This window comes from Aphelocoma coerulescens, chromosome 4, assembly GCF_041296385.1.
Source record: "Aphelocoma coerulescens isolate FSJ_1873_10779 chromosome 4, UR_Acoe_1.0, whole genome shotgun sequence".
Taxonomy (NCBI): domain Eukaryota; kingdom Metazoa; phylum Chordata; class Aves; order Passeriformes; family Corvidae; genus Aphelocoma; species Aphelocoma coerulescens.
Genome location: NC_091017.1, coordinates 76,383,750 through 76,455,102, shown reverse-complemented (window position 1 = coordinate 76,455,102; position 71,353 = coordinate 76,383,750). Strand labels below are relative to the sequence as shown.

General features: G+C 47.5%; 1 protein-coding gene and 1 long non-coding RNA gene across 2 annotated transcripts; one reads left to right on the top strand and one right to left on the bottom strand.

Annotated features, from left to right (window-relative positions):
- Positions 1–15,687: 15,687 nt before the first annotated feature.
- Positions 15,688–58,014, bottom strand: ADRA1D (adrenoceptor alpha 1D). The gene is made up of 2 exons (XM_069014755.1): positions 56,946–58,014; positions 15,688–20,022 (listed from the first exon to the last, which is right to left on the bottom strand). The coding sequence occupies exons 1-2, from the start codon at positions 57,910–57,912 to the stop codon at positions 19,454–19,456; spliced, it is 1,536 nt and encodes a 511-aa protein (XP_068870856.1). The 5' UTR covers positions 57,913–58,014; the 3' UTR covers positions 15,688–19,453.
- On the top strand, positions 53,869–56,704 carry LOC138110078 (uncharacterized). Its single transcript, XR_011150788.1, has 3 exons — positions 53,869–54,998; positions 55,492–55,608; positions 56,068–56,704. It is a non-coding gene; the product is annotated as an uncharacterized lncRNA (long non-coding RNA).
- Positions 58,015–71,353: the final 13,339 nt, after the last annotated feature.

The window sequence follows — 71,353 nt, the reverse complement described above, 5'->3', positions numbered from 1 at the left end:
GACAACCATTGTGCTCCTGTGTGGTAGGAAGAAAAGATTCCTGCAAAAGCCAGGAATCATGGACTACTCTGAGCTGGAAGGGACCCACAAGGATCATCCAGTCCAACTCATGGCCCTGCACAGACACCCCAACAATCCCACTCTGTCCCTGGCAGCGCTGTCCAAACACTCCTGGAGCTCTGGCAGCCTCGGGGCTGTGCCCATTCCCTGGGGAGCCTGGGCAGTGCCCAGCACCCTCTGGGGGAAGAACCTTTCCCTGATATCCGACCTAAACCTCCCCTGACCCAGCTCCAGCCATTCCCTGGGTCCTGTCACTGTCCCAGAGATCGGAGCTGCCCCTGCACTGCCCCTCAGGAGGAGCTGCAGACCCCAATGAGTCTCCCCTCAGTGTCCTCCAGACTCCCAATCCAGTCCTACCCTGCCACCCTCTCTCCTCTGGACCATTGCTGCCTCTTCCTTGCTAACCTGAGCGTACCTGAACCTCCCTCACATGATGAGATGTGTGCTGGCTGTGTCCATCACCTTGTGCTTCCTTGCTGGGTGTGGTGTTTCCAGACACCCCAGTGCTCATGGGGAGGACAGTGGTTGGCCTTTCCAGCTGTCACTGAGGATGGCACAGGGGGTATTTTGGCCTCTCGGCAGAGCTGGGACTGCACTGGGTGTTGGTGCAATTTGCAGTCAGAAAAATGTGCCTGAGCAAGGACCTTGTTTTGGGGTGTCCTCCTCCTTCATCATCAGTTTGCACCCCTCTGTAGGGTGAGCAGGAGAATCCATCTCACCTTGGAATCTCTGCTCCTGCACGGATTTCTGCTCTCAGTGGAGTTCCTGCTGAGGGACCACAGTCTGGGCAGGGTCCTTGGCTTGGCAGTGGATTTGTTGATGTGCCCCTGAGATGGTCCATGGACCCTTGGATCTCTCTGCCAGCAGAGACAGAGCCTGAACTGGCCATTTTAGGGCAAGGATAGACCCAGACCCCTGTTTTGAGGATGTCTGAGGTGACCACCCCATGTCCCACCTGTTGGTCCCTGTGCTGGTGGCACCCATCCTGCCCCTCCACCACATTCCATCTCAGCCACACCCTGACACCTTCCTTCTCTGCCCAGGCTTAGGGACAACCTGAGAGGTTTGATCCTTTAATTTCTGCTGCCCTTTCCATTAAAACACCAATTTAATTCCCACCTAGTTCTGACAGGATGGCTGGGAAAGGCAGGAAGATTCTCCACGACTCTTCCATGATGCTGAGCCCAAGGAAACCCTTCTGCCACCACTTTTAAACAACAAAAAAACTTTCCCATCCCTGAAGAATAGGAACATCAAGCTGCTTCCTGACACAATTGTCTCTAACGGGGCCAGGCTTTCAGAACAATCAGGGCAGAGCAATGGCAACTTTTCCCCCTAAAACCTTTTCAGGTGAGGATTAATTTTACACCAACCTTCTCTGCTGCCTGGATCCTGTCTGGAGACGATGTTGTCGGTGTTGTGTGTGTGACATAGCAAGGGATGGCTCTTCTGGTCAAACCCACTTCTGTCCTGCACCTCCTTGGACCACATTTCTAGGTGGAAAAACCCTTTTTGGAATATCTCACCAAACCCCACTTCACATAAAGAACCACTAAGGCTTTTTTTTTGTCACTGTCGCAGTCACCTCCCAGAGAACCTGTCCTCTCAGGTAACCTGCACACAGGGCAGGGAGAGACTAGACAGTGACAGGTCAGAGGTGGCTGGAAAAGGGTGGATTTTATCTGGATTTGCTCTCTGTTGTCACTGCAGCTGAGTCATGGTTTTCTTTGCTTGAACTGAAAATCCTTGGAAAAAAATAGTGTATATATATATAAACACATATGTATAAATACACTCCTAACGTGTGTATATAAATACACTCATATTCTTTACATATTTTTATATATAAACATATAAGTCTATTTTGATCTAAAATATGGACACATTGTAAGGATTATATGTAGAATTTGATGTAAAATTTCTGTATAATAAAACTTTAATACAAAATTATTATATACACACACACACATATATATATATATAAAAATACATACATATCACTACCAGAGCTCTCTCAAGCCACCCATGCAATGGACTTCACAAAGTGCCCACATGACCTTGAATTCCCAGGCAAGTTCTGAAGTCACTCTCCAGCAGGATCCCTTCCCACAGCCCTGCACTCCCCACCCTCCTCCCCGTTCCCTCAGCCTGTGCAGTGTCATGTCCTTGCTATGCAGTAGCGTCACTGCAGCCACGCCTGTTGCTCCAGGACAAATATTTCCACTTGGAAATGCAGGAGTGGGAGAAAAGGAGCTTTGCTGAGGAGACTCAGCACTGCTCACCCCTGCTCTGGGGACAGCTGGGACATTCTGCACATTCTTCTCGACTAAAGGAACCCACCTGAACTCATCCTGGGCTGGGAAAGGTCCCCTTTTCCTGGAGGATTTGGGTGGTGATGGATGTGCCAATCTGCTGACCAGCCCTCCCAGGGAACACAGGCAGGAGTAAGGTGGGTAAGGAGAGAGAGAGCAAATGACAAGGTAATATAGAGGGAAAGGATGGGGCTCTGAGGACAATGCCAGGCACATGAGTTCCCGGATGGAAATACCACCAGGAAGGAATGCAGTTTTTCACTGGGCAGATGTTCTTGCACCACATTTCAGTGAGAAATTTTCACAGAATCACAGCATGGTTTGGGTTGGAAGGGACCTTAAAGCCCATCCAGTCCCCATCCTGCTATGGGCAGGGAAACCTTCCACTATCCCAGGTTGCTCCAAGCCCTGTCCAGCCTGGCCTTGGACACTTCCAGGGATCCAGGGGCAGCCCCAGCTTCTCTGGGCACCCTGTGCCAGGGCCTCAGCACTCTCACAGCCAAGAATTCCTTCCCAACATCCCACCTAACCCTGCCCTCTGGCAGTGTGACACTACATCCCTTGTCCCAAGTTCCTCTCCAGCTCTCCTTCAGGCACTGGAAGGGGCTCTGAATTCTCCTTGGAGCCTTCACTTCTCCAGGATGAAAAGCCCCACCTCTTTCCTGGGGATCCAGATTGTCTGGGCAGATTTTAAGCTGTTTTGGCAGGACTTGATTGTCTTACTAAGGAGAGGAATCAAGGACTGGGATATGAGGAATGCTGCATTTATATTCAAAAAGCCTTGAGATTGGGAGAATTACAGGTCATCCCTCCTTAAACATGTTCTGGGGAAATTAGTTTGAAATGGTATTTAGAACCAAGATAATGAAGCTGCAGGGTGATATCTCACAACAGGAGAGTGTGGGCTCAACAGACCAGAGGAGAGAGGTCTCACGGAGGGATTATGACTCAATGACTATCAGGAAAAGGGTGGATGAGGGAGACTTGGAGGACATGGTGCATTTGGACATCCAGGAGGTCTTTAACAAGGTCTAAAGAGCCTCTCAGGGGAGAAAAGAGGCCACAGTGGGAAAGGATTGTGGTGGCTCTACAGCTCTTCTGGGCAAAAGCAAATGGAGAATGAAATGGTCAGTTGTGGCAGAAGGCCCCAGCTCAGGGATCAGTCTCAGGGGTGCTGCTCTGCTGGTTAATGGGCTGTTCATGGCTGGGAAATGGAGGCCAATGAGCCTCCTGATGACCTGGAGCTAATTTAGGTAGAAGAGCGGGGAGGAACCTCAGAGGCACCTAAACAAGCCCCGGGGAATCAGCATCGCCACAGCAGAAGAAATGAAGGACTGATAAAATGCAAACTAACGTGGAGGAGAAACCAAGCAGATCCTGAGCTGGCCAGAGTTCTCATCTAACCCGTGCCTGGGGGAGAGTGACACCTCTGCCTCAGGACACACAGTTCAGTACAAGCCTCTTTTCAGGCTGTAATTGCAGTCATGAAAGCAAACAAAACAGAGCAGTTTATAAACACCGAGTGCTGACTAACACTGATGGCACCTTCACATAAAAATCAATGTGGTGTCCTCAAAAAAGGAACATCAGGGTCACTCAGCTTTTGGCAACTGGGATCCAGGGCCTTGAGACAACTGAGCCAGAAACTGAAGAGACCAAAACACACTTGCATTGTTTGCAACATGAGCAAGGGGTTATTTTGCAAAAGCACGTGGAATAATTCAGGCTGATTGATGCCCTGGGATGGAGCAGATCCCAGGAGTGCTGGGACTTCTTGTCCTGCAGATTCGAAAGGAAAACAATGCCTGGGATTAGGTTACCTGGCCAGTTCTCCTTCCAGAGGAGGCCAGCAAGCACAGCAGAGAGTTTGCTTTGTCTTCCTGCAGTACTACCAAGGGAGAATCATTTAGTTTGGAAAAGACCTCTAAGATCATCAAGTCCAACCACCAACCCAGCATTTCCAAGGCCACCACTAACCCACAGAATTCTGTAACCATGGAATGTTTTGGGTTGGAAGAGACCTTAAAGCTCATCTCATTCCCACCCCCTGCCGTGGGCAGGGACACCTCCCACTAGCCCAGGTTACTCCAAGCCCTGTCCAACCTGGCCTTGGACACTGCCAGGGATCCAGGGGCAGCCACAGCTTCTCTGGGCAACCTGTGCCAGGGCCTCCCCACCCTCACAGGGAAGGATTTCCTTCTAATATCTAATCTAAATATTTCCTCTTTTAGTTTAAAACCATCCCCTCTTTTAGTTTAAAACCATTCCCCTTGCCCTATCACTATCTTCCTGTTTAAAAATTCCCTCTTTTTTTTTTTTTTTTTTTTTTAATAAGCTCCCTTTCACTACTTTCAGTAAAACAGCACCTCCATGGCCATGGGATGACAGATTCTGCTCCTACTGTCAAAAAGAGTTCTTTTTCTTTTTTTTTAATTTCACATCCCTTCCTGCCAGTGGCTGTCAGCTCAAAATGCCAGGAGGACATGGGTGGTGGCAGCCCCACTGGAGCCCCGTGCCCACCTGGTAGAAATTTGTTTGCTTTTGAGAGCCACAAGTGCTCTCAAACTGCTCTGACCAAACATGAGTTTTAGATGCTTGATCATAGCACTGGTCCATTTCCAGACAGTCAAAGCCCCTGGTAGCACCAGCCATATGAAAAATTTGGCAGCTTCTCTGCATAGTTTGAATCATTCATGGAAGGGCAAAGATACCCTTTGCTGGATTTTTTTTTTTTTTCTCCTGACATAGGCACTTTCTGGTGAATCTGCTCTCAATTTTGTCCCTTCACATGTGATTATTCAGCTTTCTTCACTGATGACTTTGGGCAAGGAGCTAGACTTGTTGATCCTTCTGGATGCCTTCCAAATGGAGATATTCTGTGATTCTATGTGGATGCAATCAAAATGTTGAAATCCCTCTCATGTACCTGGCAGGGAACCCGACCCACTGGGGTGTCTCTGGTTTAATCTGGTGGGATTTTGTGATGTCCACATCTCATTAGCTCTCCAGCAGGTCCTTCAGTGCCATGAAACACGAGATATCTTCCCAATCCCTGGCTCTGCTGTATCCTCTGGCCTCATTCCACCTCAATGCCAGGGCAAGAGCAGAGGTGCTTGTGGATTTCTTGATGCAAAGAAACCATAAATCATGCAAAGTTTAACGATTTCCAGGTCATTAGTGTGGGAGGGGAGGAGGGATGGTGGCCTGGAGTGGATCTTGCTATGGTGGAGCTGAGAGCTAAATTGGATAGTGGGAAGGGGTTTGGGAGTGGGAGATTTTCCCAATCCCTGCATGAATGGAGAGTATTCTGAGCACCACCAAGGATTTGAAAGGAGGTAGAGGAAGAAGGAAAGGTGCTGATGTGGTTCACAACATTCCTGATTAGAGAGAGATCTGAGCCAGCCACAACTGAGAGACACAAAACATCGGGAGAGATCAGGATCAGTGGGTGTGCTAGTTTGAAAACAAACCAGTGGGAGGCACCAAGTCAGAATAACAATTTAATGGAAATTAAAGGAAAGGCAAAGAAAGTAAAAGAAAACACTGACAGAGTCAAGATACAACCTGAGTCCCTGTTAGGCAGGGTGGTGGGAGCAGTCTGGTAGAATGGTGGCTGCAGTCCTCTGAAGTGGTGATCCTGCAGTAGAAGGGGTCTGCTCTTCCTCAGAAGGTCCAGTGGTGGCTGTGCAGCTCCTGTCCTCTGGAAATCCAGTGGGAAGAGTGTCTCTGGTGCTCAGAGTCCCAGATTATATCCACGATGGGATGCTTGGTTCCTCCCTCTGGGTGGAGCATCTCACAATGGGGTAATGAGTCATGAGGCCAAGTGTTGATGAGGCTCGTTAACAGAAGATGGTCCGGAGGGAGTTATCTCTGAGTCATGGGCAGGACAATGATGGGCCATGAACAGCAAGATAGTCTGGGGGGAGGAGGCAAGGAAACACTGCCCCACCTGATTTCCACAGCTCATGAGGATGGTAATAGAATACACCTCAACCCAGAACAGTGGGCTCTGATACGGGAATGCTCAGAGCCAGCCCTCCCAGAGATCAGAAGAACTGTCAGATTTGTATTTATTTCCTTTGGAGCTGATTTTTCTGCAGCTGAGTGCTGCATTTTGGGCCTCTATTGGACTGCAGCTCTCTTAGATCAGACCAACAGCCTTCCAGTAATTGGAACCATTTTCTTCTTAGCTCAGAGTCATTAAGGAGGAGGACAAAGAGCAGGAGAAGGACACGAAAAATGAAGTTGTGCCCCTCAGCAGTGAGGGGCAATCAGTGCCACATCACCAGCCACAGGTGACCAGGGTGAGGGAGGTGTGGTCCCTATGTGAGCCAACCTCTGCCTTTACACACCTGAGCAGGTACTGCTGCTTGCTTTGCATGAAAACCACGCTTGCCAAAGAGAAAAGGTGGGAGAATTTACGGAAAACAAAAAAGGAGAGGAAAAATAAGTTTTCTTTCTGAGTAACTGTGTATGTACATAGAGAGGATGGAAGTGCCTTTATCATAAACATCAATTACAATAAATGAGACCATTTTTTGGATCCACTGGGGAGGCGACGAGGACATATTAGCATAAAAGTGACTCAGCCTCCGTGTCTGGATGCTTCTGAGTGCACCACATTTATTTTCCACTTTCAGTGGTAAATTTCACTTCCAGTCATCAGCATTTTTTTCCTAGCTAATGATATTTACACACTTTTTTTTTTGTTTTGTTTTTTTGGAGAGAGTAAGAAAAATCCAGCCGAGGGTGGCGTTTTTTGGTTAACTTTCTCCATTTCCTGGGTAAACGCTGTTGGTGCCCTCAAATGGCTCCCAGACCCTGCTGAGGCTGGAAACGTGAGCTTTATGTCACCCATGTGGGGTGTCCTGGAGAGGGGGGGTCACAACCAGCTCCTGCTGTGCCCCACGGACTCCTCTCCTCCCTCCTGGCACCCACCTTGGTGAGACTCAAACATAAATACTGGGATATCAGGGTGGGAGGGTCTTTCTCAAGGAAACACATCACTTGACCTTGGTGCCCTTTCAGTTTCTGACCTTTCTGATGGTGGGAGAGATGTAACAAAGAGCTCTGACCAGCCAGAACAAATTTGGGTGATGAAAACTTAGGTCATCCCTGATTTATGAGCACTGCCAGGGTTCAGGGTGTGCCAACCTCCAGAGAACATCTGAAATGAAACAACAGGGACTGCGTTCTCCCCTTGATTATAAACAACTCAAAACCAGCAGGGAAGAAGAGCAGTTTTACTTCTTTTTTTATTATCTTTTTAATATCCTGGATGGCAGCCAATGTTTCTTAATGAAGTGTCTTCAAAACTGTGCCCAGCCAACTCTGGCTGTTTGAGGAGTGTATGAACAGCTGCTCTGAGGCCTGATAAGAGCTGCTGCTTCCGATGCTCTTCAGAGCCTCTAATCTGGTTGTTTCTCCTCAGGAGAAAATGTAAAGCTCTGCTCTCTGCACGTCATGGAATAAGGGATGGCATTTCTCACCGTAGCCTCCGAGGAGTTTCACCCAAGACAAATGGTACTCTACAAAAAACCCCATTTCTAAAGCTGGAAGCCGTACACAGATGGGATCTGTTTTCCAAAGGATCATAGGGCTGAGGAATTAATGAGGTTGGAGGTCCCTAATTCAGTCCTTTGCTCAACACTGGGCCAATATCAAGTTGTCCGGAGTCTTGTTCTGCGTCGTTTCAGGTATCTCTAAGGTGGAGCTGCACAGCCCTTCTGGATCCCTGAATCCAGCTGCTCTGGACTCAGAGGAAATATTTTATGTTTGTTTCTGGTGGGAATTTCCCCTGTTGGGTGTTGAGCCCATCACCTCTGAGGGGAGCCTGGCTCTGGCTTCTCTGCACCTCCACCGGAGCAGTGAAGCCAGATATACACCTAAAACCTTCTTTTCTCTGGAGTGGAGCTCCCTCAGCGTCTCCTTGAGTGCAGCCCCCAAACTCCTGACCCCTGCTGTGGCCTCTGGGCTCCCTTTCTCCAGGTCCCTTTGCATGGCAGCCTGGCCTTCCAGAAAACTGGCATCCTTATCCCAGGGAAATCTCCCAGAGATCTGCTGATGCATCAGGATGGATGCCCAGATGTCTCCTCTGGACAGGGAAGCATAATACTGGTTTAACTTTTCATTGATTAATTATTTATGACCTATGCAAATGCTAAGGTCCTTTTCTTTCTCTTTACTTTTTTGTCCCCATTTCTTTTCAACTCGTGCTGATATTCTGGCTGCTCTGTTTGATCTGAGACTTTCAAAGCAAGAGGTTCACCCAGCTCCTCTTTCAACCTGCCTCAGAGTGAGCTGCAGGGCTGGGAGCCTTTCCCTCCTTTTGTTCTGCACTTGGCTGAGAGATTCCAAATTCATTTGAAGATATTTCAAAATCCTTTCTCACTTCTTTTGGTACCTTATCCCTCCATTAGATATTACCTTGTGAAGAAACCTAGGGTTTGGAATATTTTAAAATTCTGTTAGATATTTCTAACATAATGCAATTATGGATTTTGGTCCTTTTCCTATTCACTTAAATTATTAAAAGGAATAAACTAATTCTGAGTTGTGTCTGTTCACTGCCCATGACTTCTTTTATTTTTTCCTGTGTTGCTAGCAGTATTTTCAGGAATACATTGACACAAACACCATTTTCTTGTTTAAAATAAATAAATAAACAAACCCTTTTACTTTGCACTTGCCTGTCACATTGGATTTTGCTATTAAACTGCCCATTGCCCTCATGGAGAAAAGTATTGGATGTAGAGAAGTTGGAATGTGAGATATAATGTACGTGGTATCCATATGCTGATGGCCTTTGAAATTCCTCTCCTGTGATATTATCCATTCCTCTTCCACTTTTCCATTTAGTCGATTATTGACTTCTTTTATTAAAGTTCATTTGTGTTTAGTCTTGTTTCTACATTCAGCAGTTTATCCTGAAAAAGTTCCCATCCCTCCAAGCTGTCATAGGATAAGGTAAAAGGTGTTCTGGTTTGATTACAGGTGGAATAAACAGAGAAGAAGCAAAAAAAAGTGTGATTAAACAGTAATTTCTGACACTGGACAAAGTTTATTAGGTCCCACAATAGTCACTGTATTCCAAAAAACCTGGGAAAAAGTGTGAATAGGTTGGTGACAGTTTGGTGACAATCCTTCATTACTCAGGGCAGTCAAAGGTAAATGCTAGCTGTGAATGTTTGTGTAAGAGAATTCTCAATACCAGATCAGCAGGTGGTGCATTTATTGCTGAGGTGGTCGTGCACTCAGGAGAAGGCAGCAGCACCCAGGGCAGGGCTGCAGAACCCTTGTGAAGGGCTGGGATGGGAACCTCAGCTCTGTGGTCAGAAATTCCAAAAAATGGTAGGAATTGCTAGGAAAGGAATTGAGAACAAAGAAAAATGTCATTATTCCATTTGCATGATGGTGTTATAAAGGTAATAACATCCCCGGAGGACCTGCTGCTGAAATAATCTGGTTATCTTTGGCCACATGTTCCCAAAAAAGGATGGACTAGACCTAGAAAAGGTCGAGGGAAGGAGGGAATTGAGAGGTCTTGAAAAACTTCCTGTTCAGGTAGGCTAGGATACACATCCCTGGAAGTGTTCCAGGCCAGGCTGGACGGGGCTTGGAGCAAGCTGGGATAGTGGAAGGTGTCCCTGCCCATGGCAGGGAGTGGATGATTTTTAGGGTCCCTCCCAACACAAACCATTCGAGGTTTCTGGGACAGGATTCCTTCATTGGAAAAGAGATGGTGAGGCTGGACATGATGGTTTGTAATTTGTAAATTAATTACACACATCCATGGACAGCAGATGGGAAGCAGTTATTGCCACAGGATAGCTTGGATCCTGAAAGTAGATGTGGGATGAAAAAGGAATTAGAAATATCCAGTGATTTGAGGCCCATTGGTGACCGATTCTTTGCATGCCCTGAGTGTCAAAATCCAATTCCTTGGTTTCAAGTGAGGGTGGAGTGAGAGAGAGACCTCTCAGGCTGTCAGTCAGGTTCTTCTCTCTGCTAATAAATCCCTCCAAAATAAATACCTAAATGAAAAGGGTGGAAAAAATAACTTGTCTGGCCAATATTGAGCAGGAAAAATAGCTGAGGGGGCCCTCAGAAGAAAAATGTAATGCAAAGAGAATGGGTGCTAAAAATAAAGTAAAAATTAAATAAATTGCTGGAAAAGAGAGAAGGGAAGAGGAGAGAGGAGAGGAGAGGAGAGGAGAGGAGAGGAGAGGAGAGGAGAGGAGAGGAGAGGAGAGGAGAGGAGAGGAGAGGAGAGGAGAGGAGAGGAGAGGAGAGGAGAGGAGAGGAGAGGAGAGGAGAGGAGAGGAGAGGAGAGGAGAGGAGAGGAGAGGAGAGGAGAGGAGAGGAGAGGAGAGGAGAGGAGAGGAGAGGAGAGGAGAGGAGAGGAGAGGAGAGGAGAGGAGAGGAGAGGAGAGGAGAGGAGAGGAGTTCTTACCTTTCTTTTCAGGTTCCTTTGGGTCAGTGGCAGATGCCTCAGCACAGCATTTTCTCCTTTGCAAAACAGGTGCAATCTCTGGCCACTACTTTAAGCTCAGCAGGACTTGCCAAGTCAGGCAGAAAAACGTTTACTTTTAAGAGCAGATAGCTTATTTTGGTAATTGAGCCTGACCTCCTCTATAAGCAGGGCAGGAGAGAAAATTTTTACATCAAACCCGTTACTTTTCCCTCAGCCAGACCACAAATTGCAAAGTAATTCTCTCTTTTCTCCCCAAGTTTTGCATTTCAGCCCCTCCCCTCACATTTTTGAGAAAATTTGCTCTGTTTGTTAATTACTCCCTGTGCTCATTTTGCTTTTAATTTCCCTGACCTCATCTCCCTGCCAGTGGATTTTCTCATCCTTTGCCTGCTGACTGACAGAGTCCTTCTTCCCAGACCCCAAGACCCCAAGAGGATGGGATCAGTTGGAGCCTGTAAGACTCTCAGGAGTAGCACTGTGCCAGAGCAAAGACAATCATTTAGGGGCTGATAGGAGAAAGTGGAGACTGGAAATGAAAGCTAAATCACACCTCCTGGTAAATTAATCAGCAGGAGTGTGTTTATTCCTTTTCACAGGCAGTTTGTTGGCACAATTACTCATCTTTGCTCAGTTTGAAAAGCTGGAGGTGGGATTAATACCTGTTGTGCAAGCAGAAATAGATGGCCAAGTCGCAAAAATTGTAAAAAAACCAGTTTCTAATTCCTTGGGAGTATGTCCAGCCTGGCCTTGGACACTTCCAGGGATCCAGGGGCAGTCACAGCTGCTCTGGGCACCCTGTGCCAGGGCCTGCCCACCCTCACAGGAAAGAACTTCTTCCTAATATTCAATCTAAACCTGCCCTCCTTCAGCTTAAGGCCATTCCCCCTTATCCCACCACTATCTCCTCATTAAAAAGTTTCTCTCCCTCTTTTTAACAAGCTCCCTAAAAAAGAGGTGAGAGCAAATACATGGGACAGTACAGAATACAGAACTGCACAGCTGACAGGAACCCCAGAAGCCTCAAACTGCAGCAGGATCCATCCTCTCTGAAATGCCACCCAGGATAAACATTTGCCAGGACTCCAGTGATGGAGAATCCACATCCTCTCCGGGCAACTGATTTCAGTAATGGAATATTAGAAAGCTCATGGTCGGTTTCTGCATCACTTCTGGGGTGACTGAGCAGCTGCACTGAACATACTGAATTTTGGGTTGTCTGAGGAGGACATGGGACACGGTCTGGGGCTGAAGTCGGCTGCAGAAGAATGCAAAGAGAGCACAGAGTGTTAGAAGGATAAATTCTAAATGTATTTGTGTGTGTTTCTGTGAAGATCAGTGCAGACGTATCTATTAATACATACATATGTATTATGTACCTACAGAAAATAGAGGTACCTATATAAAAACCCATTTATACACTGTCAGCCCCCCTCCCCTGTCCCCTAAAGCTTTAAGAAGCAGCATTTAAGCTTGAAACTCTGAAACAGCTGAGAAATGAGAGCCCCACAGCAATCAAAGTGAAACTGGATTTGCACCGTGAATCATCTGCTGAGGACTGGAGTAATAAACATGCATAAAACAATGGCAATTTACTCTCATATTAACAACTGTGCTGTCAAGGCAGCAAACCTTTTAAACCCATAAAAACCACCTTGCTGTGAGAAAAACAGGGCTACCCAAGGGCATTCCCTTTTCCCGAGGATGTGTGGAGAAATTCCAATTTCGAACTCACAGATGAGTAAGAGCTTTTGGGATAACTCAGCCTAAGTATAGTTTGACTTTTTGTTTTGGTTGGTATGTGCTGGGTTTAGGGCTTTTGGGGGTCTTTTCTTGTGTTCCTGTCAGTTTTCTGAATTTCAGACACCTCTTGCAAAGTTTGGGAATGGGAAGTCTCCACTGACAAGGAGAAAGAACATTCTATTCCTCTCCTAATGATTCCAGCTGAAGCCTCCTGGCCATGGATGGGGCTAAGCTTTGGGACCTTCTCTTTCCAAAAGCACTCTCCTGCCACATCTGAACTCAAATTTCTGATCCATTAGTTGTTCTGTCAGGTTTTAAAGCAACCATGGATCTGCCAGGGGAGAGCAGAGGGGTTTGAACAGGCAGTGCTCTGTCTCTCAGCAGTGCTGCTGCTGCTTAATTATGGTCACATTTCAGTGAGATTTATGAATCATCTATAGCCCTCAGGGAATTTTTTTTTTTTTCCATCCAGAAAGCAGCAGCTGTGGAGGAAAGAAGAGTAAATATTCAGCACAGGAGCTGGATCAGGCCTTGATCTTTCGTGAAAATCCCAAATGATTTCTTTTAGTGAGGTTTTTTAGCCATGGTCAGCTGGACTTCCATGGGCTGAGTCCCTCCTTGCCTCAGACTTTTTGAAGGCAAAGGAGAGAGGTGAAGAAAGTCCAGCAATTTCCAAACTCTGTGAAATGTCCTGCTTGAGGCTGTATTATAAAAAATAAAATCGGAGATCTGGGCATAATAAATGCCAGGTAATGTTCTCAGAAAATGCATTAAACCTATTTTTGATGCCTCCACCCTTCCCTCAAACCTCAAGACATTTGTTATCCACCAGCATTGCACACAGGAAATCTTAACATTTGGGCAAGTTTGGTTTATTGAACTGAATAGAACTGAACACTTTTGCTATAAACCCTTTTTTAATGGCCTCGTGGGACTTCAGTGTAATTTACAATCTCTGATTTGTCCCTCCTGGCGTCTTGGCAGGACTCTGTGTCCCAGGATGTCACAGTGACTGGGTGGTGTGGTCCATCCTGATCTGACTTTTGGTGATGAGTTCAACCAGAGTAAATATCCTGTGTCCTCTTTTCCCAAGAGAAAAGGAGGGATCAGACTTGCAGTTTATGTCTGTTCTTTGCCCAACATTTACTTCTGCTGCCAGCTCCCAGCCCAGGTCCTTCTGATCCTCAGCCAGTTTTGCACATCAGGTTTTCTGTCCTGTTTCCTGATGTGTGCAGATGTCTTGGACAGCCTGGAATGGCTCAGATGGCATGAAATGCCCATATTCAATCCAGAATTAATTATTTTTTTTCTCTAATGGAATTTAAACATGGCTCTTACACTGACACCTCACTGGAGAGGAAATGTTTTAATCCATGATCTGAATCCCACAGAAGGTACCAAAAAAACCCAAACCTACTTGTCAGTGACCTTAGTTTCACTCTGTGTGATGTGAGTCTCCAGGGAGGGACCCTTAGGGGTCTGAAAGTGGATACAAAAATTGAAACTTTTTCACAGGATTGCTGAAGTTTCTTGGGAAACCTCTGGGCAGCTCCCAGTCCCAGCTACAATCCCTGTCCTGTGAAAAGATTGTAAAAGTCAGTTTATTGAGGGGGTGGTTTTCAATTTCTGGGTGGTGAAAGAAATTTCCCAGCAGGAACTGGCACACAGGGATGGCAAAATCCTGTGACCTTGATGACTGAATGTGCATTTGGGACTAAACTTGAGTTTTCCATTTTTTTTTTCTCATTTTTGCCTATGGGCAGGGAAATACAGGGTAGAACTGTGGCATGGAGGGAGGGGACACAGAGAAGGCTGGACCTTCCCAGAGCCTGAGTCATTCCAGCTGATCCCCTCTCTGACCAGGGAAACTTCAGAAGAATAGAGGGAAAGAAAAAGCCAGCAGTGAAATATCCCTTGAAATATCCTCCCAGCTGACAGCAATTGCTGCTTCAGGGGTTTCTCAGCTCAGAGATTATATAAACGTTTCCAACAGCCCTTGATGGGTTTATCTGTCACCAAGGCACCTAATTGCTCTTCTAACCCCTACAGACAGACTCAGTATCTCGTGGTGATGAGTTCCACCGTTCAAAAATGAGCCGTGTGAGGAATTACCTCGCTCTGTTCATTTTGATAATTGGGTGTGATATCACTTAGGTCTTGTACTATGAGAGGCAGTGAACACTCATTCCCTACTTGTCTTCTCCCCACCACTCCTGGCTTTACAGACCTGAATTCTCAGTCATCAGAGTGCCCTTTGATTTAAATGTTCTTTGGATGGAAACTAACTTAGAATGTAACTTTGGTCCATTCTAAGTCCAGTCTATCCTTCTTGAGCTGATGAATCAGAAAAGCAAACAGCAGTCAAATTCCATGGATGTCCCAGATGTATTCAGAGATGCAAAGGTATTTTCAAGGTCATTCTCCATTTCTTCCATTCTCCATTTCTTCCCCCAAATTTCCTGAAGTAATTTTCACCTCTGACTGCTATCAAATATTGATCCAGTGTTTCCATGTTGTATCTCCTTTTGATTTTCTCTTTCGCCTTTCCCTTTCCTGTCTCAGATATGCAGCATATATATAAGAATCCCAGAATGGTTTGGGTGGGAAGGAATCTTAAAGATCATCCCATTCCCACCCCCTGCCATGGGCAGGGACACCTCCCACTATCCCAGGGTGCTCCAAGCCCATCCAACCTGGCCTTGGACACTTCCAGGGATCCATGGGCAGCCCCAGCTTCTCTGGGCACCCTGTGCCAGGGCCTGCCCACCCTCAGGGTGAGGGTGAGGGAAGGATTCCTTGGGAATCCTTGGGAAGGATTGCTACCCAATATCCAATTTAAACTTGCATTCTAGATGTGGCTGGTGCAACACCTTCATCCCTATGTGTCAAGAAACTGAGAGTGTCCTCTCCTGACTTGCATTTATCATAAATTCTTCCATGTGAGAAAGATTATCCTTGAGAAACTGAAAAAAAAAAAAAAAAATTAAAAAAAATTGAGAAATAAGCAAGAGTGGATGGATAATTTTCAGGTTTTTCTTCCTTCCTCCTTCATCCCCTAAAACCCTTGTTTAAAAAATCAGACACAGCAACAATTCACAGCAACGTTTTAGACAGGTTTGTGCATGTATTTGGTACAAACAAACAAAAATATGTGCATTCTGTTTCATAGAGCTTACATCAATCTGGCAGAACCCAAAACACAAAACAGAAATACTCCGGCTAATAAATACATCTGGGGCTGAAAAATAAAAATCTATACATAAAAAATTCCAATGTTCTGCTAAAGAAAATGTACACTTATATACACACTGTAAACAATAGTAATGCAACCCAACTGCAGCCCAGCTCAGGCTGATGGGGACCTTCCTTCCCTCGTGGACTTAGGAGAGTCCAGTGACAGAAAAACTCATTTTCCACCCTCAGCTCTTGGTTCCTTGGAGCAGCAAGGTCTGACAATGCAATTGTGACACGGAGCCAGTGCAATGAGGGGGGATCTGACAGATAACCGAGGTGCAGGTGCTTTGGGAAATGGCCTGCCTGGTAAATTTGCAGGAACAGGGCCATTCCCTCAGCTGGTCACACCCTTGTGGATTCAGGGAAGTCTGTGGGATCGGACTGAATTTACCTCCTGAAAGTCTGAGCCCGTTTTTCCAAGCTTAAGACAGCTTGGAAATTAAGGCATTCAAGGAGAAATGCTCAATTTCAGATACCCAGGTGATATTTCGTACAAGATTTTCCTTCCTCCCTGCCAGCAAAGACAGCCCCGTCTCCTCTAAATGAAGCTCTGCATGAGCAGCCTCAGAGTCCAGTCCTGGCACTGCTTCTGATGCAAGATGCCAAATGAAATTTTGGGGTGAAAACCAAGTATTTTGCCTGAATGCAGCACAGCAGACCTCAAGGCTTTCCTACAGCACCTTCCAGGGCATCTTTTGGGGCCAGATCAAATACAGTGAGTAACTGAGCCAGAATTTGGGCATTTTTGTGTGTGTGTTCTGTCTGTGCTTGAACATTATTTTCTCCCTTTTAGGTCTGTAAAGACTTGGGATGGAGAGGCAGCAAACCTCCATACTAATCTTTTTTTTCCCCTTCTGGCAAAGCTTTCAAGGGGCTGGAGGCTGCAAATGTAAATATTTCAGTATTGGAAAAAAAAAAAGAAAAAAAGAAAAAAGTGTATTGAAAAGATCAGGGAGAAGTGTAAGCAACAATGCCAACTCATTTATGGGAATGCACTGCTTGCCAGCATTTGCTAAATCTTCATTTATAGAGGGATGTTTGCCCATTTGTAGGAGAATGCCTGGTATTTTGGGAATGGCACACACATATATAAACACAGTGACGTGTGCGTGTCTGTCTGTCTGTCTGTCTGGTCATGGATGCATTCATGGACTGCAGTCTCCCTTGTCCCTTCTCTGCTGCATCCCCAGTGCCTCCCACCAGGACCCCAAAACCACCCAGGAAACAGTGGCAGCTGCAGCCCTTACACTACAAAATGACTTTCCGTGTCGCCCCATCATCACTGTGAGGTCTCACTTCCCTTCAAAGCCAAAGAAACAGGGGAGAAAAATGTATTTCCCCACAGAAGTTCCCATGGGGTGTTGGGAAGTTCCCTGCTTTGGTAGGGCAGAGCTGGCAGCCTCAGGCTGGTTTTGCAGATGCAGGAGAACATGCAGGTAGTTGTGAGTCTGAGTTCAGTGTAAGTGCTGGGATTTGCTGCTGGCAGGAAAATATCTGGACAAAATCTGCTGGTATTTGTGCAATAATTGGTCCAGTTTGGAGTCCTGCATCAAGTAAAGGGTGTTGAGACAGGGCCAACTCCAGTATCCTGTCTCAATATGCACTGCACAAAAGAGTAAAAAATAAAAAAGTCCAACTTCCCTCCTGTTCTGTTTTCCTTTAAAGCAAACCAGAATATCAGAAAGAAAGGTGACATTTTCCCTGCTGTGCCTGGTCGCCTTTCATCTTCCTTTGGCAGCCACCCTTACTGGGATGAGCTGGATGTGCTGCAGGCACTTTCATGAAAGATTCCTCAAGGGTTTGAGGGGCAGTGCTGATGTGGAGCAGGTTCCACCCAGGACACGTTCAGTGCCGTGTTTCCACCCCTCAGGTGTTCACATTCCTGTTCTTTAGTTCCCTGGCTCGAGGCACCTCACTTCAGATCCGTCCTCTGCCTCCATCACCTACGTGTCTCCTGCTAATGGCTTAACCTGATGGTTGCTCCTTGGGGCTCATCATCTGAAATTTGATCAAACCACTCTGAATTTTGAAACCAGTGCCTGCAGTCCGTGGCCAAGTAGAGTTTGGGTGACCATTTTGTGACTGGCCAAGGTGGGCTTGTCATGGCTTCAGCTCCCTGAGTTTCCCAGAGGAACCCGCGGTGCCCTCCTGAGAGGTGCTCACACTCTGTGAGCAGGGAAAAACCACACCTTTATTGTCATTACTTTTGACCATGTTAGTGGACAAAACCAAGGCAATTGTTGGCAGCCACCAAAGGTTTGATGTATCAGGCATGTGGGAAGCCCCTTGGGAGAAGGGTCATGAGTGTGACCCTGCCTGGGGAGAAGATCCCTCTACTCAAGGGAGCTCCAACTGCACCTCAGCTCCACTTTAGCTTGGACTCTATGGGCAGTAGAAATGCAAGCTTCCAAACTCAGCCATCCCACCTTTCCTGAGCCACAGCACAGGCTGGCTGAGGACCTGCATCACAGAATCATTAAAGTTGGAAAAGACCTCTTGGATCATCGAATCCAACCATTAACCCAGCACCACCACAGTCACCACTAAACCATGTCCCCAAGTGCCACATCCGCATGTCTTTTGAACACTTCCAGGGATGGTGACTCCACCACTGCCCTGGGAAGCCTGCTCCAGTGCCTGACCGCCCTTTGAGTGAAGAAATTCTTCCTAGTATCCAGCCTAAACGTTCCCTGGCACAACTTGAGGCCATTTCCTCTTCTCCTGAGTGAATCCCCTGGGATGCACTTTTATCCTGTGTTTTTTGAGAGAAACAACGAGAGCAAAAAGGGGACAGGAAAGGCTGGGGATGATTGACACCTAAAGGAGCTGGTTTCTCTGTGTGTCACAGATGGATGTTCACTAAAGCAAGGTGGGTTGCAAGTGTTTCACTGGAAAGTGAACGGGGAAACGGTTCACAGGATGGAATGAGAGGAGAGAGACCTGTACACCCCTTGGCAGCAGTGTACACACCTGGAATACTCCTCTGGCCTAAAGCCAGGTGATGTGGAAGGGGCAAAGCTGTGGCCACTGCAGAGATGATGACTGAGAGCCGGGATCCCTCCACCCTGCTTTGGAATACCCGAGTCTGCTCTCCCTCCAAAGCCAAGGCCTCGTCTGGAGCTCCTGTTCAGGACCTACAAGCTCCCAACCCACCACATAAAGGATCAGCTGCCAGCTACTGCTGGGAGGTGTCCTTCCTGGATGCTGCCTCTGGATGGAAACATGACCACATGTACTAAGGCAGGGTTGGCAACTTTTGGGATTCAATCTTTCCATTAGATTTCACGGTGATGTTTTTAAGGCAAAGGAGACATCCTGGTTTCCCTTAATTGCACAGCTTCTTCCAAAGCCAAAGACAACCATCCACAGGAGGAGATAGCTCTTGCCTTGACGGGTCTTGACAGACCTTCCCCTCCTGCTGTGGCTCGTTAGAATGGGATATGCCATTGGCTCTAATTTGAGGAACCCATAATCCCACAGAAGGGGCTGAGCTCCACGTGGGGGATGCTTGGATAACCTTTGGGCAACTGCATTTAATACCTGATTGCTGCTTCCAGCCTGCCTGACAGGTGGTATCTCTCCATGTTTCTGCTGGATACCTCTAAAGAAACCATTGACAGCTGCCCCAGAGGCTTCAAATATCTGTTTCTCTCAGCCCACAGCAGTCTGTTAAGTCATGGGTTTGGTAGTCAATGGTTTCCGTGAAATCATGAGGGATCCCAATTGAGACAGACTCCACCTCTGTCTTGTAGGTGGCTGTCACCCCCCCTTTGCTGGAGCCACCCCGGATTTTGTTAGAAAGGCTGTTCATCTTCTCCTTCAGCTGGGTGGATGCTGGTTTCTGGAAAGGGGTGAGCATTTTCCAGCCCTTGAAGCTGAGCGTTCGCCTCTTACTGGCTCTCTCCTGGAAGGAGGAGTTAAATATGAAGGAGCTGTTCAGGGTGTTAATCCTGGGCCTTAGGTCTGTCTCTGAGTCCTGCACTGAGCTGTTGATGGAGGCCCCTCTCCAGTGGTGGTCGTAGACCCTCCAGATGGGCCGTCTCCGCCGGTGGCACTGGCACTTGAGCAGCCGGATGAACGCGCGCTTGAACTCCTTGCTTGAGCACGGGTAGATGATGGGGTTCACGCAGCTGTTGAAGTATCCCAGCCAGAAGATGATCTTGAAGACGATTTCGGAGGGCTTCAGGGATGGGAAGAAAGAACCTTGGAAGAGATTAAAAGAAACTCGGTTAGAAGAAGGGGAAGGGTGTGGCAGAGTAAGGTGATAAGGGTGGTGGTCAATCCAATCTAGGGGAGGTGAGGTGTGTAGAAAAGGCTGAAGGTGTGGTGGTGGTGAGACCCTGGAACATTTCCCTGGTTTCCCAGAGAAATTGTATCTCCTCACCCCTGGAAGTGTCCAAGGCCAGGCTGGATGGGGCTTGGGGCAACCTGGCCGAGTGGAATGTGACTTTCAGGTAATTTGTCACCTCCAGACTTACAGACTTCAGCATAAAAGTATGGATACAGCCCTGCCACCTGCACTGAGAGAAGGACAACACCCCTTCACCTCCTCCTCTCACGTTTTTTGGGTCATCAGTATCACACACCCTCTGTTCAGATTTTGTGGTGATGCTAAGGGGAGCAGTTAAAGTGGGCTCACATAATATCCACTGCCCCAAAGCTTGTCCTTGATTCTTTAAAACGCTTTTGTCCACCTGGCCCCTCCTTAGGTTTTTGCAGAGTTTCCCGGTGATTTTCTTGGTGAAAAGGCTGGAGGTTTGTTTTCGAGCCAGAAGATGTCAGTGTTGCTCCCACATGGCCTCGACACAGCATTCCCCACTCGGATCTGAAATAACTTTCTGACTCAGCCTTAATTTCTTTTAATTTTAGCTCTGGATGACAAATCGTGCCACCATGTGACTGACCATTAATTTGTATTTTAGTAAATAACATTAACTCCAGATATCATTATTATTTTCCCCTGCGCTCCTAAGCCTGATGTCAAAACAGTAAAACAGGTGCCAGGAGCCAGGAATTTGTGACTGACACTGCATAAAAGCTCCCCAGGCTGTTTGCTGGAGGAAAACCATCCTCCAGGAAACTCAGAGAATTGGTTCCAGCAAAGCTTTCATACATCCATCCCTCAAAAGTGGAGAAATTTCAGCCAGACTCAACATTAGGTACGTGGGCAGCTCCATCACGGGGATGTGGGAGAAGGCAGACAGATCCTAGCATTTTATGGTGGTTGGGCAGGGAAAGCAGCCTAAATATCTGCTGAAGGCCCACCCAAGGTGAGCTGGAGCTGAGGCTGTGTGCTGAAAGGGGCATGGAATAAGGAGAGTGAGCAGGACTGACATCTCTGTGCTGGGAAGACTCAGGACCTTCCTGGAAATGAGAGCATTTGCAGCTTAATGAGCAGCTGCTGGTGGTGCAGTCAGTGGCTTTGGATGGAGCAATGATCATGGAATCATGGAATGGTTTGGGTTGGAAGGGACCTGAAAGACCGTCCAGGCCCATCTCCCTGGGCAGGGACACCTTCCACTAGCCCAGGTCACTCCAAGCCTTCTCCAATCTGGCCTTGGACACTTCCAGGGATCCAGGGGCAGCCCCAGCTTCTCTGGGCACCCTGTGCCAGGGCCTGCCCACCCTCTGAGGGAAGAATTTCTTCCCAATATCCCATCTAACCCTGCTCTCTGGCAGTGGGAAGCCATTCCCCATTGTCACGTCACTCCAGGCCCTCATAAACTTTCTCTCTCCATCTTCCCCGTTGGCTCCCTTAACACGGGTCAGTTGCACAGAGGGAATGACCCCACCTTGGCTGTTTTAGATTCAAGGAGTTTCTTCTCTTGGGGACAGTGCTGAGGTTTTACAGGTTGGTTCTGGGCTGCTGGAATCACCAGATTTGATTTCAACCCCATCAGAAACACCTCCCTGAGCGACAGCCAGGAGCTTTGAACACCCCAGTGGTGCTGGGGCCATCCCCCTTTGCCTTCCACATAGCATCTCCTCCATTCTTCATCCCACCATGGCTTTGACCATCCCCTTTTCCACAGTGCCCCCAACCCCCAACCCCCCTGGACCTACAGGTACCATGGATGCATCCGGGAATGGGATCAAGGCAGGTGAAGGACTTCACTGAACATATAATCCTGTTCATTCCCTTGTTAGGGAGTGGTTTCCTGCCTCAGTTTCCCCACTGGAGAAAGGGTTAATTACCATGACCTCTTCACAGTGTTGCTGTGAACCCTGTTTGCAGCGTGCTCTGGGTTCTCAGAGGAGCTGCAGCTCTATGGAGCATTTTTTAGCTTCAAGAGAGAGGAAACGAAAACAAAAAACTATGGTAACAAAGCAAATAAAAAGAAGGGTCTCTTTTTAAATTCAACTGGTAATTACTGCTTGAGCCAGGCTACTTAAGAGATTGGTGCTTGCCTAAACAGCCTGATGGTTGCTAAAATAATAATTTCTATCTGGTGTTTAGCAGTTCAGTGCACAATGCAGTTTCTGTACTACGTGCTTTGTCTTTTGCATCCAGATAGAAAACACAAATTGAAAAGGAAAAGAAGCTATGAATCCTCTGAATTTCAGCTTTGGCTGGTTTTCACCCAGTGAGAACCTTGTGTACATATGAAGACAAGGGGCCCATTACCATCCTCATTACCATGCAAATAAGCATGGCCCTTGGAAGGGACGTGTCCTGAGTGCATCCACAGTTTCCTCATTTCCTTGCCCTGGGATGAACAGAACTAGGCAGGGAGTCCCCAGAACAGCTGCTCTGCACATGTTGGAGCATCAGAATCTTCTGATGGGCACTGAGAGGCTGCACATAAGAGGATTTGAGGGGTCTTTTTCAGGGAATGTGTGAAAAACTGAAGAAATCAGCTTTTGCTTTCATATACACAAATACACAACAACAGTTTGAGGGTTTTGGGCTGGGCTTTGTAATATTTCCTATATAAATAAGTCGAAGTCAGTACTGAGTGATGGACATTTGAAGAGCTCAGGAAACACAGAAGGATGTGTCCAAGGTCCAGAAATAGAGGATGTGAGTAAAAGAACAGGAACAGCAACACAGAGTGATGCACCAGCACTTCAGTCTGCTATCTCGGTGTAAGAGCAATTTTTGGTGATCTGGCCCCAAAAGCATCAAAGCGAGGACAGGGCAACGTCAAAGAACAGGAAGAACAATTTCTGTCGGATCTGGGTCACAATCCAGCAGGGAAACGTGGTCTTGTTCAAAGAGGAGTTTTTGCTATGCACTCAAAACCAGCCCTCTGGACACCTCTCCTGGGCATCCAGCTCAACACCTCATGGGGTGAGGGAGGAGGAGACAGTGACACCCACCTCGGGGACATCCATCAAAATTTATAATAATAATAATAATAATAATAATAATAATAATAATAATAACAATAATAATAATAATAATAATAATGTTGTCTTAACAGGCCCTTTGGGGACTTTATTCCTTCCATCATTTTATAAAAGATCATCCCACGTCTTGCAAAATCTGAATCTGACAGAGCTGGATCAGGGCAAGGGCTGTATGTCCTATTGTAATTCTAAATAATTATCTTCAGGACCATTCAGAAATTAAGAATGCTGCGGGTGAGCTCAGGAAAAGCCTGTTTGAACCTTGCAAAGTGACTGAAGCTACAGACTAAATACAATCTGAAGATTGAACTTCAGTTTTTTGGTGGTGCAAAAACTGAGCCAATAAAGTACGTGCTCATACTTTTTTTTTTTTTTTTTTTTTTTTTTTATTCCTAGTTAATGTCACCCTGGTCATATTTGGGGAAAACCAGGCAGGTAAAAATCTCTGGAGCCGTGGGGATGCTTCCCAAAACTGTGAAGCTCTGTGATGGGTGGCAGTGGATGCAATCTCCTCTTCACATATCCAAGCACATATCCCGTTTTTTTTAGGTTGTTTGAGCTAACACAATCTCGTGATTTTTCCTTGCCTGCCCTTCCCCACCCTGCCCTCCCCATGACTCACTGGAAGGTGATATCACTTGGATTGTTCAGAGAGTTGCTGGTCCCAGTGTTCAGCGCTCAAAAAAATAAAGCAAAACAAGAAAAAAAAGACAAATGCACCAATGCAAATGGAGCCAGTCCAATCTAAATTCTGGCCCTGGCTCCCAGTGTACAGCCAGAATCCATGAGCAGGCTTAGCTGGCAAAGGCATCTTTGTTCTAAAAGGTCCCGGCTTTGCAGCATGTCCTGAATAGTCTGTGGCACAGAAACGCTGCAGGCACACAAGCAGGTGGGAAAAACAAAGGGACAAAGTCATGTCCCAGTGCTGTCCCACCATGAAATTTGAAATGCAAGGACCAGCAGGACTGTTCAACAGCAATAAAGGTTGCTGTTGCTTGGTGTGAGCTTTGTATCAGGAATGGGCTTGCAAAAAAAATAGCTTTTGGAGAGCTGGACCTTATAGGTGTCATCACAGCAGAGGGAAGGTGACACCTTCCACAGGAGGTGGCGGGTGAGCAGCTAAGAAGAGGATGTGGTTCATCTCACAGCAGGTTGCTCAGCTGTGGATGTCCCTGCAAGCAGCAGGCTATAAATGGTAAAAACTGATTGGCCAAACTCATGGAAAATTAAAAAAAAAACATTACCAATGTGCAAACTGCTCTGTTTTTGAGTTGGGAAGCTCCAGAAATCCATAGATAGGATTAGGACTGTGGTTGGGACAGGTGTCCCATTGCTTGAGCATCTCCTGAATGTGGCGTCAAAAGTTTGGGAGAGGATTGAGGACTCCCTGGGGATGTATCAGAGCAGCAAGTCCAGAGAATTGCAGCTGGTAGAGAAAAAGCCCTGGCACAGGAGGTACCACAGCTGCTCACTCTGAGTCCTCCTGGCCAAAGGAAGTCAGAGAATCATGGAATGGTTTGGGTTGGGAGTTATCATAAAGCTCATTTCATTCCACACCTTCCACCATCCCAGGTTCTTCCAAGTCCTGTCCAACCTGGGCTTGGACACTTCCAGGGATCCAGGGGCAGCCACAGCTTCTCTGGGCACCCTGTGCCAGGGCCTCACCTCCCTCATATTAAAATCCCTTTTCCTTGTATCCAACCTAAATTGACTCTCACTCTCTTCCTTCTTTTTTTCTGACTCTCACGACGTAAATGAATGAAATCTGGTCCAAAGTAATCACGAACTGCCCCTTTCTGCTCAATACCCAGCTTGCATCTCTCTTTTCCAGCTCCTTCCCAGGCCCTCATGATGGACAATCTCCTTGGTGCAGCTGCCAAGCTATGGGAGAATGGGCTGGATTTCAGCAAGGATTTCTCCCAGTGTGTGGGACTCAGATTCTGACTGGTCTTTCCCGACCTTCTCCTCCTCCTCTGTTAACCACCTCCACTGGGTATTTGTAGGCATATCAGGGTCCCTAGAGGGTTAACACCTCCTTGGTGTTTTTTTTGAGTGATGAGGGAGTTCACTGCCCTCCTAGGATGGATCCAAGAGCTGCTTGGCCTGGGGAGGAGGACAGCATGTTCACAGCCACTCAAGAGTTTTCCCTGGAGGACGATGGCACTGGGATATCGGGTGGAATTCCTCAGGCCTGTCAGCCCTCCAGCTGACCCCATAAACAATGTCACAGATAAGCAGCAGCTTCCCAATGAAAGCCCCAATGAGCTGCCTGCATGTTTCTCTGCTGCCTGTGTGTCCAACTTCTGCATCCTGGTGTGGCCCAAAGAGAAGCAGGGAGAAGCCACCACTCTCCTGACCATTGCTGACCTTCTAGGCAGTGTTGTGTCCCAGGTCATGGTTGGAGAGATGCTCCTGGAGAGCCCCTGACCATGCCAAAGCCCGTGGTGGGGTGTGCAAACCTGGTGTGTGGGGTCCCTGTGGGGAGGGAAGGAAGCTTTGGGTGTGATGGAGATCAGGGAAACTCATGTCTGGCAGTGGTGGGGAGATTGCAAAGGGAGGAGAAACCAGTCAAGAGCTCTGAAAAACACCAACACTTTCAAGAAGGCTCCCAAATTTGAGATTTGAGTGTGGTTTGTGTGTCAGCAAGAGGAGGATAATACAGCAGAGCCTTGTACTGCTCATTCACTGTCAAATTCATGGCCCCCAAACCTGTCTCCGAACATTTAGGAGTATGGCCCTAGGGATGTCCCCAAAACTTTTCTCTAAGGTGCTGCACATCAGTAGGATTTTGACCAAAATTGCCCTTTATTCCCCTCAAATATTGGAGATTTTCTCAGAGTTGTCCTAGGAATTTGGACCACTGGTGGGAGTAATTGCTGTGGGGATGTTTCTGAGGCATCACACTTCCTGAAAAGCATGGCTCTTGTGTGAATCACCTGAGTTCAGGCATCTGAGCAGGTCCTGGGGCTCCTCTTACAGTCAGTAGCTGAGAGGGCAGATTTTGTGGTGAGAGTGGAGTGATCCATCTCATCCTGAGTGTAAGTGTACCAGGTAGATGGATCACACCAGGTTTCAGATGGTTGGACTCAGACTCCTGGCTCAAGAGCAACCACATCATGGGCATCCAAGGTTATGCCTGATTGATTTCACACTGAATATCATGATCACCTGGTGGTCTGATCCTCTCTGAGAAGCTGCCAAAGCTTTCCATACACCAGTTTCTCCCCTGTGGAGGACAGGGCTTTGATCACTGGAAGAATTTCACCAATGGAAGGTGAAGTGAGGAGGCACACAGGTTCATCTACACTGTTCCCTGACAGAAACCTCACAAGTAATTTCAAAGATTGTGAATAGTGCTAATTTGCTTAGTGTGGTCCAGCCAGACCCCTCCAGATGAATTTGGTCCAGGGAACAATTCACTCCAGAGCCCATCCTCAAAAGAACATAAGGAATTGACTTTGCAGCTCCCCAATATTGCCCCAGCAGACTCTGCTCCCTTAACCACCTCCATATGCCCTGGTGCCACATCACAGGGCCTGGAATGCAAAGCTTCTTCTCCACACTGCAGATCCACCCTGGTGGGCTGCCACCCTGCTGACCTCCTGCTCTGCCAGAGGTCCCAAACTTCACAAGACAGGAATTATGTGGTAGGAACATGGCAGCACTGCATGGGGCACAAGACAGGCTCTGGGCAAGATCCTATAAAGTACTTACTCTACTCTGCTCTGCCCTACAGCTCTTGCTCCGGGGGCTTGAGATCATAAACTGGCTTTCTTTTCCCTCTTTTTTTTTTTCACCTTTTTTTTTTTTTTTTTGACAGTATAGCTGCTCTTAGTTAGTTTGATTGTAGTTAAACTTGTAATTTGCTGGACATCATTGGAAATGTGCTTTTGTGATATGATTATAGACAGGTGAGGGGGCCCAAAGAAGGTTCAATCATACAATCAGGGAATGGTTTGTGTTGAAAGAGACATCAGGATCATTTAAGTTCCGCACCCTGCCATGGGCAGGGACACCTTCCACTATCCCACGTTGCTCCAAGCCCCATCCATCCTGGCCTTGGACACTTGTAGGGATCCAGGGGCAGCCACAGCTTCTCTGGGCACCCTGTGCCAGGGCCTCCCCACCCTCACAGGGAAGAATTTTTTTTAATATCTAATCTAAACCTGCTCTTTTTCAATGTTAATCCATTTCCCTTTTCCTGTCACTCCACGATCTTGTAAATAGTCCCTCTCCATCTCTCTCATACACTCCCTTCAGGTACTAGAAGGCCAGAGTTAGGTCATCCCAAAGCACTGACGCTTCATTTGGGGACTCACAGCTGAAAACAGCAGCAGCAAATCTCCAGAAGGTTGTTTCATCCATTGCATCCTCCTTACAAGGACCTGGATGTTCCATGCACAAAACTTTCTTGCTCTGAAAGGAATATACCACACTCCATCTTTCATGAGGGATATCTAAAGAAGAAAGTCATGCTTTAAACAAAGGAATAACTCAGGAATTGTGGCCTGCTACTGCAAAGGGGTTGATACGAAGGTCTGTAAGGAGAAACTGTACCAGCAGCACACAGTGGGTGCCATCAAAAGAATCTCTGAGTGGTGCATCTTGTCTGACTGGATTACTCCAAGGTTTTCCATATGGTTTTCCACAGTTTCCTGGAGAAACTGGTGCACTCTGGTCTGGACAAGTGGGTGGGCAACTGGCTGACAGGGCATACCCTGGGAGAGGTGGCAAAAAGCTTCTTCCCAAACAGGCAACTTGTCACTAGTGGGATTGATATTGCTCCCAATGCTGTTTAATATCTCCATCAGCGACCTGGATGATGGGATCAGGTGTATCCTGTTGAATTTTCCCGGTGATACCAAACAGAATGAGGAAGTGGACACTTCAGAAGCGAGGGCCACCCTGCAGGAACACCTGCATCAACACAGGCATCACCAGCAGAGATGAAGAAGGAATTGTGCTACTCCACTCGCTGTGTTCAGTTTTGATCCCACCAGGCAAAAGAGATGTGAGCAAGCTGGAGGGGGTCCAGAGAGTGTGGTCAGGAAGATGATCCAAGCCCTGGGAAGCTGCCATGTGAGGAAAGGCTCAGAGAACCGAGCTTGCTAAGTTCTTGAGAAAAGAAGTCTGAGGGGGAGGTTTTATCACTGTGTAGTTACAAAGGATTTGTGACTCTTTTTTTACAAGGAGTCACCTCGAAAAGATGAGGGGTCATGGGTACAAGTCACTCCTGGGGATATTCCCATTGCACATAATTTTTCACCATGACAACTATTAGCCATTGCAACAATTTCCCCAGGGAAGTGGTGGATTCCACTTTTAAGATTCCGCTGGACGTGGTGTTGGACCATCTTGTCTAGATTGTGCTTTTGACAAGAAAAGTTGGACCAGATGGTCCTTCAGGTCCCTTCTAACCTGGTATTCTGTGATTCCATGAGTTTTTCCTGCTTCTTGATTTTTAACAGAAGCTCTGTAGAATCTGCTCAGGCAGCATGAGGCAGAGAAAAAGGAGAGAGATTCTGAAACCAGATCTGGGCTTGGATACTGCAAACCAAACTCTGTAATAAATCTTTTAAATGGTTAAAGCAGTGCTTTTGTGAGAGAATCACAGAACGGTTTGGTTTGAAAAGGACCTTGAAGACCATCTAATTGCAAGCCATGCCCTCAAACTGAGCTGCCCATTAACTCATTTCAACACTGCCCTGCCCTGGAATAGTCTTTTTAGCTGTTGGTTCATCCTCCAAGAAGAAGGGCTGGGCAGCAGATTCAGGACTCAGAGAATGCTCAGTAAAGCATGGTCAACAGGAAGATGGACTTTGAAATTAATCACAGAATTAAAAAGAAGACAAAGATGTAGGCGTTTGACATCTGACTTTTAGTACAGACTCTCTTAAAGGTAATATTTTTGCAGTGTTCCTTATGCTTGAGAAAGATATATATGTGTCCAACTGCCTGTTCCTTGATTCACAAATAATATCCTGACTCCAGCCCCAAAGGGGAGTTTAAAACAAATCTTGGAAGCATGAGACTCAGCAAAAGGACATAAATAAAATTAGGGGAAAAAAAAAAGGCCAAGATTGACCAGTCTGGCAAATCCAAAGGGAGATATCAGGAAGGTTCTTATTTACCAGACGCAAATGAATCAAGAAAAAAAGAGTCTCCTGAGAGAAGGAAAACGTCAGGGCAACCAAGCTGCATGTCAAGAGCTCTTGTCCTGCTGTCTGAGCAGGAAGGAGACTGGAATCCATGGGCTGATGTTGGAGCGAGCACGGCAGAGATTCGTGTCTGGATGGTTCACCAGAAGAAACACGCTCAGGGCAGCCTTTAAAAGAAAATTTCCATCTGGCTTGGGATCTGAATGAACACAATGGCCTTGTGGGGTTGCTAAGCTCCCTGCAGGGCAGTGCAGAGCTCGCTCAGAGAGGAGCATTCCTGGGGCTCTCCATCCTCCAAACTGGAGCATCCTGAGCTCGTGCTGTGTCTGAGCCTGGGAATCTCTTCAATGCCTGATGGCATCAGAGCACACCTCCGGGAAGCACAGCCAGGATGACTAGCTTGGGGAAAGGAAACATTTACAGACAAGCTGACTTGCTGCCACGTCAGCAGGAAAAAGTCATGGGTAGAAGGTCTCATGGGCAAAAAATCCAACTATAGGCATTGATTTTATATGTACAGTGGTAAGACGAGGGTAAATGTTCTTGAACTGAAAGAAGAGGGATTTAGATGAGTTACCAGGAAGAAATTCCTTGCTCAGAGGGCGAGGAGGCTCTGGAACCACTTGCTCAGAGAAGTTGTGGCTTCTCTCCATCCCCGTCCCTGGAAGTCTCCAAGGCCAGGTTGGACAGGGCTTGGAGCAACCTGGGATAGTGGAAGGTGTCCCTGCCCATGGCCAGGACTAGAGAGAGATCTTTAAGGTCCCTTCCAACCCAACCCATCCCATGATTCTATGAAAAACTGTTAAACCTCACATTTTTTGCTGGCTGGCTCCCTTACGGAGCTAGTTTTCCTTGAAACTCTAGTTTTCCATGAACCATTTACCAAGCCTTCGTGGACTGCCAAGATCTGGGGAGCATGGTTGGAGAATTACTGTTCCAGACTACTCCTTGCACTTATTGACAGTGGTGCTTCGTGGTGAGCCCTCCAACTTCCTTCTGCTGTGCAACTCCTTTTAAAACCTTCCTTAAACTTCCCTTTGCAAGGAACTGTTGTTCCTTGGTGGCTTCTGCAAACACAAGTCTGCCTTCCACTCACCTCCAAGATAAAATGTCCCTTTTCTATCAAGCTGCCTCCTCCACTCTGCTCAGAAACATTGGGAATGTGCATTTTTTTCCCAAATGAAAAGGTAAGCTTGGGAAATCCAGTAGAAAAGGAACGAAGAGGAATGATTCTCAAGCAAGCCATCCAAGTCTTGGAAAAACCACTGTGTTTGCTGGGTCAGGCCCAAGACAACTCTTTGTTTTTCCAACTCAGAAGTTCTTTTCTCTGCACTTGGTTTTCTAAGAATGTGAACTCACCCGCCCCGTCCTGTTTATGAGCTCGTAAATATGTAGATCAGATTTGGCTGCAGGGCAGGCCTTGGAAGGGCTGAATCCTGCTGGGAATACATGGCATTTTATGTACAGAGAGCCCAGATCCAAGCTGCACAGAGGAAAAAGGCAATTTTTCATTGGGACCAACCCAACTCAGGAAAAAAATTTGTACCCAGAGCAAAACACAAAAGTCCTGACTTCAATTTGAGGGTCAGGGTGAGCAGAACTCACCTGGGGCAGGTGAGTGTTTCCAGGACCTCAACACAGGTGACACCACTGGTCTGGAAATCGGATCCTACAGTGAGAGGGTCGCTGTGGTGGCTGATGGCTGGGAAAGCTGGGCAAAACTCACCAGCACTGGGATGTCAGTGTTGGGAAAACACGGAATTGAGGGGAAGTGTGGGAGCTTCCTCAGCGCGGTTCCACTGTGCCAGCCCTGAGGGCTTTTCTGTTTGTATCAGAACTGGGCAGACAGGACGTCACTGGCCTGAAGCCTGGCACTGCAGCCCGTGTCCCCTCCCAGCACTGCCAGCTCTGATGGATGCTGGACAGCCTCCTCCAGAGAGCCACACCGCCAGGCCCGGTGCCATGGCGTCACGGAGGAAAGGGTGGGGGGAAAAAAAGGATGGGGGAGGTGGATATTTTCAGCTCTGATGAAAAATTGTGACGGGTTTCACAGGCTCAGGAGGGGTTATTCAAGACCAGCCAGCCAGCTTCTTATTCCTTTCAGGCTTGGAGGGGAAAATCCTCCAACGCCTGCCCTGTTTCCGCACTCGGCTCCAAGGCACAGCCCTTTTGGCTTTAGCTTGCATGGAAAAATCCAGTTTCTCATGGCTCACTTTCTCTTTCTTTATGTTTTTTCCTGCGATAAGAAGGGAAACTTAAAACCCCAAACCATATTTCCGTCTTTTCCCCCAACCTGGAAATATTCAGGGGAGATAGCAAAGAGTTGGTCTGTCTCTCCCCAGCCCTGAAAGACATTTTACAGCTGATATGAAGCTCTAAAAACACTGCACATCAAAAAGAGACACTTTCCTCTCTCTCTTCGAAAACAATGGGTAAGTGGAACTGAGCTCCAAAGATATATCAGGAGTGGTGAGATAACAACATCCTCATGACTCCCAACAGTTCCTGAAGCCTTTAGCTTGAAGGGATGAATTCTCCTTTTAAATGCTACATTGACTGTCTGTGAAGGACCCCTCTTACTCAGTCCTTTCCCTCATCTCCACAGGGAAGGTCATGTCATCTGTCTGATGTGACCACAGAATCGTGGAATGGTTTGGGTTGGAAGGCACCTTAAAGATCATCTCACTCCAACCCCCTGCCATGGGCAGGGATGCCACCACTAGAGCAGGTTGCTCTTATCTGGTTATTCAGCTGTGACGCGCTTAAGCCATATATTTTGACACAAGAGGCAAAAATTGGGTGCCTGGTTGTCTTATCCATAGAGCTGAGCCTGGGACAAGCACAGAGACCATGATGAGAAGGACCAAGAAATGTGGGAGCAGACCAACCATCCCATCCTGGTGGTTTTGTTAAAGCTTTACAGCCACAGGGAGTTTTAAGGAGGTATTTCAGGTGAGGGAATGCAAAAAACATGCTGCGTTTGCCTGGTTTAAATGCCTGAAGAGGACAGTGGGATCTCTGCTGAGGAGAGATGAGTGTCCCAAAGTGTCTCATTATGGTAATGAGGCTCTGTCTCCACTGACATGCTTCCTGCTCCATCTCAGCACTATCCCTATTTATTTTTTAATTTCTGAACCTGAAGGGAAGGGATGAAGATTTGCATTCCATTTTCGTGGCACTTGGAGTACCTCCCATGAGATTCTGTCTGCCTCTCTTCCACCTTTTCGTTGGATAAACAGGTCTCTTTGCTTCCCTTGCTCTTCACTCACTGCTCAGAAATATCAGACATGGCTCATAGGGTACTCCCCCTGCCTTGATATGGCCTTTGGCTCCTAATTAGCTCTTGGATATGCTAATTTTGCATATTTACTTCTCATTCCAGGCAAGTGACTCTAGGTAGGCTTTCAACCCCTCCTTGAGAAAGTGCTGCTTTTGTGGACAACCCTTATCAAGAAAGGAATCATCCCAGGAAATTATTATCCTCCCTTTTTTTCCATCCTCACCAACTAGTTCCTGACTTGCCACCTCCCTCTTAAGAGACTTTGATGGGTTTTTATTTCAAGTGAAAAAAAAAAATCACATGTAAATGGCTTGCTTGTGCATTTCCACCAGCAGCACTGTCTAAAAGCTGGGGGGATTCTGGGGGACACAGGGGAGTCTGTGGGGATCCCAGTGGGTCCCCAGGGTGTCTTGGTCAGAAGATCTTCCAGCAGAGCTGTTCAGTCCTGTCTTTGTGCAACGAATTTAAGGCTGGGTAAGGAGACTCTACTCTTGCTTGCCTTCAATGCAGATCCCCTAAAAATTGCCTCCAGATATCCAAAACACTGAAAAGACCAAATCCCCTGGCAACTGAAGCCATCTGTCTCAGACAACACCAGTGACCTGCTTCTTCAATATTACCAACCTGTTTGTAATTAAATATCTTGTGGTACTGTGTGAAGCTGATCCCTAACATAAAGGTTATGGCACAGATTTTAAAGGCAGTTACACGCTGAACTCTCTCATTAAACTCATGGGCATTAAGCATGCAAATACCTTCTGAACATGAAGGTTTCCAGCATCAACCCCAGTACTGCATATATCAGCAATAATGTCAGTTCTGGGTCAGTATTTGTGCTCACCCTGAGCAGCAGCACGTGGGAATATTTTGGCTAAATGATTCGTTGGAGGAATGTTTTTCCTTCCAGGAACAAGTTGATGACTTGCTCTTACAGTCACCTCCCTCACAGAATGTCTGTCAAGGCTGTTGGCAAAAAGACAGGTGTGATCCACCTAGGAGCAAGATGTCATAGAGAATTAATCATAATACCTCATGCTCAGATCATAAAAAAGCCAAGAATGGGAGCAGATGAACCAGATCAAGAAAGATTGAAAAACAGAGGTTACTCATATGGAAAATCATGTCCCTTTTCTGTGCCCACAGAGCAGAAAAGAAGCCAAGGGGACAGAAGATGCTCTGAGGAGCTCTACGAGGCAACACAAAGGTGTGGAAAACTCGGCTTAGACCAAGAGATTAAAGAGTCTTCATGTATTTGCATTATCCAGGAGAAATTGCAGTGATTTGCTCACACTTCGTGGTGAAATGCAGGAGAAGTTGTTTCTGACAGCAAACATATCTTTAACCTAGCCAAGAATGGTGGAAAAATTTAATGCCTTGAAGTCCTAGCTAGATAAATTTACTCTGGGAAGAAAGCAGTCATTTGTAATAGCAAGGATATAAAACAACTGGGAAAAGTGCAGTGGAGGCAGGGATTCTCCAGTATTTGCAGTCCTGAGTTAATGCTGAGTGTCTCTCCAGGGAGAAAACTTTTCTTTGTGTTATGGGGGGGTTGAAAAAATTATTGAATGAGGTGTTTAGGGCTGCAGGTGTCTATGAATCACTGCAGACAGTCGGAGCTGTCCCTTCAAACCTTGCAAACTCCATCTCAAAACGTGGTAGGTCTTGAATATAAAAGAGTTGTAAAAAGTATCCTGACACAGAGAACTTCAGACATGATAAGAGCAAGGACTACTTAAGAAACTGCTTGTCTGCTCCAGAAACTGCTTTAATTAGGAATAGCAGCGACCTTTATTCCCTGCTGTAAGATCTTTCCCTGTGTTCCACGTGTGTGCTGTGATGTCTGCATTCTATGCATTTGATTGCACTTGGAGGCGCTGACAGTGAGTCAAGCATCTGTGTCAGGGGGTTTAATTTGAGTATAATGAAGGTTTTGCTTGTTGGGGATCATGTCAGCATTTAATTAATTACAATGAACTACACTGTTGATATTTGAGAGCAGCCAGTCTCTCCGCGCTCTCATGTCCAGAGTTAATATCCTTTGGTGTGCCAGTAATTACCCAGAGCAAACAAAGCTGGGAAGAAACAAGAACTGCAGAGGCCCTTCTGGGCCCTGCCTCTCAAAGAAAGCTGCTGCAGCTTGCTGACACAGATGTCAAGGTCTGCAAGGACCTTGTGAATGCCATGAGCAGAGCCCCGAGCCAGCTGTGAGCAGTCATTCAGGTCCCAGCAACATTAAAGCTCCATTTTTTTGTGCTGCTGAGAAAATCAGTGCGTGACATTGAGGGTAGATTGGATATTGGGAAGAAATTTGTCCCTGTGAGGGTGGGGAGGCCCTGGCACAGTGTGCCCAGAGAAGCTGTGGCTGCCCTTGGATCCCTGGAAGTGTCCAAGGCCAGGTTGGACAGGGCTTGGAGTAACCTGGGCTAGTGGGAGGTGTCCCTGCCCACGGCACTGGGTGGAACAAGATGATGTTTGAGGTCTCTCCCAACCCAAAGTATTCTGTGATGATCTTATGAGATGCTAAAACTGCTCTACAGCTCTGGGAACAGCTGTGGGGAGCGGCCTGGGGTGTCCTTGTGCTGTTGGATATCTGACTGCTGATGCAGCCTTGTACCTGTGGGGCACACAGCCCACCTGGGAGTGGTTGTAAGGAACCCCCCAAGGAGCTGGAAAATCAGATGTATTGATGGAAAACCTCATGAAAAAAGAGCTTTTCTAATAACACACCTTTCCTGATTTTCCACCTCTCAGTCCAGCAGAGAATATGTACAACCAAGATTAAGAGAAGTAAAAGCCCTCAAACAACCAAAAAGGCTTATTATAAATAAACATCTCCCTTCTTCTTACACCTAATGCTTAATCTGGGGACACTGTTTGAAGATTCCCATCAAAATATTCCGTGTTCCCTGGAGGGGCAAGCAAACAGCATCTGCCAGTGACTCTCTCCTGTGCTTTCCTCCCTGTGGTGACATTTCACTCTCATGGGGACAGGTGCCAAAGGACACACACTCATCCCTGGCCATGCCCCAAAGAGGAAAATCAAACCCAGGGCAGTCCTGCCTGCAAGAAGTTGGCAAACTCTGCCAGTGGCATTGGAGTCCTGCAAGTACGAGCACTGGGAGCTGGGAGGTTTTCCATCCCAGTGCTCCCATCACTGATGCCATGAAGATTTTTGCCTTTTCTTTTATACCCCTGTTATACCTTTTTACAACTTCTGTATTCTCAGTGCTTTTTGCCTACATTCTTGGACTTGTTTGTTAAGCTGAGAGACTCAACATTTTAGAAGCTTCGTAGCCAGGGATCAGTGTGCCCCAGAGCCCAAGGTCCTCTCCAGAACACATTCTGTAAACCAAGATAGAACCATCCAGGGGAAGGTTCCTTGGGGAGGGGGGCTCACTTGAGCCTCTCATTGGGGAATCTTTGATAGATCTGCTAATTAGTAAAACCTATAATGATATACCCAGTGTTGGGGAGGGGGTCAGAAAGAGAGAGAGACACAGAGACTCAGCAGGGTGCATCTCTATGCACATGACCTGGATGTGTACACCTAAGGATCCTTAAAATAAATACCAAGGTAAAATCCCTTTTCCCCTTCTAACCGTGTGTAACTCTTGGTTTTAAGACCAGGAAAAGGCATCATCACCAGCATTGCTTCTCAGTCTGGTGGGTAGGGGATGTCTTGGGGGGACTTTATGATGTGTATCCCATATCGCTGCCCTATGCCCAGAAATTAATTTTTGTGCCTTTCTATGCCTTTAAACTGAGCCTGAGAGGGGGAAGGAAAACCTGAGCAAAACTTCTTCAAAGCAGTTTGCAGCTTGTTGAAGGTCACACAGAGATAGAGACTTTTTTTTCCAGCTGTGGCAGGAGAGCGGGAGGAAAGGGAAGCACCCGGCTTGCTTTTCTTTCCAGCCAGCTTTCAGCAGTTTTTTTTTCCTCAGCTCCTTTTCCTTTGGAGAGTTGAACTTTTGTTTTCCCGGGACTTGATTTTTTCTTTTCCTTTTTTCTCTGCTGGGCAGTTTCAACATCAGAATACATCGGGAGGAATTTCCACCGAGGCCACGGAGGGGGAGAGAGATCTACGGAAGGACTCTGAAATTTTCCCAGGTTTCTCTCAGCAGATTGAGAGGTTTTATTATTTAGCATCATTATCCTTTTCCTGTGTGTTTGTTAAATAAATAGTTTTTATCTCTTTCACTTTCCTTCGAGGAAAATTTATTTTTTTTCCCCAAACCTGGTGGGGGAGGGCTGGTTGTGACCTGCTTTCTCTCAGAGGATATATTTCTAAATTTGGCCAAACTGGAACAGGGGAGCACTTTGTTTCTCCATTCCCTCCACAGGATCCCTCTCCCTGAGGTGTTCCCCTCTGTGACTCGGTTGGGGTGAATGTCCCCTGGACCTCTTGCTGCAAGGTGCTGAGGGAAACCTTGAAGGATGGTCCTTGCAAAACCTGGCTGCTCTCCTCAGCCAGACTGGAGAGCTGGAGCTGCTCCACTTTCCAAAATAAAACTAATATTCAGAAAATAATAAAATAAAAATATATCTCTGATGAATTGGCCAGGATGCCAATTATGGGATAGAGAAGAGATGGGCTGAAAGCCTGAATGAGAAGGTGGAAAAGCAGTGCCTGGGACCTGAGACTGATGTCCATGGGAAGGACGTCAGCACAAGGCTAGGAGAGAAAGAGACAGCTCTTTTTCAGGAGATATCTTCACAAGCACTGCAGGCCAGCGAACACACATTCATCAGTGCCAGCTCTGCAGCTGGAGCTGCAGTGCCAGGCTCATCCCAGATGGCTGGAAAGGCGATACATGAGGTTGTGAGAAACCACATACAGACTGTGGAGCTGAGGAGCCAGCTGCAGCTCTGAGGGGCTTTGCAAAGCCCGGCCTGGCCATGTGTCCATGCTGTCCCCAAGCCACCACTGTTGGGGAGTGCCTTAATAAATGCAGTTTATTCCCAGTGTACCTGGGTGTTGGGCTAAGCCTGATGACACACACAGTGACCTTCTGCCATCTGACTCTCGAGGAGAGCACATCTCTTCCCCTTGTACATGCCAGTGGATGCTACTCCCAATTATTTATCAGGCCACACAGCATCAGTGAGATGCTGTGGTCTGAATTCCAGAGTGCATGACCCAAGGTAGCTGGGAACGGGGCAGTGATTAGTGCATGCAGCCACACAACTCTTCTGCTATTTAAAAAATACTGCATTTCTAACTGAACCAAGCTCCTAAAACCTGGATGTGCCTTGGTGCGTGTCGGGGTGAAGAAAAAGGTGTCTGGGCTCCTGTTCCTGCATATGGGCACCAAATCAGAGAGTATTTGAGGCTTGGCATTTCTGCCTTTAACCTTGGCTATCTGGAGGTGATGCTTTCCCTTGCACCCCTGAGTGTTTTCGGATCCTCCTGTTACACTTGGAAGGCCCAAATCCCTCCACTCCACCGATGGATTTTCCATGAACGTGGGGCTTATTTAGTTCCAAAATGCACATAGCTGTGTGGTTGCCCAATGACAAATTTCTAGGGATGAGTTTTTCCAGTTGGATCTTTTTCTACTGTCCTCCCCACTTGAAGGCTCAGATTAGCTGGGTTGTGCTTGGCCATGTCTGATAACATGTTTAATACCTCTTGAAAGTAGCTACAAAATATCAATACTCTGCCTAATATCTTTAAGTTTAAGTCCATGTCCAAGCAGGAAAGGAGGAGCTCCTTGCCAGGCATGAAATAGAGCCTAGATCCAAATAAAATCTCTTCTGGAAAGCAAAGCTGCAATCTGTTGAACAGACGTGGCCTTATCCATGCGTAGGGAAAAATATGGACAAAGGAAAACACTGACATGTCAATCCTGGTCTGGTAAAGAAATGGGAATGTCAGCTCAGAGTCCTTTCTTGATAGTGGCACATCCATTTAAAACAGGGATAGGCTCCAGGGACCCCAGTTACATTCGTAGACAGTTGGAAGGGTGAGGATGTGTGTGTTGTGTGTACGGGAGTCTGGGATGAAGAAAGAGGATGTGTGTGTTGTGTGTATGGGAGTCTGGGATGAAGAAAGAGGATGTGTGTGTTGTGTGTATGGGAGTCTGGGATGAAGAAAGTCGCTTACGAGACTGGGGCTATGGGGCTGTTGGGAAAGAGGAGGCAGCAAAGGCTGAAGTATTAATCAGGAATTGGATGTTGGGTGAATTTATGTCAGCACTCTATACTTGCACTGCTCTAGGGTGGAAGAGCTTTTCCCTCAGTGATAACCCATTAAGAAGTGATTTGTAGTGGTGCAGATTCTGCCTGGATTACATGAAGTGGCAAAAGCAGCTTTGCACACTGGAACCAGTTTCATAACACCAGGACAGCCAGCAAATCCCATATAACAGAAGTACTCCACCACATGCTCACTTTATACATCTATTTTCTCTGACCTGAGGTCAAGGGAGGGACAAGATCATCTTTTAAGACATTTTCCATCCCAAATCATCTACAATTCCACAAAGCCAGTGGCCCAAATCGCCGTGATTTTAATCTGACAAGATGGGATTATTAAGACTTCTCTTGCAGAACATGTCAATCCATGCTCGGGAACAGAGCTACCTGGAAATCCAGATGCATGGTTTGTGGGAAATTTCAGTGCTTGATATTTGTTTTCTTTCAAAAAACTCCCAACAACAATAAAAAAAAAAAAAAGAACATTTCTAAGGAACTATGAATTAAAAAAAAAAATTCATAAAACCTCCTGTGCACACCGTTGTCTAAAAGGGATTCCTGGGAACCCAACAACTACAGCTGACATCAAAACTCTTGTTAATGCATGGAGACAACCATGGCAACTGTCAATCACCACTAGATGGATCTGCACTGTGGGACAGCCTCCTCTCTCCTCTTTCCCTTTCCTCCTTTTTCCACAGCCACAGGGTACAGAAAGTGCAAAGTCCTTGGCTAAGTGCACTCCCCGGGCTTTCCCTGGACTGAGCCACACAGGAGTTCAGGCAATGGAAATGCTGCAATCCTTGGAATTTAAGAATCTGGGTATCTGGAGTGTCTTAAAGTCCTCCAAATTAACATACTTGTAGCAGGAAAGCCTTGGAGCACAAGAAAATCCTTTCTGGAGCCAGGATGCTCAGGGCTTCCAGGTTACTGGCGTTGGATCCAGGAGTCAATCCTGGGTTAGCCTGGAGCTGCCAAGGTTTCACTCTGATGGCTGCATGGTAAGAAAGCCATGGAAACTTGGCATGGAAAGGCTGCCCTGGAGCTACGAGGAGTGATTGAAGTGGAGGCTGTCAAACGTGGGACATTTCCGCTTGGTTTTCCAACTGGCGTTTCCCAACGAAATCCTCCTGCGCTGGCCAGCATCCAGAGCAGCTACTTGGGAGTCTCGTAAACTCTGCATAAACGTTTCACTTACTTTGGGCCATTGCACCCAGGAGATTGGCAAGTGCTTTGCAGATGTGCAAGAGGCTGAGTCCATGCCCCAGTTGCCCCAAATATTACAAGAAGATCAAACGTGACCGGTTTGCATTTATTGCTGACTCTGGATTGACACTGGGGAGCACTGGACCTTCTGGAATAACTCATCAGTGAAGGAGAAAGGGAGAGGTTGCACAGATGGGTTTGTTCTCCATTCTCACTTTAACCTCTGCCTAACGGTCTTTTCTTTTTTCTAACTCCTTCCTCAGATATATAACGCATCATTTCCCAGCAACTTAATGCAAGAGATGCAATCAATCACCTGCAGGCAGCTAAACTGCCAATTTTGGATCTGGAATAGCCATTTTCAGGGTTTGAAAATGCAAATAGAGGCAGGTTTGTGCTTTGCAGCAGTGTGGAGGCCACCAGACATTTCAGCCCTGCACTTCTGGCTGCTGGAAAAGCCAACACTTCCCTCCCCAGTCGTGCTGGATGGGGCACCAAGCTGGCTGCTGATTTGGAAGAACAGAAATGCTGCAAGCAATGGCAAATTGAGTCTTTTATTCTTTTGGTCTCTGATGAGAACGGAGGATAAAATGCTTCTACTCAGACAATTTCACCTTCTATTGGAAGAAAGTTCTTCCAGTTACTGGAGAAGGTCAAATCATGCCTTGACAAATGGACACTTCCAGGGATGGGGCAGCCACAGCTTCTCTGGGCCACCTGTGCCAGGGTCTCACCACCCTCACTGTAAAAGAATTTGTCCTCAAATCCAATCTCAGTCTACTCTCATTTAGTTTAAAACTGTTGCCCCTTGTCCTGTCATTACAGGCCCTGGTAAAAAGCCTCTCTCCATATTTTTTAAAAGCCTTCTTTAGGCCCTGGAAGGGGCTCTGAGCTCTCCCTGGAGCCTTCCCTTCTCCAGGTGAACACCCCCAGCTCTCCCAGCCTGGCTCCAGAGCAGAGGGGCTCCAGCCCTCAGAGCATCTCCATGGCCTTCTCCAGACTCTCTCCAGCAGTTCCACATCCCTCTGATGTTGGACCCCAGAGCTGGGGCAGCTCTGCAGATGGGGTCTTACCTGAGCAGGGCAGAGGGGCAGAATCCCCCCTCCCCTGCTGCCCACGCTGTGGGACCAGCCCAGGATGCTGTTGGCTTTCCCAGCTGTGGACACACATTGCTGGGTCATGTCCAGTTGTTCATCCACCAGTACCCCAAGGGCTGCTGTCCCTTCATCCCCCAGCCTGTACTGACATCCTGCCCTGCCCTTGCACTGGGCTGCATGAACGAGATGAAGAAGTTGGGCGACATAAAATATTCCCCTGGGTGACAAATCAAAGTCCACTGATGGACTCTGCCCTCAGGGAAGGGAGAGGGGTTGGACCAGCTGGGAGATTTGTCCCTGGAGGAGACCCTGGGGTGAAGGTGGTCTCTGCCCTCCTCACACCCTGGAACATCCATGATCCTTTGTTCATTCCTTTTGACCTCCCTTGGCTTCCCTCAGAGACCTCCTTGTGGAATAAAGAGGCCTGCTATCAATTAGGCCTGTGAGACAGCTGGTTATGATCTCCTCTTTGATGTCCTGGCACTGAGAAATCCCTGGATGCTCCCACTGAGAGACAGGAAACCACCCAAGTTACGGGCTGGCTCTGCAGACTGTCCTCAGCCTGGGAATCTCCCAGGTCATGAACCTGCCCTTGTTCCTGCTCTCCTGGGGCATGGCTGTCCCAGCTCTGGCCAACTTGAGCAGGTTTGGGTGATACTTTCCATGCTCAGAGCACCAGAGAGGGATTTGGCAGGAACATTGGGAGGGATTTTTCCATGTGGCTGATCCTGACCCGGTGCCATAAATGTATTGGTTGCCTCTTTCATTCACAGATTGGAGGAGACAGAAACAAATTTTCATATGGAGACAACTCAACAAATTATTTTTGCCGAAGCAGATGAGAGAGAAGAAAGAATTTAGAAAACAAAGGCAAAGTTTCAATATCAAAACTTTTCTAAGCAAAACTTCTCTTTTTGGGTAGGGAGGAACACACATGTCAAAGTACTTCAAATTAAAGTTTGCTTGCATTAAAGTTTACAAATCAAACCAAACCAAACCTAATCAAAACTCAAGAGGAAATAGGACATTATGGGTAATTTTGAAAAAGAGAGTTTAATTTTCTTTTGGCCCAACTCTTCCCTCATTAGATTCTAAAACTGTTGATGAAGGAGCATTATCAGCCTTCTGGCTCTCCCCTGGGTGCTTCCACAACCTCATTATCCAACTTTTCATTGAAAACATTCACATTTTAATGCTTGATATTCTTCTGTGCATCTGCTGTGGACAACTTGTGGTAGCTCCACAACCCAATGGTGCCCAGAGGTCAACGATTTGCACAGTTAAACTCACAAAAACAAGGCAGTGAAGTCTTTGGAGTGAGGAATCACCCTTTTACAATAGAAATTCCAGCTCCTACACTCGTGTTTCTGGATGCAACTGCAGTCCAAATAGATTTTATTAGTAGGAATAACAAATAACAAATTGTTCCCAAATGATCACATTCTTGCATTCTCTGTTGTTTTGCTGTTTGTTTGGGTTGGAATTTTTTTTCTTCTGTTTGCTAATAGCAATAAACAGCCCAGTTTGCTTTTCATTTGTAGGCCTTTTCCGAGTGGTTTTGCAGACATTCCCAAATTTAATGGAAACATCTGTCTAGTGGGATGGGTTTTACTCCATGCCAGTATTTGGGGGAATGGATGGCTTAGCACTGATGGCTTGCCATGGTGCTTTCTGCTGAAATCTGCAGGGCCCAAACTCCAGTTTACCTGTCAAAACCTGCCACAGATTTCTGTTTCCTGCAGGGAAGGAAATGGAGAAACAAGCAATCAGGATAACCAGGGAGAGGATGAAAACAAGGGAAAACTTGCTAGTGCTGAAACTTTTCTGAGTGACCAGCCTAGCACCAGCAGAACTGAGACAAAAAAAAACCAGAGACATTCAGAATGGGGTGGAGACCAACAGCCACTCAAGGAGGAAGGATTTAACCTTGAGAAGGAAGAAAATAATCTCTAGGTACAAAGATCTCTACAGGTACCAGGGTGACAACAGTGGGAACCCTAATGCAGACACCTAAATTCAGTGTCTTGCTGTGCAAAGCCCTTAAAAGTGCCCACAGCATTGCCTGGGTGCCTGCCAGACCCCTGAAGAGGGTTTCCTCAGCTATGGCTGGCTCAGCCCCTCTGTCTCTTCACAAGCAAAGTGCTTTCTCAGGGACTCTGACACCTCTTTCAAACATGTGTGATAGAACTGCCTCTCTGACGATGAAGTTTGGAACAAAATAAAGGTTCCTTGGTGCCCTGTGAACCTGAAACGCAGTCAGTCCTGGGCTGGAGAAGGAGAAGAGTGAGAGGAAGGTGTTTGGAAGTGTCAAGAAATAAATAGGGAGATGAAAAAATGGACATTCCCAGACAGTTTTCCTGAGGTGGTTGACCCAGTCCCCAGAGTGACCATCAGGCAGTGTTGGAGAGGGAGGATGACTCACTTCTGGCAGGGGAGCAGCATTTCTTCATCCACATTTCAGCACTGCCAGATGGTGACCTCAGGGCTTTGAGGTGTGACCCCTCCAGTGACCTGGGGAGATGTTTCCAGCTGAGTTTGGAAGGAGGGTCCTTTGGAAAGTCCCTTATGGAACAAAAGAGCAGTGAAAAAGATGGGCTTATGAAATGAACCCTGTGGTACAACCCCAAACATCAGCTTGGGCACGGCAGTGGGCAACCATTTATTGCTTAGACACTTTTCCTTGGAGATCTCTGTGGCATGGCCCAGAATTATCCAAACCCAGTGCCAGCTTCACAGGCAGAGCATCAAAACTGCATAGCCTGGACAGAGGCAATCACAGGGCACATCCACCAACACAGTCCAGGTGGTTCTCTTCTCCATCTCTTCTCCATCTCTTCTCCAGGTGGGAAGTGTGATCTGTCAGGACCATTGCTAACAGGGACATCAGAGTAATTACCACACAGAACTGCTTGCCCAGACACCCATTTGCCTGGTGTATCCTCAAGAACCTGAGTGTAAGCACTAGGCTGGTCTCCCAAAGCACCCAAACCATCCGTGATGTAAAGGGGAGCAAATCCAGACGGATCAGTGGGGGAATATGGATGGTAAAGGAAGGAGCAATTCATTAGGTGGGATGGATTTTAGCTTGTGCAATGCAACAAAAAGAGGCTACAGGGGGAGAAGACCTCTAAGAAGTTGTTTGCTGGAAGGGTGAAATCCAAGGAAAGAATCTAATTACTTAAGGAGGATGAGATGGACACAAAACTAATGAATTTGCAGGGAGACACGGATATGTTCCCAGTGTAAACAATAAAATTTCCAATAACCGGATGCAATAAGATCCAGAAAGGCCTCTCCAAAGGCAGCAGAAGTTCAGGGACTGGGACACACATCCCAAGTGATTTTGAGCAGGATCACAGCTGATCCATGAGGGTCTGCAGTGGCAGTCAGTCCTTTCTCCAAATGTGACAGCTGCTCGTGGTATTTGCCACCAGAGCCACAGAGGGGTTCAGACAGGAGGAGAAACAGGAAAAAGGAGAAGAAGATGAAAAGCTACAAACGAAGAAGGCACCAGAGGGATTGCCACTGCACTTGGTAGGATGGCAGATGTGATCATATTTCTGCAGTGTTGCTCTCCAATGGCTGATGTGAATTCTGCTGTGAGTCACCCAGCTCTGCTTGGAGCAGTAAATGCTTGGTTTTGGAGCAAATTATTTTTGTTCCATACATTAGGCTGTTAATTAAATCACCTGTGGTTTCTCTGAGTGCATGCTGAGGGGTGTGGAGCGAGAGTACACAGGGAAGGAACAGACCTTTTCCAGCTGAATGTGTGGAATTCATCCTGACAGGCTGATGGCCCCATTTAATGTAAACACTCTCCACTCAGCCCCCTTTCCTCCCTGCCTTTGACTCGAGCAGCCACAGACACTGGGAAAGTTCTGTTTCGAATGTAAATATGTTCCCTTGCCCTGTCCTTGCAGCAGGAAAATGAAACCACCCACGTCCTCATTCCCCTGACCTTTGGGGGAAGTTCATGGATCCTTCCTGTAGGACAGCAGCAGCCATGCTTCCCACTGGGGTCATTAAGGGATGCTAATGAATCCCAGGAAGAGTCTGAGCATCATGTGTGTTATAAAACCATGGAATTGCAGAATGGTTTGTGTTGGAGGGACCTTAAGATCACCCAGTTCCAACCCCCTGCCATGGACAGGAACACCTTTCAGGTTTCCCTGAGCCCCATCCAACCTGGCCTTGTGTGTTTCTGGTTCTCACATCTCATCATCAGCAGGCAGGCAAAGACTTCAAGCTGTGATGGGACAAGCTTTGTGTGCACCACCACCGTGTCCGACACCTTACTGTCACTACCTGTCCTAAACGGAGAGGCCAAACTGGCAGACAAATCCATGTTTTCCATCTATTGAGAAAGTTGGGGGGGTTCTTCTTTCCTGCAGCACAGGCCAAGTGATGGAGACTACAGAAGAAACAGTCAGGTCAGACCAGGAAAGTCCCCCACATGCCTTTTCTTCTCTACCTCTGCCCATCAGCAAAACTGAAGCCCTTCCTTCAGAGTTTCTCATATATATTTCCTGCTATGCCTGCACTGAAGCAAAGGTGTGCCCTTCAATGCTTGGCAGAGATGTGAAGGAAGCCAGGCTGGCTCCTCTCAGGACATCTGAGCAGGCAGCAGTGACCCCTTTATTTTAATTTTCAGGACACAGCTTCAGGACCTGCATCTGAGGGAAAGGTGTTGTTGACATGCCAAGATGCCAAGCTGCAGGGCACATCTTAGACTCCAGTTTATGGGATAGAGAATGAAATGTTAGTGTGGGGAGGTTACTGGATGTATTTCACATGAGGGTGTCTGGTTTTCATTTTAATTTCTTGTGAAAGCAACCCAGGGTGCAATCCAGGTCATCTGAAAGCAGACACTGAGATTGCCTACGTGTCCTGTACCACTGGAGATAAATGCCCTGGGATGTCCCTCCTGGACTCTGGATGTCTTCTAGAAGATCATGGAGCTTCTCTAGGTCCTGTTTTGCAACCAAAACCCCACGTGGTTTCCTCATCTACCTTAGGGATGGCACTGGGGCATATTTTAGAAAAGTAAATTGCAATCCAAACCTGGCGAGCAATCAAGACTGTAGGCATGGACAATAATGGGAGATGAGACATCCACCCGCTCATAGACAACTCTCCACAGAAATATTCACCTGTGAGTCTGGTCCCAATTTCTTTGTCTACCTGCACACCAGAAATAACTACATTCCTTGTCTGTCAAAGCCATTAAAGAAGGGGAGCACTGATTAAGCAGGTGTTCAGGGAAGGAGGGTGGTGGCAAGGGAGGTGATCAGATGCAATGGGAATTGTTCCTTTCTCCTGGGTGCCTTTCCCAGGAGAGCAGAAGTTGTCTGCCAGTATCTGCACCACTATTCCCTACTGCTTTGCCTAAATTCTGGCAAAACTGCAGTCTGCCTGCATGCAGATACTACGAGGTGCTCTCCTGCCTCCCACATCCATCTGGATCCACTACTTTGAGCTGCTCCAGTCTAGAAATAACACTACTGTTTGTACAGCCCCTGACTTCTGTGAGGCTGAAGCATGTGAGCAATGCCTTGTGCACCATGAAGGATCTCGGATAGACCAGTCTGCAAAGAGCCCAGGAGTGCTGCAACTGTGTGGTGTCACTGGAAGTGAAGCACAGCATGATTTAATCCCAAATAATCCATCTTTTGCAAGGCAGAAGAAAGGGAGAAATGCAATATTTGGAAAATCCTGTGCTTTGCTCCTACTTTCTCATTCTCATTACTGAGAGGTGGTGAGGCCCTGCACAGGTTGCCCAGAGAAGCTGTGGCTTCCCCATCCCTGGAAGTGTTCAAGGACAGATTGGATGGGGCTTGGAGCAACCTGGGACAGTGGAAGGTGTCCCTGCCCATGGTAAGGGGTTGGAACTGGATGGTATTTAAGGTCCAACCCAAACCATTCTGTGAGTCTATGATAATCTCTTCGTGAGGAATACACAGAAAACCAATCCTGTGAAGTAAAGTCATTCTGCTTTGTTCCCCCAAATCCCCACAAGCCCGTGGCTGGCTGCCAGATGGACTTCACACCCCATCCTCACAGCTTTCCAGATAACTCCTATGGAAGGAACCCTGGGAACAGAAAGAGCCCATGGTTCAAAAACTTTTCTGGTGCAGTTTGGCAAGTGTCTCCGAGAGAACTTGGCTTCAAGGGCTGAGATTCAAGAGCTGGAAGCTGCTCTGAACCCAAGTCCTCTGCTCTCTGCACTCAAACAAGGACAAGAGGCAGCTGATGGTGCCACTGCTGCTGTGTTTTGTGTGTGCCCCACACCCTTCCAAAATGCATTTCTGAGAACACAACCAGGGGGGAATACAGGTGTCAGGTCCCCTGCCGGGCACTCAGGTGAGAGGGCAAGAAATAACACCATTGCCAACTTCATCTGGTGACCTGGGGCCTCAAAACTGAGTCCCTGGACTTTAGGGTCAGTGCCCTCCATGATCCCTGTCATTACTCATGAGCTGTTTCTCTGTGATTTGTGGAGCTGGTCTGAGGAAACTTGAGCTGGAAAACAGCCAGGGATGAGATATGACACAAGCCCACTGTGGGGGTGACATCCTCCCCTCAGCAATGCCTGACTCCACATCATCCTGCTGCAGGGGAGATTCCTTCCCCTTTCCTGCTCCTGCTGCCCTAACCCTCTTTGCCTCATTGCCATGAAGATACCCCCATTCCTCACTGTCTCTATGCTACAAACCATCAGTTTTAGGGTTAGGATATGATTTTCCCTAATTCCAAACAAGTTTCTTTTTCATCTTTTCCCCACCCAAATGCTTTCACCAAGGTCTTGCCCTTGTCTCCTGGACTGAGCTCTGGCATAGCCCTTCCAGCAAAGTCTGGGGCTGGATTCTTGTGCACTGGGGGCTGTTCTCTGCTCAGTGTTTGCATAATTGATCCCTTAATTAGACATCTCTTGCAGGGCTTCTGTATGGCTATTTTTTTTCCCCCATAATGGACATTTTTTGGAAGGTTTGCAGCTTCGTACTTGTAGCCTTGCATTGCAACACCCTTGCAGGGGAATACAGCCAGGAGCTCTTTAATTCAGGAGATAAGGCAGGGAAACCCCTGTGATTTACTCCAGCCTCTGACTCACTGGGGGAAATACAGATCCCATTAACCATGACAAATAAACAAACTCCTGGACACAAGAGGAGCAGGTTTGGTTCTGGGTCCTGAAACCAAGTAGCACCACCAATCCCATGTTTCTACAGCTCCAGGCACAATTCTTGAGCAGATTTGTGTTGGAGAGAGCTGTCTGGGGCCAGCCCTGTATTCCTATATCCTGCTGATCTTCCTTAACTGAATGCCATCAATGTACTCACTGTGAACAACGGGAAAGGCAGCTTGGACTTGTCCGGTGCAGGGATTTCTCTCAGCAGGAATCCCTTGTAAATGTTTCTTTTAAATTTTTTTTTCCCCCCAGCTACTGGAGGGGGTAAAGTTGTATTTCAGTGGCCTTAATGACTGAGCTGTGAATTGCCTCGGGTTGGAAACTGCCCAGGAGGAGGAAATGCCCTCTCTTGATCAAGCTGGCAGTTGGTTTTCTGCCACCAAATCTGGTGGCTCTTGGGCTTGGCTCCAAATGCATCAGCTACAAGCCCTCTTGGAGAAAGCCTATTCATTAGGAGCAGTGAAAAAACCATATCCTGTTCCAGCCACTCCAGTTAATCCATCCCTGGGCTGATCTCACCCATAAATTATGGTGCAGGGAGAAGTGCAGCCTTCTGTTTCCATGTGACAGTTTCATAGAGCACCAAATCAGAGAACACAGAGCAGGCAGAAGTAGAATCATGGAATCACAGACCCATTAATGTTGGAAAAGCCCTCTAAGAGCACAAAGTCCAACCATTCCAAGTGCCACATCCACGTGGCTCTTAAATTCCTCCAGGAACACCTTTGCCAGTGTTTGACAACCTTTTCCATGAAGAAATTCTTCCTAAACATCATCCTAATCAGTGGATAAAGCTGATTCACTAGAATCCTACAATCAATACAGCAAGGGTCGAGTTATCCCATAAGGAATGATGGAAACATCATGGCTGTTGTCCCTCTCATGTTGACTCACATTTGGCAGAACAAAATCAGCTCGTTATAGAGACACAGAATGGAAAACTTTACCCAATAGATAATGTTTGACACCAGAAGGGTCCCATAATGTAAAAGGTGCTATCAGCCCTACCTAGAATACAGCACAGTAATTGCAGCAGGTAAAACTCCTGTTGATCAATCAGAAGATAATTCAGGTTGCTTTCCCAAGGAAATACACTTGTTTTGTTAAATATAATAAAACCATCAGACCCAGCTTAACATAGGTGAATTTAATGTTGTGTGGTGTATTCTGGTATTGGTTCCAAAACTCCTGTTGAGAGATTTTGTAATATTTTGCTCACTGAATCACAGTAGTTTCAAGTTTTTCAAGGTGTATTTTTTCCCTGCTTGTGGTACATCCCTTATAGCAACTGCCTCAAGATGTGTGAGGGCTCTGCCATATAAAAATAGACATTTGGTCTCAAATAGTTTTATTTAGTGGTGTGGTGGATGGACTGGAAGCAGAATAATCCCATACACAAGTCATGGAATGTCTGTGTCCTATTTCAAATCCCTGCATTGCTTTGGCCAGGCAGAGGCAGAGCAGATGTTCCAATTTGGGTGCCCAAATCATTAACTGAGCTCCAGAATGAGGTCTCTATTATAACATCAAAAACTGCACTGAGCCCCTCTGTCCACCTCTGGCTTCACACACAGGTCATGGGTAGGAAACACTTACTTGGGCTCCAAATAATTTGTTTTGGCTGATTATTTCCAAACATAGAGTGTTTCTCTGGTTTTCCTCACCCTGGTGTCTTCTGCACTCGGGCACATGGAGGGAATCACCGCTGTCTTTGGCTGCATAATTTGCTCACAGGCTGGTTATCCTTGTGCCTACTTGTAACTCTCTCCTGTGCCCTCCTTCAGGATGGGAATGTGTTTTCCCTGGAAAGAAACCCAGCTCCCAGGTTGTTTTCCCTCAGAGTTTCTCTAGACAGACACAATCACTGCAGGTGAATCCACTGTTCCCTCACTGCCATCCCAGTGGGCTGCACACCCCCACATGTCCCTGTGCTGTTCCCACTGCACACATCCCTGCTGTCATGCCCTAGGAATGACACTCTGCCAGGCTGCAACACAGCCCTGATGCTATTGCAGACACTCTGAGTGGGAAAAAGAGAAGTAGAAATCACATTTGAGGGCTACTGAAGCAAAAGCAAAATTTTTCAGGGAAAGAAATGGATTTCCCCTCACTTTAATGCTTTAAGGATAGTCTTGAAATGGCTCAGGAATGGTTTGAGGCCAAGTGTTCTCTTCTTGAGAAAGGGAGATGGGCTGGAAGATCCATCCATCCCTCCCTCCCTCCCTCCATCCATCCATCCATCCATCCATCCATCCATCCATCCATCCATCCATCCATCCCTCCATCCATCCATCCATCCATCCATCCATCCATCCATCCATCCATCCATCCATCCCTCCATCCCTCCATCCATCCATCCCTCCCTCCCTCCCTCCATCCCTCCCTCCATCCATCCCTCCATCCATCCATCCATCCATCCATCCATCCATCCATCCATCCATCCATCCATCCATCCATCCATCCCTCCATCCATCCCTCCACCCATCCCTCCATCTATCCCTCCATCCATCCATCCATCCATCCATCCATCCATCCATCCATCCATCCATCCATCCATCCATCCATCCATCCATCCATCCCTCCCTCCATCCATCCATCCATCCATCCCTCCATCCATCCATCCATCCATCCATCCATCCATCCATCCATCCATCCATCCATCCATCCATCCATCCATCCCTCCATCCATCCATCCATCCATCCATCCCTCCATCCATCCATCCATCCATCCATCCATCCATCCATCCATCCATCCATCCCTCCATCCATCCCCTATAATTTCATGAATTTATGGAAATTTGGCATGAGCCCATTTGATGGAAACATCCCGTGGTGCCTCTTGCCTGGATGAAGTTCAGTAAATCCAACCAGAGCTTGGTACCAGCAGCTTTTGAGGCCCCGTGGTTTTGCTGGCATTTTGAATCAGAGTATGGTTCCTGTGAACCAGGACCAAAGGAGGACGTGTAGCAGATGGAATAGTTCATCCCAATTGCTCTTGTTCCAGTTTGATCTGATGCTCTGGGCCATAGATAATTATTCCAAAGCAATTTGCATTCCTTTTTCCATGTCGTTTTTGCCACTTCCACCATAACTCAGAAAATTCCAGGAGATACAAGGAACGGCCCTGACAATCAAAGTAATTAAATGTTCTATCCTTTCTCCTCCTACTTTCAAATCACTTTTATTTATCAAGTCCTCCTGTGCACAACAACAATAAAGAAGTTTGGGTTTTTTTCTGGGATTGTGTCTTGTAGTGGATTTTTAGTATTTTCTGATGTCTAACAAGGGGCTGAGCTCACTCTGAACCTTCCTTCTGTGAGGGAGAGTACTAAAGTTTTCAGTCTTTCACCCATCTGTCCATTTTTATAGGAACTTGGGATATTAGAGCACTTTTAGCAATTTTTCTAATGCAACTGGGGTTGATGATGGGCTGCATTGAGAGCAGTGTGACCAGGGGATGGGGCTTGGAGCCACCTGCTCTAGTGGAAGGTGTCCCTGCCCATGGCAGGGGGCAGAATGAGATGAAATTCAGGTCCCCTCCCAACCCAAACCATTCTGGGATTCTATAATGAAAAAGTTCACCAGGTGGTGAGTTCATCACAGGCACAGAGTGATAACATAAGCTCTTTTTCTATTAGGAAACCATGCTAAATGCTCTTTTATCAGAGTAGAATTAGATTCTCCATTTCTACCAGAACAGATTTCGTCTCACATGAAATGTGCTTTCACAGTGTTTTCCTCATCATTTATTTTACAAGTGGCACTTCCTGAAGTTGAGCACAACTACGGCTCTGCAAAATACTTTGTGAAAGGTCTCCTGCCCTATGTCAAACAGCATCTACAAATACATTTATGTTTTGGCTTGAAGGAGACTTTTCAGAGCCTGGCTGATGTAACAGCTGCCTTTCCTTTGGGGTGCACGTGGAAAAGCCAGGTCACTGTTCTTCTGAATCATACCTGGAAATGAGCAGCAGCTTCCACTGCAAACACAGCAAGTCCCCAGCCCAAGACAAATGTTGCACTGTCACAGCCTGGAGGGTTTTGTCCATACTCAGGGATCTCTTCAGTCATTCCTGGTCTGGGTAACCTGCTGTGTTTGCAGTGGAAAAGTCCCATTTCTCACTATGTGTCTTTCTTTCTCCCAGCAGTCCTGATTTCTGACCAAATCCAAAGAATAACAAACATGGGAGCCCAGACCAGACCATGCTTAAAAAGCACAGTCCACTGAGGTACATAAACCACCATCCTGGGTACCAGCTAGTCCATCCTTGATCCCAAGGGATGGTTGTTTCCTCCTAGATGCTTCTGAGGTGCTGATGGAGAAGGTCTTGACCTCCACTCTGGGTACAGTCCTATCTGAGGACTCACACTGACTTCATGTGCTCCCCAGCTGCAGAGTGATGGGACTCAGGCCTCCTTTCCTCCTCCTATTCTTATTTACTTCCTTTTGTATCAGCTTTGAGAAAGCAGGTGACTATCTGCCTATAGGGGGGTCTGGTCCTGTGACCACCTGGCATCGGTGTCTGCTGCAAGGACAAACCCAGCATCTAACTTTTAATGTGATTTTCCATCAGCACAAGAGCCAGTGAAGCCTCGATGGGGTCACAGAATTGTTAAAGTTGAAAAAACCCTCTGAGGTCATCGAGTGAAAAATCCAGACTAGGATATATTCCACTCTTCTGCCCTGCAGTGCAGACACCATCAGCTCATCATTATGTTGTGCCTGGATGTTTTTGTAGTCATAGAATCATGGTTTGGTTTGGAAGGGACCTTAAAGCCCATCCAGTTCCAACACCAGCCATAGGCAGGGACACCTTCCACTAGCCCAGCTTGCTCCAAGCCCCATCCAGCCTCACCTGGAACACTTCCAGGGATCCAGGGGCAGCCACAGCTTCTGTGCCAGGGACTCATCAACCTCTGAGTAAAGAATTTCTTCCTAAGATCTACTCTAACCCTGCCCTCTATCAATTTAAAACATTGCCCCTTGTCTATCACTTTCTGCCCATATAAGAAGTCATTCTGCCTCCTTTTTATAAGCCTCATTCACTGGAAGGGGCTCTAACAGCTCCCTGGAGCCTTCTCTTCTCCAGGTGAATGCCCCCAGCTCTCCCGGCCTGGCTCCAGAGCAGAGGGGCTCCAGCCCTTGGAGCATCTCCGTGACCTGAGACAACCAAAGGCAGATGAACCCTATGCTACAAATCAGCCTTAAACTTCTGGCCCTACATCTCTGAAAAGTCTCCCTTTAAATTCTCTTGACTGGTGTTTGCTCAGGGAAGAGGAACCCTGCCACAAACCCCAGAACTACCTCCCAGCATCTCCAGACAGCAGCCTGGGAGAGCTCCACTGCTCTCCACACTCGGCAAAGACACGACCTAAACATGAACTACAAACCAGGATTTCATCTTGGGTTGAACAACCTGCTGCTTAAAGATCCTCATTAGCCACAGAAGCTGATAATTGTTAATTGTAAACTCCTGGTGACAGCATCCCGTGCTCAGGGCCTGTGATCACACATCCAAGAGGGAGTTAAATTACTCAGCTGATGAACAGGCTGTGGGTGTATCGGGCAGTTTGAGCTGATTTAAAGAAAAATCACTGTAGATTATTCGAGCATGGAGAAACGGCTGACAGCATTTAGCACATACAGAGCTCGTGTTATTTAAAATTTTGGGTTATTTCAGCTCTTCAGCCCTGATGTGATGAATACTACTCCTGTGTAACTAATGTGGGATCTATTCTGCAGAGAGCTGCAAGGATACGTGCAGACTCAGAGACACCGAGGACGGCGCGAGTACGGAAGTTTCCAAGTGCTGAGGGACTTTTAAGTGGAGCTGAGAGTCTTTTGTCACTTGGAAAATTTACTTTTACTAAAAATTTTAGTCAGACATCAGTGAACAGTGTGACTCAACCACGTCTTCTTGCAAATTCATGTCAAAGAGAGGAAAAAAAAGTCAAAACATTTGGATATTTTCAGAAGAAAACAGATCACTCATTCATGTCACTTGGATGCAATTTGAAGGCTCAATTTGAAATGTCTCCGAATGCTCATTTTTAAAATAAATTCCCATTTACTCGTAAGTTGAAACAATACATTTCTCTTCAATTGAAAGTTATTTTGTTTTTCATGGAAGTTTCATTTTCATTTAAAATGTGTATCAATATCATTTTCAGTTGGTCCCAAATTCTTTCACCTAATTTTTTCTAATGAAATAAATAAAACCCATTCTACTTTACCACTCACAACCTTTTTCAGCAGAGTTGGCCCCAGCATGTTTCAGTTTGTGGATTTACAGTAAAATTTACTGATTTCTGTGAGTTTCAGACCTGTCCCCTGAGCAGTAAAATCCAAGATTAGAAGTTTCTGTTCCCCTCCTTGACAGCACTGAATGATTCTCAGATTTGAATAGGAAATTGCAATTAATAAAAGGGGGGGGAAATCAGAGGCAGAATATTTTGTAGTCATAAAATAAATGAACTTTTGCTGTGTTTATATTATACATATAATACGGCAGGAAGTAAAGATCAAAGCCATGTTTATAAAGGACTTGGCCAGTTGTGTGCTCGGAGGAAGCAAATGGGTTCATGGGAGGTACCTAAAGAATGAAGTTTGGATTTTTAGCTGGTGGAAATCAGTGTTCCTCCTTTGACTTCTCTGATTTACATCAGCAGAGAAGCTGGCTCAAGGGTTTCAAGGCAGAAGAGATACGGTAAAACAAAATAATTTTTTTTTTTCTACTGAAAAGTATTTGCCTGAGGTTCCTTCTCTATTTTGAAGTACTGGGAGTAACTCAGAGGAACATGCATTAGCTGGAAGGTTGTCAGGTGGTTGGAACCGGATGATCTTTAAGGCCCCTTCCATCCCAAACCATTCTATGATTTTGTGATTTTAAGGTGTAAAGGTGCAAATGAGGTTTGGAGCTGGTTCCTGCCCTGGCTGGCCAAGGACGGGAGTTTCAGAACGGGGCTGCCCAGAGAGCTCAGCCTTCAAGTACTGGCATCTCCCCGAGCCCCACAATTCCCAAACTGTTTATTTGCGGGTTACATCACCTCCCCCTCACCCCTAAAACACCTGATCACTGAAAGGGAAACTGAGGCATGGTCAAATGGGATAATTCATCTCAGGTCCTTCAGGGAGAGGAGCTGAGTGCAGCCTTACTTCTCCCTGCCTGAGTTATACCATCAACTGCAATGCTCCCACAGGGTGAAAATTCCTCACAGCAGTGATTTCAGCCCCGTGGAGAGCTGAGCCAACCCCCCCAAATACCACCCTCACCTACAGGGAGATGCTGGAGCAAGGAGGCATCAGACAGCAGCACGGTGAGAGCAGACACACACAGCCCTGATTCACCACTCCAGGGACACCTCAGCTCCGGAGGCACCATCGATCCCAGTGAATTATCCCACTGGAGGGTGGCTGACAGCCCTGGGCTCCAGCTGTCCCGGGGGACACAGCCCAGGGAAACAGCCCCAGTGCTGGAGGCAGCTCAAAACCTCAGCAGGTCAAAATCTGCCCTGTAGTCACGATGCTGTTCCCACTGACTTGAGAGGCAGCCCCGAGCAAGAGGGTTTGAAAAACCCTGAGAAAAAGTGCAGCCCCAGCTGTAATGAATGTTCCCCTGGCCGCAGGGTTGGTGGGACACAAGTCCCCCGTGGGCTGTGGGACACGTGGGTCCCAGCTGGCAGATGCAGCGACAGACCTCTCTGCTTTGCTGAGCTCTGTGCAGAGCTGCTGCTGATACTCAGCAGTTATTTTAATCTCTTTCTTCCCCGCTCCAGGTTTAGCTACAGCATTCCAGAGGGTTAATCAGGTCCCCTGAGCTGGGTGCCTGCTGTCAGGATTAGGAGCACCGGCTTCCCTGCACATCCTGGGCCGCTGGTGCTGGAAGGGGACGTTGCTTTGGACATCACACGTCCCTGGTGGGCTCTGTGCCTGCTCAGCCTCCCCTGCACGCAGCAGGGAGCATCCTTTTCACAAGCAACTTGCCAAAACTTCAGGGCACAACTCGTGAGACAACCCTAAATGAGCACACGGTCACTACAGCAGGGCCACAACTCCTGGGGGAGGGGGATTAGTCCTGGAAAATCACATGGAATCTTTACCCATCACCCTTATGGACAACACCTGGTCCTGCTCCAGGTCCCTGCACGACAACAGCATCCCAGGAAGTCAAGATTTGTGTTTCAGGCTCTGACACACTCCTTGGAGGGATAAAACCTCACTCATCTCCAATAAAGGTGGGAGCCCTGGACCCACAGAGGCATATCCAGAGGCAGTTCCCAAACTGGGAGAAAGAGAAGACAGCAAAACTCTTTGGAGACCACTGTGCCATAAAACCAGCCTGTTTGAAACAGAGCTGCTTCCTCCTTAGCCTGAACTTCGTTAGTTAAAATGCTGAATGCAGAATGAATTAATTAAAGCAATTATTATGCTGCTATTTTATTCATTTGCTATCTACTTTGATTGATTATATGACTTTGGTTAATAAATATTGAATAAGTGTTAATTAATTAAATTAATTCATCGCTGGTTTATTCACCTATCAGTCACCTATCCCTCATTTCCATGCATGAGTTGTGTCCTGAAAAGTTTGTCCCAAGGAGCAGGTGCCCAGGGGTTCAGCCCCGGGCAGCAGGGCTGGGATGGGGTCACTTACCAAAAGGCAGGATGAAGAAGAAGGGGAACCAGCAGAGGATGAAAACACCCACGACGATGGCGAGAGTCTTGGCTGCTTTTTTCTCCCGGGAGAACTTGAGGAGCCGCACGGAGAGGGAGCTCCTGAAGTTGTGCCCCTTGCTCCGGGTGCTGGAGAGCGGCTCCTCCAGCACGCTGCGGCAGTGGATGCGCAGCACCACCTCCATGGACTTGTTCCTCTCCTTCTTGACCCCTGCCTCCAGGCTTCGGGTGGTCCGCCTGGCCACCACGTAAATCCTGAAGTACATCACCAGGATGACCATAAGGGGCAGGTAGAAGGAGAAGAGGGAAGAGAACAGGGCATAGCCCGGCTCCTCCGTGATGCTGCAGATGCTCTCATCTGGCGGCGGCGGCTCCTTCCAGCCCAGCAGTGGCCCGATGGAGATGACCATGGAGGAGAGCCAGACAACCACGAGGATGACCCCTGCCTTCCTCTCTGTCATGATGGTGGGGTACTTGAGGGAGTACTTGACGCCGATGTACCTGTCCACGGAGATGATGCACAGGCTCATGATGGAGGCAGAGCAGCACAGCACGTCCACAGCTGCCCAGATGTTGCAGAAGATGCGCCCGAACACCCAGAAGCCCAACACCTCCAGGGTGGCCGAGAAGGGCAGCACCGTGGTGCTGAGCAGCAGGTCGGCGATGGCCAGGTTGACGATGAAGTAGTTGGTGACCGTCTGCAGGTGCCGGTTGCAAGCCACCGAGAGGATGACCAGGATGTTCCCCACGATGGCTGAGAGGATGAAGACGGCCAGGAAGACCCCGACGCCCACCGCCTGTACATCCAAGGCGAAAGTCAGCGTGGTGCCGTTGCCCTCGGGGGTCTCCTCCCCTTGCAGCCCCCAGGACCGGTTGGCAGCGCTCTGGCTGCCTTGTCCCGTCCGGTTCCCACTCAAGCTGCCATTGCTCAGCTCGGGGAAAGTCATTGTAGAAAAAGTCCGGGCTCCATGGAGGGCGAGGAGAAAGCGGTGCCGAGGCGCAGCTCCCCCGGCATGATCCCCGCCTGGCAGCCCCCGCCAAGACGCGCTCCGCACCCCGCTCCCCCGGCCGGGGTGGAGGGATGGAGAGAGGGAGGGATGGATGGAGGGAAAGAGAGATGGAGAGAGGGAGGCAGGGCAGGACGCGCTGCCCGTCGCCCCCCGCCCGCTTCACGCCGTCCGTCCGCGCTGCCCCCCGTCCCCGCTGTCCCCGCTGTCCCCGCCGCTCAGCCCCGCCGCCGGCCCGCCCGGGGGGGCAGCGCGGTCCGAGCCCCCCCGCCGCCCTCGCATGCTCCGGGGGCTGCGCTGGGCACGGCCGGCAGCGCCCGGCGGCTCCGCAGCTTCGCGCTCGGACCGGGAGCGGCGGGAGGGGCCGGACGGGCCGGGGGCGGGCGGGAGCCCCGCACGTCAGGTGCCGCCGGGGGAGGAGGAGGAGGCGGCGGCAGCGCTGCTTTGCAGGACGAGGCGAGCCCGGGGCAGACTGAAACCGGCAGCAGAGCAGGCGGGGAGAAGAGAGATGATGGAGGGGGTCCAGGCGGGATGATGGAGGGGGTCCAGGCACGCCTTGGGGGAGGCAGCCCCCGGGAGGGTCTCGCAGCAGTGGCGTGCGGCCCCAGGAGCGGTCAGGCAGTAGTGGGGTGCAGCCCCAGGAGGATCACTCAGCAGTGGGGTGCAGCCCCTGGGCGGGTTACGCGGAGGTGGGGTGCAGCCCCAGGAGAGGTCTCGCAGCAATAGGGTGCAGCCCCCAGGAGGATCACTCAGCAATAGGGTGCAGCCCCTTGCAGAGGGGGTCTCGCAGCACAGGGGTGCAGTCCCCAGGAGCATCACTCAGCAATGGGGTGCAGCCCCTTGCGGAGGGGGTCTCGCAGCAATAGTGTGCAGCCCCCAGGAGGATCACTCAGCGATAGGGTGCAGCCCCCGGGGGGATCAGGCAGCACTGGGGTGCAGCCCCCGGGGGGATCACTCAGCACTGGGGTGCAGCCCCCAGGAGGATCACTCAGCAGTGGGGTGCAGCCCCCGGGGGGATCAGGCAGCACTGGGCGCAGCCCCTTGCGGGGGATCACTCAGCAATAGGGTGCAGCCCCTTGCAGAGGGGATCACTCAGCAGTGGGGTGCAGCCCCTTGCAGAGGGGTCTCGCAGCACTGGGGTGCAGCCCCTTGCAGAGGGGATCCCTCAGCAATAGGGTGCAGCCCCTTGCAGAGGGGATCACTCAGCAGTGGGGTGCAGCCCCCAGGAGGATCACTCATCAGTGGGGTGCAGCCCCTTGCAGAGGGGATCACTCATCAGTGGGGTGCAGCCCCTTGCAGAGGGGATCACTCAGCAGTGGGGTGCAGCCCCTTGCAGAGGGGTCTCGCAGCACTGGGGTGCAGCCCCTTGCAGAGGGGATCACTCAGCAGTGGGGTGCAGCCCCTTGCAGAGGGGTCTCGCAGCAGTGGGGTGCAGCCCCTTGCAGAGGGGATCACTCAGCAGTGGGGTGCAGCCCCTTGCAGAGGGGTCTCGCAGCAGTGGGGTGCAGCCCCTTGCAGAGGGGGTCTCGCAGCACTGGGGTGCAGCCCCGGGGGGCAGCGCTCCCGCCCGTCACCGCCGGAGGGCAGCAGAGCGCAGGGTTTGCCCGGCGGGGCCGTGTCCCAGCCCCGGCGGGCTCCGGGAGCTGCGGGGTCAGGGCGGGATCCCACCGCAGACCCCCCGTGCCGCGACCCCCGGTACAGGGGGTCCCCAGCAGGACAATGCCCTGCCCGTCTGACATGTGCCCCCCCCAGCCTTGACATCCCACCGGGAGGATGCCCTGCCAGGCTGGCAGGTTTCCTTTTTTGTCCCACGTCCAGGGCTTCCATCAAGCATCCTTCCCATGCCAAACCCTGGTTCTCCCATCCTCACCCCCCAGCCCAGGCATCCTGCTCGGGGTGCAGGCATCCCCTCATGAGCTCCTTCCCGAAGCAGAAGGGACAGTCAGGATCTTGTGTTCAGGGACAGCTCCAGGCCCGTGACTGAACGCTGCAACGAGGCTTGGATGCAGCAGCTTGTGACTATAACATATAGGCACATATTTCTGGCTAATTTAAACAGGGCTGTGTTTTTTTCCCACTGATAAAAGCAGATCCTGTTTACACTGCTTTCCTCCCAGTGACCTGCCTCCATACATTGTGATGGGGACTGACCCCAGTAGTGAACAGAGACTCTCCCTCAGCTTCTTTCTACTGTACACAGGAAATATTTCCTTGGAGTGTGTTTATCCATGATTTTTCAACTTGTCTTCCGTAAAAAAAAAATTATTTTAAAGGGCAGTCCAAGTGGACAGTGGGGTGATTTAACTGTGCTGTCAGAGAATGGGAGATCTGTAGATTCACTGGGTATGAGAGTGGACAAAAAATATTATAGCTTATTAATTCCTTTATTTCCCTTGATGATCATTGCAGGAAATGACACATTTTTGATTTTACTTATTTCTTTCATGCACTTTTTTCTTCCTTAAGATTTGACCCAACTTCCTTGAGCTGGGTTTTTGGCCCTGCTGAGAACAAGAAAACTGGAAAATACAAGAAAATAGGAACAAATACTGCACGAGGAAAATGTTCATAAAGATGGTTTTGCTTAAAATAACCCATCCAACAAACCCTTAACAGCTTTTTAAATGTGAATTTAAAAACAAAAAGAAAGCCCTAACACCCAACACTTGAGGTAAAATCATTCATTTTCCTTATGTTTTGATGAAAACACCTTAGCCACCAAAATGAAGGATAATTTCTTACTGGGATGCTAAACCCAGCATGGGAAGATCTCATGCCATGGAATTTTGTAGCCCTCTCCTTGCAGCAACACAGATTGCTGTGGAGATAAATATATCTCATCTAATCTATCCAGTGACACCCAGAGATAAAGAAAACATGTGCCTCTCGCCAAAGTGACGGCTGGGCTGAAGCTTCTCATGTTCAGCGGGATCTTAACCACGTAGGAATAAAAGGGACGTTCATCAGGATGAAGATTTTGAATCTGCCCTGGTCCTGCCCTCCCTGGGTGAGCTCTCCTCCTCTCCTGATATCTCCAAAGACAACTTGTCCCTGTTGCTGAGAGGACTGAGCTGCTACGGACTGCGGGGTTTGAATGGGATGCAAGGATGGGATGGGAGAGCTGAAGGGCCAATTTTTGTGGGGGGTAAGAACCTTGGGGCTGCCACGTCTGCCCCAACCACACAGAAAACCCTTGAGGTGGCACTGATGGTTTTCCCTCCCCACCAGGGCAGGGAGAGATCTCGTCCTGTGCTGTCACTGCAGCTCAACTAAAGAACATCAGCAGCCCACTGCCATCCCATCACCTCCTTGTTTTTCATCTGTCACCTCGTTTCTCTCCAAATCAGGGCCATTATGGTTAATTTAAACTAACGAGGAACAGGTTTATACTGATGCACTTAAACCCAAAATTGCTGGGGTAGCTCTGTGTGGAGGAACTTGAAGCAAATGCACACAGAGATCTGTGAGTGCCTGGAATTGTGCCTGTCAGGAGGTACAGCTCTTCCCTCTTGATGCCTTACATCCCTTTCCTCCCTCCTTTTTACTCTTTTGGGGCAGAGGTTACCCTGGGGTTGAGGTAGTGCCATTTGGTGATGCGAACAGGGCTCTTTAGACAGATAAAAAGACACACACACTCCTGGTGAACAGTGTTTGTCACACTGTAATTACATGTTCTGCCTGAGTCGTGGAAAGGAAAGGCAATTTTTTGGTTCAAAACGTCAGAGCTAAAAAGATTTTCGTCAACATTTGCACAAACTCCAGGGTTTGTAACAAGGAGAGTGGTGCCCTGGGTAGAGGGTGTCCCTGCCCATGGCAGGGGGTTGGAACTCAATGATTTTTAAGGTCGTTTCCAACCCAAACCATTCCATGATTCTGCAATTCTACCCTTGCTCTGCAAAGGAAGATTATCCATGGTGCATCTGCCTGCAGCCTCTCCTGGATCCAGAGCTGGGACAAATGGATCCTGCTCAGAGCCAGTGCAGAAGAGTGGCAAATTCATCATATTTAAGTGTTTGTAAAGGTGGGTTTGCCTTGCCTTGGGCAGGACATCCAAAAATCCCCTGGGAAGCCAGGATCAGTCTTCACTGCTTGTCCCTCGGAGGTCATGTCCAGCTCTGCTGGCTCCTGTGCTGATCCCAGGCCTTCAAGCATATTAAAAGTGGGTTGAAAGTGATTGCAAGGGATGGTTCAAACCTGTTCTGCTGCGCCTTTTGTTTCCAAACATGAAGGCTCTGGAGAAACTGGGTATTAGGACAGTAACTGGGAGAGGTACTGGGCAAAACCTGGACTGGGCAATTGCTGCAGAGCATTAGAACTGTGGGGAATTTTGATTTTAATTATGAATGAGGGGTGGAGTGTAAATTGCCCACCTTTGTTGGTGTTGTGTTGTTATTCTTTTTCAACCTAAGTGATTCAATGATGTTATTTTGACTTTGTTGTGGTGAATTCTTTTTGTTGATGTAAGTGAAGTTTTTGTGATGAATGCATGTTTTGTTGGTACTTTTGTATTCTTGCAGTTTTATTTAAGTCTAGGAAAAACCAGGATACTCTTTGAGTGTTTATGGTTTACTTAATGAGGTGGGAAGGAGAAGGAAATAGCTTTTGTTAACTGAATTATAAAGGTGGGGGAAAAGAAACTTTGAGCATCCTCTTATGATATCTACCTAAAACTGCTCAAACATGAATTTCAATTCCGTTTCCCTTTGCCTTCCTGCTCCCACAAACCATCCCAGCCACTATCACACCAACGCCATTGCTACATTTATTATTTTTTCCCGGTTTTCTCCTTTTCATCTGAATGTGGCTGCTCTGGGTATGGTTTGGTTTTTAACTGTTTGCTCTCCTGCTGCAGTGCTGTGATCCCAAAGTACACATGGGAAGGACAATGGAGATCTGGTCCAAGCCCCTTTCTGAAGAAGGATTTGTCTGTTCCAAAACCTCCCTTCATGGTGGCTTTCTCCTCCTTCAGTGGACTCTCTGTCCTCTTGGTTGGAAGGTTTCTGGTCTAGTCTAAACCTTCTTTGCTTCTTGCCACCTGATGCAGAGAGCAATTTATTACCTTCCTCTCACACGTTTTTAATTTAATTTTGGAGCAACTGAATAGAAAAAAGATGGAAAAAGAATTAAAGAATGTTTTGAGTTGGAAGGGACATCAAAGACCATTTTTTCCCAACCCCTTGCCATGGGCAGGGACACCTTCCACTAGCCCAGGCTGCTCCAAGCCCCATCCAACCTGGCCTCAGACACTTCCAGGGATCCAGGGGCAGCCACAGCTTCTCTGGGCACCCTGTGCCAGGGCCTGCCCACCCTCACAGGGATGAATTTCTTCCTGATATCCCATCTAACTCTGTCCTCTGTCAGTGTGAAGCCATTCCCTTTGTCCTGTCACTCCAGGCCCTTGTCCAAAGTCCCTCTCCACCTTTCTTGGAGCCCCTTGAGGTACTGGAAGGGGCTCTAAGCCTCTCCAGACTGAATAAAACCAAATCTCTCAGGCTGTTTCCATAACTGGGGTAGTCCAGTCCTTGGAGAACCTCCATGGCCTCCTTTGGACCCTCTCCAACAAGTCCATGTCTTTCCTGTGCAGAGGAACCCAGAGCTGGACACAGCAGTGCAGGTGGAGTCTCAATGCCCTCCTTTGGGAAAAGAATTACCAAACTCACTAACTCCTTTCTGACCATGCTCTTCATGCAGGGAAGGTGTGTTGGCAGGTCCTGGCTCTGATTTACAGCGAACTCTCTGAGAACCAGAAATTATTTTGGCTTCCTGGATGCAAGAGCTGACACGGCAAGTGGAGGAGTGAGGCTGAGGCAAATTGGAGCCCCTCCAAACTCCAGACAAAAAGGGGGATAAAACGAAGCAGCAAAGCACCTTCCAGGGCATAAAGTGAGGTGGTAAAGCATCTTCCAGGCCATCAGCCATCAGTGCCTATGGACACACAAGGAATGTGGGCATTTAGGAGGTGCAGGTCTCCACCCCATGTCTCAGTCCCAGTGGGAAGGAGCCAAGGAGAGAGGCTGGATTTTTTGTGTGGAAGGGGAAGAGCTCTGAGTGCCCTGCTGCTATCTGAGAGGCTGAGGCAGGTGGGATGGGTAGATAGAACAAGCAGATAAGTGTTGTTTATAGGGCTGGTGGGACATGTTTGTTATTTCAGTGGGAATGTTGATATATTCAAAATGAAGCATTCCTCAGGGATGTTCTTTTTCTTGCCTTTTGCTCTGGTAAAAGCCATATAATAAAACACTCCAATATCAAGCAGAACATTTTAGATCCGCATTTCAAAACACTTTTTTTTTTCAGGAAGGAATGAGCAAAACATAAGGCCAATTACTTCAGAATTACTGAAAGAAGTAGTAATTAGCAGAACAATTTCTAATGATGATGTAAAAAGAGCAGTCACTGATGTATAGAATGAAATAAATAAAAGATAAATCACAGCAGAACCAAATATATAAATAAAAATGCTACAAAAAGGTCAAAATTGCAACAAAGAATTTCTCTGTTATCACAGAAAAATATTTCTGTTGGCAGTTTTGTTTCTTTGCGAAGTTTCGCTTCACAGAAATGTCAGTGTTTATTTGCCATTACTGTATGTTTCCTACCAGTTAGAAATCCAGACCATCAGCTGCCTCAGATGGCAGATATAGAATGAGCCCTGAACCAAAGTCCCTCTGATTTGTCATGGTCTGCCTCTCATGGTTGATTCTTTGGCTCGTAAATAAAAGCCTGAGAAGCGGTTTTGGAAGAGGACACCAAATTAGGCCTTCACGGAATCATGGAACACGCTGAGCTGGAAGGGACCCCCCAGGATCATCCAGTCCAGCTCCTGGCCCTGCACAAACACCCCAACGATCCCACCCTGTGCCTGGGAACGCTGTCCAAACACTCCTGGAGCTCTGGCAGCCTCGGGGCCGTGCCCATTCCTGGGGAGCCTGTTCAGTGCCCAGCACCCTCTGGGGGAAGAACCTTTCCCTGATATCCAAGCTAGACCTCCCCTGGGACAGCTCCAGCCATTCCCTTGGGTCCTGTCACTGTCCCAGAGAGCAGAGATCAGTGCTTGACCCTCCATTTTCCCTCAGGAGGAGGTTAAGACCCTGATGAGATCTGACCTCAGTCTCCTCCAGCTGAACAAGCCAAGGGACCTCAGCCACTCTTTGTATGGCCCCTCCAGACCCTTCACCATCTTCATGGCTCTCCTTTGGACTTTCTCTAATAGCTTTATATCCTTCTTGCATGACCCACAAAGAAGTTGTCATGACATCGTTCCATCCTGTCAATCACAAGATAACCAGAAAACTCGAAAAACTCCTTGTCCCAACAGCTGATCTTTCAATGGACAGGGAGATAGGGAGAGAAATGGAGATGCTGGGAGGAGAAGAGGATTTGCAAAGAGGAGCCTGAGTGTTCGGCTTGAGGGCTCGCCTTTAGCAATCAGGAGCAGGGAACAATTGCAGCCCAGGAGGGTGACCCTGGGTGGCAGAGGTGGGGCAAAAAGATCAGTTGGCCACGTGTTTGTCTAGGCCAGGAGGGTGCTTTAGAAGCAAGGTAATGACCTCGACTCTGATAAAGCCCACCAGACTCATGCCTTTTTGTAATTCGCTTTTTATGATGCATAAAGATAAATAAATAGGTACTATTTCTATAAGTTTGAGTTACATAGTAATTGTTAACAGGAGCTTGTTTGCTTTCTTACGGGAACACAGGGACCTTGCAGGCTTCCACACTTCAGTTTCACACAAGTAAGTACAAGCAAATACTAAAGCATGGCACAAAAATGAATAGCACAGGCTCAGACTAAAATTAGACTCTGCAAACTTGGTGGTGTTCCTCAACTTTGCCTTCAATAAGAATTAACCAGAGTTACTTTAGGAGCTACCTTGTGACTGACTAAAAAGATCTGGGTTCAATGTGTGAGAGGCTTTGGGTTTTTTTTAATAAGCCACTTAAAATAATAAAGGATGACAAATAAATGCCAGACTCACTTATTTCTGTGGCATTAAGGATGTTCACCCCCTGACTGGGCTCCTCACCTCATGTCCGCCGTGGGATAGGAGTCAATAAAACGTGTGCTTGAAGCTGATGACCTGTGGGCAGGGACACGTGGTGGAGGTGCAGGCACGACATGAGGGTGGCTCTCTGTGAAAACTTCACCTGGAAGACAATTTCTCTTCACTGATGTCTTCAGTCACCCGTTTTGTGTACTGGTTTCTCTGTCTTCTTTTCAAAGCAAAGGTAGGACTGAGCTCAGCCATCTCTCTGCATCAGAATCTTCAGGACCTCTTTGACTCTACAGAATGGGCAATTAGGGGCTGAGAGAGTTACATCTCTTCTGTAATGCCTGGCTTTTTTTGTTCAGAGCAAATGTAATCCATCGCAAAGTGGAATCCTATGGCAGCACAGACAGCAGGAGGAGAACATCTCCTTATCCCCATTCCAGCACCTTGTTGATCAGCTCAGCCTCCCCTGACATTCCCATGAAAGCCAGAAATGCATTTTTGGGTCTTTTTATTTGAACCCTCGTGTTCTGCAAATCTCCCTATTAATCCAACAAGAAATGTCCCCTCGAGTGATGTTAATGTTGCTTAGTCTGGGAATTTTATTTCCAATGAAGAGATTGCACCTGAGTAAATATCCAGATTTGAGATGTATTTGAATAATGTCTCTAGCTGCTGGTCTGAATATTGAATCTGCTGCAACCCACAGAGCTAAAAGGGTAATGAATTTAGCAGCAGGAGTAGCAATGGCCATGTGAAGGCATTAGCCAGATGTTTGGTTTTAGCAGGGCACAATATGGGATTGCCTTGTTCTCTTCCCCCTGGCTCTTGAGTGACTGCAAAGGCTGCATTTCTGATTCAGAAGTCAGAAGGGAACAATAGATTTGTCCTGGCCAGTAAAAACAAAACCACATTACTGAGAGCTCTCCAGTCTGGAGGTGAACGGGTCAAAGAAGGCCCATTAAGAGACGTTAAGGAATGACCTTATTGCAATGGCTCTTGTATTTGAATGGCAGCATCAGTTTCTTATGAGCTGTTCCCAAGTGATCCTGGGCTGCTCTGTCATTGCAGCCAGTGAACTTGGCCTTCTAGGGCAGGACTTTCTGCTGGCAAGAGAAGAATGGGCAGTGGATAGAGAAAAACATGCCTGGGGCTCCAGAACTTGGAAGAGCAGCTGCTTTGGGAGCCAGGGGCCATATGCAGATGTATTTTCCAGGTGAGTGCCCATGCAAGGATGCAGCAAGGATGCCCTTGCAAAGCTTAAATGAGATGCCTTGAGTCAGACTTCCCACTGGAAGGATGGCTCTTCAGGTGGGAAATGTTACGGAGCTGCAGCTTCCAAATTTCTTCACTGGTGGTTTTGCATTTTGGTACAAGTCATGTTTCTGCAAATGAACTTTGATGGGGTTTGGGAATTTTCCATGTGGTTCCCAAATCCCATGGAAGTTCAGTAGCCTTACCAATGGCTGCTGAGAAGGGGAGATGTCACCTCCTTCTCCTCTCTGCTGCTCCAAGGGACTTTGGGCAGCCCTGTTGGGTGAACTTTTAAACACAAAGCTGAAACTTTTCAAGCAACTGCCCAGTGGTTGTAGCATGCACCTTTTTTGTGACCTGCCAGGGAGGAGGGTGGCAGATCCAAACCCCAAAAGTGGAATCAGATCTCCCACTGGTGAGGAGGTTGCCTCATTTTCTGAGTATGCCTTTCAAATTATACATTCCACATGGAATGAAGGGATTGGAAAGAAATTTCAGAAATATTTTGCATAATTATCCCACAGTTAAAGACAAAGAAACAAATGTATTAACCAAGATCCTTCAGGGAACGGAGCCAAATTTTCTGTCTCTACATTTAGATTTCCTGGGTCACCATGGTCCCTGGTGAATCAGGCTCAGTTGCCCCTCAAGGCTGCAAGTTGTGAAGTCTGAGAGAGTTTAATTTTGGTCTGAGGATATTTTGACAACACCAACGTGCAAAGAGCCATCATTTAACAGAAACCATCTTTGCCTAGGGGTATACCACGTATGTCCTTTCTTTTTCCTTTTCAAGCATTTTCTTGGAAGTCATAAAGTCATAGAATCATGGTTTGGGTTGGAAGGGACCTTAAAAATCGTCTCAGGGCATTTGGTAGGGTCATGATTTCTTCTGGTGGGTAATCCATGGGGTCAGTCTGTGCTAGTACTTTCCAAGAGAAATCCAGGTTTGACATATAAATCAGGAGCAAACTCCCAGAAGGACCTATCCAAATGAATCTTTCTGATCTTGGTGATCAGGAATCTTGAGATCTAATGAGTCAATCAGACAAAAGATGTGACTCCCAAAGACTCATGGAAAATGCTTTGGAGAAGACAATGAATAATCTACTTGCGTCAGATACATAAAGAGCTGAATCAGGCCAAAGAATCAGTCATCATTAAAACTATCATCATTATTTTTAGTAGGGACTGGAATAAAAATATATAGAGAGGAAAAGAATAAAAATACATTTCTGGAAAAGTGTGTGTTATCAGCAGCTTGACAGCCAGTGGGAGAAAATGGTGCAGATTAGAGGCAGAAATCTGGGAAGTGAGGCAGAGAGAAATTAGTGACAATATGTCGAAAAGCAGTAGGAACCCAACACATTTTTTTCCAGCTTCTGGGTTGGAGCAGCAGCTGATTGCAGGCCACGATGCAGGAGCGAACAGCAGTAATCTGATACAGATGTTCCAGCAGTGAGTGAATCCTTGGTTTTGACAGCAGTTCTCTGGAATTCAGGAAATTACTGTGGTCAGATGCTAATGCCTTCTCCTGCTTTGCTTTGCTTCCAGGATGAGGGAAAATAAAACATGAAAAATGAACACAGAAGTTATGGGCAGCTGAGAGGCCGGCCATGGAGTTTGTTTTTCCCTCCCGAAGTTTGAAGCTGTGTTTGCTGGAGAAAGTGTGAGGAGCAAATGTTTGCCTTAGGTTGTATTTGTTTATGGGGAATATCACAGCCAATTCCTAGAACCAGCACAGACCACAACTCAGGTCCTCACCATCCAGGAATGCTTCCTCATTCCAAATAATTCCATGTATTTGGGTTACCTTAGCAGAGTGCTGAGGGGTCAGGAAAGAGGGTGAACGTGAAGAAAATTAGCATGAATGTTGATAGCTTGTTGAATCCTAGGAAAATATTTTGTTTAGGAGAGTTCTTAGCACCCAGTTGTGTATTTTCAGCACAACAATATATGAAAATCTTTCTTAAACAGTGGCCCACCTCTGTTCACTTCTTATTTTATGGAGCAGTTGGGTGCAGTACTGTACTAGTGAGAAATTCTGGATTTTCCTGCTCAGTGGATACATCTTGACAGTGATGGCTGTGGCACAGCTGCCAAATCATGATTATCTGAGGTTGGGGTATTCTTTTGGCTGCAGATTAGCTGTAAAAGCAAAATTCAGCCAAAATTGCCAAGAAATGCATTAAAGGACAGAAAAAGGGCAGGTGAGCTGACCAAAGACAGAGACAAGTAACAGGGGAAGTTGTGGGTGATCCATCCTTGGAAGTGCTCCGGGCCAGGTTGGGCTTTGGAGCAAACTGGTCTAGTGGAAGGTTCCCCTGCCCACAGCATGAGATGCCCATGTGGAATGAGATGCTCTTTAAGGATCCTTCCAAACCAAACTGTTCTATGATTCTATGATTTGATGATTCTATGATATCAACTCTGCCTCCAGCTGCAGGAGAAGAATGTACCTGTACACTCTGGTGAGAGTACAGGTGGTGAGTACTCAGCAGAGAATACAGGTGTGTGGCCACCTGCCTGCTCTGCTCTTAGGCTCTTTCCTAGGCTGTTGCTACTGCCAGAGAAAATTCTCTAGACTTTTTTCTCATCCCAGCAAGGCCACTCTTCCTGTTCATACTGGGGGAAGAGGAGGAGTGAGGCCATTGCATGAGATGATTCACTAATCTCTTCCCCACAGAATTTCCTGTGAAAATGGAATAATGAAATTGTGGGAGGAAAACCAGAGATACAACAGCTTGCTACAGGCCAAGCAGCAGGACTCTGCTAATATGTAGAGGAGATTTAGGGTCTCCTGAGTTTCCACCAGGCTTCAGAGAATCCTAAGGGTTAGAAAAAATTCCCATAATTGAGTCCAACCTTTGACCAAACTCCACCTTGCCAACAAGACAAGAGCACTGGGTGCTGCTGCTCATTTCTTGAACACTTCCAGGGATGCTGAAAGCAGCCACCACCTCCCTGGGCAGCCTGTTCCAATGCTTAACCACCCTTTCTGGGAAGAAATTCTTCCTGAATTTATCTTCTTCTCATGGTATTGTTGCAATGAATCTTAAAAACCTATGGAACTGACGAAGAAGGGACCCGATGGCAAAATTTAGTATAAAAATCCCCTTCATGTTCATAGTCCATGAAACTGTTTTTGAATAGTTCCATGGGCGTTGTCTAAATCTTTATAAGTAATGAGCTGGATTCATGAAGGAAAAAACTAATTTGGGTTTTTTTTTTATGGCAGCTTGAAGAGCTGAAGCTGAATGTGGTGAGAACAGTGTGCTACATCCAGCTGGAGTGATGCCTTCAGGTATGTCAGTTCAGGGACTGAAGGAATTATCTCCTTTCACACAAGCTACCTCAAAATGCCACGAGCTCTTAGCTCTGTAATAGGTAATTCCATAAATACCTTGTATTTCTATAAACCAGCCCAGAGCTCAATAGGGTAAAACAACAAGCACCACGAAAGTTAGCAGTGGAAAAGAAAACACAGACCATTGTGGCACTCCATAAATCAGGAAATTCTGAGTCGAAAGCAATGGTAGACTGAGGGAATGGGCTGGAGGATATGTCATATTTTCATGCCATGTTCTGGCTCTCGGTGACTCTGTACAAGGAAGACAATTTTAAAGTCAGGTCCAGGAACATCACCAATGGAGAGCCCTTCTCAACAAAATGTGCATCTTTGATGCCTCTCTCTGCCACGTGGGTGAACCACACTGTCACCTCAGCAGTGCCCTGTTAGGGCTGATGTGTGTCACTAACTTGTGCTGCCCCTTCCATCCCCTGATCTACTCCAAACAGTAGTCTAGGGCAAGAGTGATGGGCTCAGGGGATGCCAGGACTGGCAGGAAGGGAGGTGGCCCTGCCATCATCCTGGTAGCAACTCCTGACCCCATGGAAGGCCCAGTGGGTGCTCAGCTCTATCAACCAGGCTGAAGGAATCTGGGACAGTCTTTTGGGAAGCAGACTGACAGATCTGTCTCAAGACTAAGATGAAGGGCCTAAAGCTCTTATCTGAAGTCTGCCTTGGTCTTCTTTTCTTTTCTGGCTGTAAGCATTGTATTTTCCCATAATGACTGGTTCAGGATCACCAGACTGGTTAATGACCTGGAATAATTTCATAAGAGATGAACCCGGACTGG

Coding starts and splice junctions, on each gene's coding strand:
- ADRA1D (XM_069014755.1), bottom strand. CDS start 57,912: ATGACTTTCCCCGAGCTGAGCAATGGCAGCTTGAGTGGGAACCGGACG. Junction 20,023..56,945: donor CTTCTTCATCCTGCCTTTTG/GTAAGTGACCCC, acceptor ATCTCTTCCAAG/GTTCTTTCTTCCCATCCCTG.